This window comes from Eretmochelys imbricata, chromosome 17 (assembly GCF_965152235.1).
Source record: "Eretmochelys imbricata isolate rEreImb1 chromosome 17, rEreImb1.hap1, whole genome shotgun sequence".
In the NCBI taxonomy this organism is placed as follows: Eukaryota; Metazoa; Chordata; order Testudines; family Cheloniidae; genus Eretmochelys; species Eretmochelys imbricata.
In genome coordinates, this window is record NC_135588.1 from 19,302,622 (window position 1) to 19,363,679 (window position 61,058).

General features: G+C 54.3%; 1 protein-coding gene across 1 annotated transcript; it reads left to right on the forward strand.

Annotated features, from left to right (window-relative positions):
* Positions 1-18,869: 18,869 nt before the first annotated feature.
* On the forward strand, positions 18,870-37,275 carry SSC4D (scavenger receptor cysteine rich family member with 4 domains). The gene is made up of 12 exons (XM_077836939.1): positions 18,870-18,912; positions 20,615-20,647; positions 21,536-21,571; positions 22,392-22,697; positions 24,995-25,066; positions 26,390-26,704; positions 32,705-32,785; positions 33,630-33,704; positions 34,142-34,453; positions 35,308-35,385; positions 36,398-36,750; positions 37,214-37,275. The coding sequence occupies exons 1-11, from the start codon at positions 18,870-18,872 to the stop codon at positions 36,712-36,714; spliced, it is 1,668 nt and encodes a 555-aa protein (XP_077693065.1). The 3' UTR covers positions 36,715-36,750; positions 37,214-37,275.
* The last annotated feature ends 23,783 nt before the right edge of the window (positions 37,276-61,058 follow it).

The following is a 61,058-nucleotide window of genomic DNA, read 5'->3' on the forward strand; positions in this document are numbered from 1 at the left end:
CTGACTAATCTAATCGCCTTTTATCATGAGATTACTGGTTCTGTGCATGAAGGGAAAGCAGTGGATGTATTGTTTCTTGACTTTAGCAAAGCTTTTGACACGGTCTCCCACAGTATTCTTGTCAGCAAGTTAAGGAAGTATGGGCTGGATGAATGCACTATAGGGTGGGTAGAAAGCTGGCTAGATTGTCGGGCTCAACGGGTAGTGATCAATGGCTCCATGTCTAGTTGGCAGCCGGTGTCAAGTGGAGTGCCCCAGGGGTCGGTCCTGGGGCCGGTTTTGTTCAATATCTTCATAAATGATCTGGAGGATGGTGTGGATTGCACTCTCAGCAAATTTGCGGACGATACTAAACTGGGAGGAGTGGTAGATACGCTGGAGGGGAGGGATAGGATACAGAAGGACCTAGACAAATTGGAGGATTGGGCCAAAAGAAATCTGATGAGGTTCAATAAGGATAAGTGCAGGGTCCTGCACTTAGGACGGAAGAATCCAATGCACCGCTACAGACTAGGGACCGAATGGCTAGGCAGCAGTTCTGCGGAAAAGGACCTAGGGGTGACAGTGGACGAGAAGCTGGATATGAGTCAGCAGTGTGCCCTTGTTGCCAAGAAGGCCAATGGCATTTTGGGATGTATACGTAGGGGCATAGCGAGCAGATCGAGGGACGTGATCGTCCCCCTCTATTCGACATTGGTGAGGCCTCATCTGGAGTACTGTGTCCAGTTTTGGGCCCCACACTACAAGAAGGATGTGGATAAATTGGAGAGAGTCCAGCGAAGGGCAACAAAAATGATTAGGGGTCTAGAACACATGACTTATGAGGAGAGGCTGAGGGAGCTGGGATTGTTTAGCCTGCAGAAGAGAAGAATGAGGGGGGATTTGATAGCTGCTTTCAACTACCTGAAAGGGGGTTCCCAAGAGGATGGCTCTAGACTGTTCTCAATGGTAGCAGATGACAGAACGAGGAGTAATGATCTCAAGTTGCAGTGGGGGAGGTTTAGATTGGATATTAGGAAAAACTTTTTCACTAAGAGGGTGGTGAAACACTGGAATGCGTTGCCTAGGGAGGTGGTGGAATCTCCTTCCTTGGAAGTTTTTAAGGTCAGGCTTGACAAAGCCCTGGCTGGGATGATTTAACTGGGAATTGGTCCTGCTTCAAGCAGGGGGTTGGACTAGATGACCTTCAGGGGTCCCTTCCAACCCTGATATTCTATGATTCTATGATTCTATGATTCTATGAACGGAGCATTTTTAGTCTTGAGAAAAGGAGACTGAGGGGGATGCTTATGACGGTCTTCACACACGTTACTTGCTGTTCTGAAGAGGACGGTGATCAATTGTTCTCCATGTCCACTGAAGGGAGGACAAGATGCAATGGGCTTAATCTGTACCAAGGGAGATTGGAGGTAGATATTAGGAAGAACTTAATCACTCTCAGGGTAGTTACGATCTGGCAAAGGCTTCCAAGGAGGATGGGGGAATCCCCATCCTAGGAGGTTTCTAAGGACAGGTTCGACAAACACCCGTCAGGGATGATGTCCTCAGAATTGGGAAGTGGGGGGTGTGTGTGGACTGGATGACCCCCTGAAGGTCCCTTCCAGTCCCATATTCCCATAATTCAATGACCTCCCTAGCACACAGCCCACAGACCTAGGGAATTTGCCTGTACAATCCACTGTTGAGTGCCCTCCCAGAGGCTGAATGCTGTGGGCTTTGATTCTCTCATGCAAGCACAACTGTATTGACGTCAGTCAGTTACTGCCTTAAGGCCTGACCCATAGTCCACTGGAGTCAATGGAAAGACTCCCATTGACTTCAGTGGGGTCTGGGTCAGGCCCATATGCTGGTGGGAGCGAGAGCCAAGCTGGGCCTAGAAGGTAGAAGGGCCAAGGAGGTGGAATGTCAGGGACGCATAGAAATGCGGGGCTGGAAGGGACCATGAGAGGTCAGCTAGTCCGGCCCTGTGCTGAGGCAGGACCCCTGGATACCTGTAATTATCTGAGGATTCCCTGGCCAGTTATTTTATTGAGTGGAGTGTGCACAAAAAAATGACCAATGCTGGCCCAGGTCAGCCTGCCCTGTGGAAGAACCCATGGAAGAGAGCTGGGGTGAAGAGATCTCTGAAAGGACACCCCCTACACATACCCCAAGCATGCTGTCCTGATGCTCCCCATAGAAAAGGCTGTAGGGCCCAACCCCAGGCCTGGGAATTGGAGAGGCCTGGGCCACCAGCACAGGAGCACCTGGCAAGGTGCTCCTCTGGAGTCCTGTTGCTGGGATAGCTGGCTCCAGGCTGTGGATGCTCCATACGGGGGTGGGGTGGGGAACCTGGGGCTGGATTACCTTTTTTGACTAATTTCCATGGGGCCAGGAGAGTCAAGGTGGATCCCCCTGATGTGGTTCACCCAGAACTTCCTGCAGCCACCCTGGGGCATATCCCACCCACTCCCCAGCCCGGTCACTGGATCACACAGAGACCCGGGGAACGCGCTGCCCAGATAGCTGAGCCCACATTCAACTAGATCTACATGGGGGAGGAGATCCCTCCGTGCACAGCTCGCTGGGGGACAGTCTGGGCCATCCATGCTGTAGGACGCACTAGCTGACATTTGGCTACATCTCATGCAGTCGCCATTCCGCCTTGGGTATGCTAGTCCTATGCCAGGAGCCCAGCAGCGTCCAGGCTGCTCAGTACTTGGATGGGAGATTCCCAAGAGAAATGCAAGGGGCTGCAGGAGAAAGGTTGGTGATAACAGAACCAATGTCCCAGCACGGGGTGGGCTGCTGTCCTTCCGGTGAGATGTAAGGTCCCACCCACATATGGTCATAAAAAATTTCATTGGCGCATCTCGGCCACAGCAAGGGAGTGAGGGAAACTTCACTGGAGGCTGTTACGTTCGGCCTGCTCAGATTCCCTCTGCAGTGTCACCTGGGTACAGTATTCCTCACTTCCTCTCCTAAGCTGTTCTTCTTTGCTGTTCAACAGCTGCCGGGTTCCACCCCAGAGGTGACTGCATTTCAGAGCTAGGCAAAATGATTCCTGTATGTAGGTTTTGTGTCCTGCAGGATATAAAGTTCTGTATAAATGTAAGATTATTATTATTTTATTGGTCCGTTTCCTGGCCTTGCACAACAGGTCCTGGACCATGACGGCGGCTCCCAGGCACGACAGAAATAGTAACAATGAATAACCACGAATGCTTGTCTCTGAACTTTCCAGGTGTGGCTTCGCATCTGCTTCCGTGAGAGACAACCGGACGACCATCCAGCTGACAAGTGCAAAGCAGCAATGAGAATTGGTCTCCGCCCAGCTACTGAGCACAGAGTGTGGAGGCCGGGCCTCTGGGTATTCCCTGCCTTCCTGCTTCCAGCAGCACTGCTCCTCTTCCTCGGCCCGAGCGGTGAGCTCTTTCGTTGCACGGGGTGCAGCCAGGGTGAGAACTTTTTCCACAGTTAGGGAGCTGATCCCAGGACAGGGCACTTCCAGGATCAGCTGGATCGAGGTAAATCTCTCCCTCCACATGGGGAACCTCTAGCCACCAGCGCTGTGTCCGGTACAGGTGCGCCGGCTGATTGGTCGGTCCCCCGCATGGGTGTGCGGAGCTCCTTGGGAGCAGCAAAAATGAAGGCTGGTTCCAAACCATGCACGTGAGAGTCACTCCAGCTTCTGAACACAATTGCCACAGGCCAGAGTTGGCAGGAAGCATTGCCTAATGGGAAGAGTGCTGAAGAGGGACTCTGGAGACTGGGTTCTAGTCCCAGCTTTGCCACTGGCCTGCTGGGTGACCCTGAGTAAGTTACTCACTAGCCTGCTCTGTGCATCAGTTTCCCCTTCCATAAAATGGGGATAATGATCCTGCTCTCCCTTGTAAAAAGCTTTAAGATTTCCTGATGAAAAGTGCTCTGTAAAGCCTTGGTACTTATCCCTGGGCCGAGAGTCAGCTGAAGGTAGGGTTGCCAATTTTGGCTGGACGTATTCCTGGAGGTTTCATCACATGCCATAATCTTTCATTAGAGATTAATCTTTAATTCCTGGAGACACCAGGACAATCCTGGAGGGCTGGCAACACATAGGTCTGTGCATCGCGTAAGTCGCACTGAAGCCCAGACGGCCTTAAATAGCACTTTGTGCTGGCGTCGGAGCAGGGGTGAGTTTCACAGATGTCTTCCTTTTGACACCCGCAAATTGTGGGCACAGATCCCCTGCCATTATTTCAAGGCTTAATCGGTGTCACTCAGACAACAGGTTTCCTTGATCTCTGGGCACAGTCAGGCCGGTCCACGTGACGTTAATTGTGTCTGCAAATAACTGCAGGCGCACCAAGGATGCTGCCGGTCCAGGACATTTTCCAAACCAAGCCCCAGTCTCATGAATGATATTTGGGATGGCAAATGCAGTGGCCCGAGTCAGCTACTAATCAGAGCTAGCAGGGAATCGGCTTTTTCTTGTCATGGGAAATTCTGTAATTTCTGTAATTTTCTTCCATTCTGAAATGGAACAAAAAGAAACCTTTTCTGCATTTCCTGCAAAATGAAATTCCCGAAAACTCTTCATTTGGGGCCAATCGAAGCCATTTTGGTTTGGGAAAATCAAAACGGCTCGTACCGATTTCAACCCTTTTGAACTTTTTTTTGCTTTTCACTTTTATAGGCAAAACAATTCATTTTGTGTTTGAAAGGTCATTTGGAAATGAAAAGCCGAAATAGTCCATTCCAAAACGGGGACAGTTCGATGTTCTTAAAATGTTGCATTTAGGCTTTTTCAAAATAAAAGCGCGTTGACATTGACAAATGTTTCTAACCCTTTTGATTTTAGGCAAAAATGGCCTTTGCTATCGAAACCCCCTTTTTCTGAACACGTTCTGACCAGCCGTGGTGGTAACCATAGGAAGGGCTATTGCTGATCGAACAGCTCCTAACCTTGTTATATGCAGATGTGCCAGGGTTTTGTGCATGGCGATTTTCTACCACCCCCATCTCCTGCCAGCCTCTTTGCAATTCTTCTTTGGCCATTCCAAGCTGCTGTGCCAGCCTCTTCCCCGACACTCACAACGAGCACTGACCAGGGAAGGGTTCCTTGCTTTAATACTGGTAGTTGACGCTTGACAAATTCAGACTGAAAATAAGGTGGACATATCTAACTGAAAGCATGATTAACCATTGGACCAACTTAGAATCATAGACTCACAGACTATCAGGGTTGGAAGGGACCTCAGGAGGTCATCTAGTCCAACCCCCTGCTCAAAGCAGGACCGAGCCCCAATTTTTGCCCCAGATCCCTAAATGGCCCCCTCAAGGATTGAACTCACAACTTTGGGTTTAGCAGGCCAATGCTCTAACCACTTACCAAGGGTTGTGTGGGTTCCCATTTTTAAATCAGAATGGGATGTTTTTCAAAGGGCAAACAGGAATGGTTCCAGGGAAGTTCTACACGGGATGATCAGACTAGATGGCCACACTGGTTGCTTCTGGGCTCGGAACCTATGACTCTGTGAAATGTGAGGGCTCCCCTAGCCAGTGCTTGGCTCCCCACCCTCACACACAGTGCCTGTGACTTCCATGCCCCGTGGGGCGCGATCATGACTGGACTGGCTGAGGGAACAGAGGCTGCCCTCCTCCCAGCAGAGGTGGAGGGCGGTGAGGAATGGGGGTGATTGGACGGGGCCAGCGAAAAGAGAGAAGAAAAGGGACTTTCAAGATGCCTAGCAGGGTTGGATGCTCAATTGCCATTAATGTCAATGGGGACTGAGCATCTAAATCCCTTAGGCAGCTTGGAAACCGCCAGCTGATGTGGGGGAGGCTGGGGGCGGGGAGGACAATAGAGGGACAAAGTGCTGATTGCCCTCCAGCCCTGCACACCTAAGCTCCTTCCAGCCCCTGGAGGGAAGGTGCAGCTCGGTGGAGCCCCACAAGAGCCCAGTCTGACTCCTCTCCGGCGGCACTCTCCTGAATATCAGTGGAATTGCCTGGTGTCCTGGCGCAGTTAGTACCATTGTTATCCCTTTGACAGGGGCCCTCTTCAGGATGGGGGCCCTGGGCAAACACACAGGCCTTGCCTTCGCTAGGGAGAAAGGTGTTTGCTATCCCGTGGTAACTGACGTGAGGTAAAATCCCAGTGAAGACAAGGCAGCTGTAGTTTTAACATGGGTTAGCAGGCCAAGGTGAACGCTAGACTCTCCCACCATCTTTATCTCGACCTACTAATGTAACCCACACACCTCCACACCCAGATGGTGTGTGGGTTACACTAACACAAGTGAAAACTACACCCTGCCTTGGTTTCACTAGGGTTTTCCTCGTGTTAGGCACCAGGAGTAGAGAACACCCTTTCCCCTAGTGAACCCATACAGCCCTAAGCTTCTCTTCCGCACAAGTCCTGTGAACAGCGTGTAACACTGACAGACTCCGGTCGTCGGTGGGTGGGATCCGAACCTGGGACCTGTGGAGCTAAATGCTTGAGCCTCTCATGTGCCCCTAAGCTAAGGCTACAGAGCAAACACATGAATCTCTCTCTAAGTGGTCTTGGTGCCACTACGTGGGACAGAACACCACACGCAGGAGGGGTGTGGGTTCCAAGTGCTCATCCACCAGCTTTGTGAGTGTGGACTAGGAGACGGTATAGGCCCAGTGCCAGTCTAGGGGTGGGAGGAGACAAAGTCTCACGTCCCAGGCTGTGGTCAGGATGTAGCCAGAGCCCATGGAGGCGGCGACGTTACCGGAGTCTCTCTGGCCCGGTCTGGTCAGGACATCTCTCAGAATCAGGGCGACAAAGGCACAGTGGCGTCATGCTGGATCCTGGGGTCCCAGGAGACGGTGGGGGTGGCAGCCAAGATGGTGACGCTCCCTCCTTCCCCGTCTCTCGTCTTTTGGTCAGCCAGCATGGCGGTAGCCAGCCTGTTGCCCCAAAGGCTCTTTCTGAGGACCCACAAAGGGGGTGGGTGGAGTCACTTCCTTGTTTGGTTCACCAATTTTGGTCCATTCACTTCTGGTCCCTCACTTCCCTTGCTTACCAGGCATGATATTAACATGGTCCTTGAGTTATGGAAGGAGGCTCTTTGCTTTCGGCTAACTCAGTCCGTCTCGCTTTTGCACCTTCTCCCATCAGCATTCGTTGTTATAGGGTCTGGGGACAGCTTATGAACTTTCACACACTCTGTACTGGGGAGCTCACAATGAGGGTACATTTGTAGGCCCAATTATCACCACGGACACCAATCAGTCTTTGGCTTCTAATGCTAAGGGCTCTTTTTAAACAGGGCAGAGAGCCTTGAAAGATGTGCAGAGGGTGAAATCTCAGGGTCAGCTGTTTATTGAAACTCGCTGCTCTCAGCTGGCTCTCTTGGGGAGATGGGGAAGCAGGTTCTCTTGTGCATGAACTTGGTACCAGCTGCTGTGGTCCTTGCTTGGCCAAATTCCCAAGGAATGCAGGACTGGGCCCTGAGGTTTGAATTCTCTGAGGGAGTATCGGTTTGGGTAGGAAACAATGCCCTGAAGAATCCTAACAATGAAACCTGAGTCGTTTGAAGCCTGCCAGCAGAACTGGCTGATGTTCATGGCAGCCTTCTTTGGTGCCCGGCTAGTCGGTGTGTTTTGGTGAAAGAGTCACCTGAAGCAGGTCAGTTTCTTCGCTAGGTACTCAGTACCATGCTGACTGACTCAGCCGTCTTGCCGCAGCACTTGCTGGCCTCATAATGGAGACGATCAAAACTTGCCTTTGCCATCACCGAGATGTGGGGGCCCTAGAAGCCTGAAAGTCAACAGCAATAGGAGGGGCAAAGCCCCGCTGACTGGAACCTGTGGGGACATGCCACTGAAACCTCTGTGGAGGGAGATCGGCAGGGTGGGTGCTGCTCTTGTAAAGAAATGGGGGTGAAGCTTGGGAAATTGGCCAGACGGGAGAGGCCCCAAATCAGGACACCCAAAGCCTTCACTTAGCACCCTTGCTCCAGGCAAGCCCTACATACACAATACAGGGAACAATCCTGGCTCAGCCCCAGAGGGAAAGTTACCTAGATTGCATCATCTCTGAGTGAGATGATTCTCTGCCGAGCCGGATGCTCGTTTGTTCCAGGGGATATTGCTCCTGTGTAAACCCCAGTCATTACCCTGTAGTGTGTGTGTGTATTGGCTGACCCACAGAGGAGAAGGGCACTGAACAGGGAGTCAGGACACGTGAATTCTATTCACGGCTTTGCCATTGACTTGGTGCGTGACCAGGCCTCAGTCTCTCCAATTGCAAAGCGAGGCTAATGAGACTTACCTCTCTTTATAACACACCTCTCATCCCCATCCAGCCGATAATGGGGTTCTCCTGAAGCTCATGTGGTGGAGGAGCTCACGGGCAGGGCGAGAAAAACACCATCCCCTGGTTTACATTGTTGCTAGCACCCGGTGAGCTGCACTGGAGTTAGTCTGGTGGTGGGAAAATGCCCCCGTGTAGACAAGGTCTGAAAGGGTTTGAGCTCATGCCACTAAAGTCAACTGGAGCTTCACCACCAGCTCCAGCAGGGCTGAGATTGGGCCCCCCAGCATTGCAGTGAATACAGCAGGAACCATGGGGCTCACTGTATTTCTTCTTCATTTCTCCACTTTTTAGTATTTGCTTGCCAGCCTCACAGGGCGCATTAACCAGAGCTGCATGAAATGTGCCTGTTTCCATTCACTGTGGCACATGGAGACTTTCTGTGGCTTGAGTTCACATGGGATTCTCCCCCCATGGAGTTAGGGGGTTTGAATCCCACCCGCCCCAAAAAAACATAAAAAACTCACAGGGGGTAAAATAGAAATTCAGCCCCAGGCAGAGACCTACAGTAGCTGTAGGCACCTTGTAAGGGTTCAAGTGGGACCTAAGTGGGGCCTAGGCCTTATATCTGCTGGCTCCTCTGTAAAGGGGGTGAATTTTACCACTGATGAAGAGAGGTTTTGGTTACAGCTGGGCCAGAACTAAGTTCCAAACACTTCCTGTCACATGGTGTCTGGCCCTTTAAGGGGAGTTGGGTCCAGCCTCACCTGTGACTGATCAGCTGCTTCCCAGCTGAGTTTGATCCAGTGATTATAAAAGCCACCCAGTGGCTCAGCTAGAAAGAGGAGCTGCAGGGAGGAGACTGGGACATGAACACAGATACAAGCGGAAAGGCCTTAGCAGAAGACCTGAATTGGGGGAACAACCAGATTTATACATAGCCTAACGTTGAACTGTTGTGTTTGAAGAATAGACGGTGCTCTGAAGGAAGGGATTGATAAGACTTTCTGGGCTAGGGGGAGAGGCCAGCAGCCTACAGCCCCAGCCTCTGCAGGGAGGAGATAAAATTCAGATCTGAAATGTGCCACCTGAACCCAGCTCAGGTACCACAATGTTGGGCACAGTCTAAACACTAAGGCCTTGTCTACACAGGAAAGCTATACTGTGAATTTATATTGATTTAGCAGTGGTATTCCCTAACGGATGTTCTTATTTTGATGTGAGTGCCTTTTTTGTTTTGTTTTGTTTTTTGTTTAGCTTATCCCAATTTGGAAGAGGTTTAAGCTAAACTGGGAAAAGCCATTCTTCTTTGGGAACAGGAGTGTCCACCCAGAGAGCTATACTAGTGCTCCTGTACCAGTCTAACTTCCCAGGTAGCCCCGGGATTGTCACAGCAGGTTAGGAGTTTGGCACCAGAGCTGGTTGCAAAGTCTTGATGGAAGAGTCGTCTGTCTACAAAGGCGATTTCACTGAAATGGACACATTGCATCTGAGCATGCCGATTTCAGGGACCTTTCCATACGGTAATACTTTGTTTTGACTTTTATAGGATATTAAATATAATCTATCGTTAACATTTTAATATTCTATAAAAGTCACACCAAAATGCGTTGACACTGGAAACAAAAGATTTCAACATTCGTGTAACAAAGCTTTTCGGTGGCTCTGGATCTTTTGGGGGAATGTTTGTTCTGCGGGAAATTTTCGAAATGTCAACATTTTGTTCCCATTCAGAACACAGTTTTTTGGAACTTCCCACCGACTGGGAATTCTCGTTATTCTAGTCATCGATTCAACGGCCAGAAAGGACCATTGTGACCATCTAGTCTGACTTCCTGTGTAGCACAGAACTTTCCCCAAATAATTCCCCGAGCAGATCTTTGAGGCACCCCGCTGTCACTGCATTTCCGTTAGATTTCAGCACTTCACTCCCGTAGGCTCTTTGAAAACTCCCAGCTTTCATGCCTCCACCTCACTCGGAACTGGCTCGAGTCTAAAGCTTTTCAGCAACTGGGTTGGGGTCTGGAATGGAAGCTGACACACTGGTGGCCCTGGCAAGGCTAATGCAGACTGAACATCAGCGAGTGAGCGTGTCGTCCTTGTTGGCCTACAGGGAGAGCCTTTGAAAATGAGTGCTCTGCTTTGATGCATGCTTGGAAGCATGCTTGCTCTGGTCTGGAGTGAGGAGCTGCAGGCTGGCACCTCTCAGCCCTTCCATGGGAAAAGCTTGGCTGACGGCGGGCAATCCACTTCTCACTGATGTGCTTATACTACACTGGTAACTATCTTTCCCGCAATCCTCCTCCCTCCCCAATAAATTGCATGGAATTTGGAATAAATCACAGATTTCCCCAGGGAGAATTTGAGACAGGAACTTTGTAACCTTAAACCAGGAAGAGCACGCGCTGCCCTCTAGTGTTTCATTCATTTCTTTTTGTGAATGAGACTTGGCTAAGTGGATAACAAAGGGCGATTTGTCCTCCAAGGTACACTATTGCAGAAGCAGCATCTGGAAATGAGTGTCTATGTAGGCGTATTGCACCAGGGCCTCGTTGCCTGCCCTGGTGTAACTGAGATGGGAATCTGGTTCTAGGTTATTTGGTGGATTTTATTTCCACTGGTTCTGTTCCCTTTTTCGCTTTGCTAAGATGGATAAAGGAAACCTGGAAGTAGAACTGGTTGGAAAATGGAATTTCCATCCCACAGGAAATGAAAACATTTTAACATTTGCTTTCATCCCAAATTGGGAGAAAAAGTCAAAATTTAGAAGTATTGTGGGAACAGAAATACTAAAAAATTGTCAGTTTGGAAGCATCAAAACAACCTTATTGAATCATTTTGTTTTGGCAGGTTTCAGAGTAGCAGCCGTGTTCGTCTGTATTCACAAAAAGAAAAGGAGGACTTGTGGCACCTTAGAGACTAATTTGTGAGTCTCTAAGGTGCCATAAGTCCTCCTTTTCATTCTGTTTTGAGAATGTCAAAATAATTCATTTTGAAACATAACGTCAAATATATATTATTCACATTAATATTTTGTCATCTCATGTAAATGGCTAAATAAAGCGGCAAAGTTGAAATGAAACCAAATGAGAACGTCGAAACAAAAAACTCCATTCTGATTGTGAGTCGGTTTGAAATATTTCTGGCAAAATTGTTGTCAATTGGTACTTGTCTGCAAAACATTTAGATTCTGACAAAAGGACATTTTCTTAGGGAAAATGTTCCACTGAAAATTTTTCAGGTGTCTCTATCTGGAAGATTGGCTTTCCAAAATACCATTTTTTCCTGTTTTCTTTTAAACATAGAAATACCAGAAATGTCAAGTCTGGGGGGTCTTCTGGTTTTGCTGAAAGTCGATTGGGCATCCCAGATGAATGTTGCAAGTTCTTGCACCTTAATGAAAGGGGCAGGGATATGAAACTTTACCAAAGATGTCCTTTGTATCAAGTGTGTTTTAGCCTTTGGAGTTAAATAGGTGTCAGCAAAAAGAAATGCAAAACAGTTTTAAACAATCTGACTCAAAATGCTTTCCCTCACTGTGGGGTTTACTCAAGTGATCTAAAGTTGAGTCAGTTCTCTTGAGTCAGCCCAGCATGGGGGAGATCAGTGATACTGAGCGATCAGGCTGGAGTTGCTGAATCATTACTGCCCATCCCGTTGTTCCCAGAATTGCAGTACACCGAGCTGCCCTGTGAATCCTTTCCCAGTGTATTGTGGGAGAACTCGCCTGTCCCTTCTGGGCACGTGGGTGGAAGTAGTGTGAACCTGGCAACTCCTTCAAGTAAACCACTTCTAGCTTGATGTGCTCCCGATTTCTGTCCGGGGCCTTTGTTTCAGCTGGTGGCAAGGCCTGGATCCAGCTTCTTGACTCTTAACGCTGTCTCTTAGGGTTTGCCTACATGCACAAGTTGCACTGGTTTAAGATTTGTCATCTTAGTGTGGCTGGAAGAATTGTTTTGGTGGGGAGTGCCCACGCTTTTCTGCTTCTGTTCACACATATGGCGATGCTTGCGTCCGCCCGGCGCACTGCACTGGGGGGCAGGTATCTGTGTCCTCGCTGCCTTTTGGGAGACGTTTGCTGGGCATGGTGGGAGAAGGGCCTTGGGATTCATTCGGTAGCCTGGGACTCAGGTGATCTGGGTTCAGTTCCTGGCTCCGCCCCGGACTCTCTGCGTGACCTGGAGCAAGTCACCAAGGAGCAGATTTTCAGAAGGGCTCCATGGATTGGATGCTGAGGTCTTTGGACAACCTGGCCCCTACATTTCCCACTGTAAGCTGCTCAGAGCTGAGCCCCTCTGAAAACCTGGCCTTTATTTCGGTGCCCAAGTGGGGAGCTGAGCTCTTTTGAAACTGGCCCCAGCTGTGGGTGCAGAGCCCTGGAAAACTAACCCCCTGCCCCCGTCCCTGAGCTCAATCAATGAATCTCTCTATACCTTTAGCCTGCCTTGTCTAGTTAGATTGTAAACTCTGGGGCAGGGAGTATCTCTTACTATGGGTATGTACAGCGCCTAGCACAATAGGGCCTCACTTTCGTCTAGGCCTCTAGGTGCTGAGTAATAAATAATACTTACAATGATCCTGTCTGTTCACAAGCTCTCCTGTGGCCCATAGAGTCCTCCAAAGTGGATAAAAGCTGAATTTTTTGTGGCTGACTTAGAACCCTCTGAAGCCATATTTGTCATCCTCAAGATGCCCAAAAGGGCAGTGGCCCAGTTTGTTTCATGCCATGAAAGTCACCTTTAAATTATTCTCTTCATGGCCATGGCATCTGGTGCATGAGTTACAGGACATCATGCTTACACTGAACTGACAGTTCTGGCTCTGCTCTGCTTATGGGAGAAGGGCCGGCCTGGAAAGAGCAGGATCAGGCGGGTTAGAGGCGGGAGGAGGGATAAGGTAGAGAAAAGAAGGCAAAGGGACGACGTAGAAGAGAGACCCTGATCACGCGTTCGTGTTCCGTGACTAAGACAGGGACTTTTCATAGAGTCTCAGGCCAGAAGGGACTTCTGTGATCATCTGCTGCCCTCCTGTATAACCCAGGCCAGAGAACTGCTGTGAAATCATTAGGGAACAAGCCAATCTGGGTTTAAAAATTGCCAGTGATGGAAACCGTTAGTAGAGTGTTCCAATGCTTAGTTACGCCCGCTGTTACACAGGTAAGCCTCCTTTCCAGTCCGAATTTGTCCAGGTTCAACTTCCATTGTCTGCTCGACTGAAGAGTCCGTTACCAACTATTTGTTCCCCATCTAGGTAAGTAGAGATTGTGATCGTCGCCCCCTTAACCTTCGCTTTCAGTCTTTGGAGTCTTTCACTTGAAGGCAGGTTTTATTTATTGGGAATTGTTATCCTGAAAGATGGGGCGGGGGGGGTGGGGATCTAACTTTCAGGTCTGGGGTTTCTCTGGAGTTGGCATTAGACGCACCCGTTCATCCGAGCTGATCAATGGTGAGCTTTCTGCTGGAAATAAAGGTTTTTGGACCAATTCAAGAATGCCGGGAAATAGACACGGTGACCTGAAGTGAAGAAACAGATTGACAGAGCCAGAAGAGTACCCAGAAGTCACCTACTACAGGGCAGGCCCAACAAAGAAAATAACAGAACGCCACTAGCCACCACCTTCAGCCCCCAACTAAAACCCCTCCAACACATCATCAAGGATCTACAACCTATCCTGAAGGACAACCCAACACTCTCACAGATCTTGGGAGACAGGCCAGTCCTTGCTTACAGACAGCCCCCCAACCTGAAGCAAATACTCACCAACAACCACATACCACACAACAGAACCACTAACCCAGGAACCGATCCTTGCAACAAAGCCCCTTGCCAACTGTGTCCACATATCTATTCAGGGGACACCATCATAGGGCCTAATCACATCAACCACACTATCAGAGGCTCGTTCACCTGCACATCTACCAATGTGATATATGCCATCATGTGCCAGCAATGCCCCTCTGCCATGTACATTGGCCAAACTGGACAATCTCTACGTAAAAGAATAAATGGACACAAATCAGATGTCAAGAATTATAACATTCAAAAACCAGTTGGAGAACACTTCAAGCTCTTTGGTCACTCGATTACAGACCTAAAAGTTGCAATTCTTCAACAAAAAAACTTCAAAAACAGACTCCAACAAGAGACTGCTGAACTGGAATTAATTTGCAACTCGATACAATTAACTTAGGCTTGAATAGAGACTGGGAGTGGATGGGTCATTACACAAAGTAAAACTATTTCCCTTTGTTTATTCCCTTCCACCCCCCACTGGTCCTCAGATGTTCTTGTCAACAGCTGGAAATGGCCCACCTTGATTATCACTACAAAAGGTTCCCCCTCTCTCTCTCCTCCCCCCCCCTCCCCCCGCTCTCCTGCTGGTAATAGCTCACCTTACCTGATCACTCTGGTTACAGTGTGTATGGTAACACCCATTGTTTCATGTTCTCTGTGTATATAAATCTCCCCACTGTATTTTCCACTGAATGCATCCGATGAAGTGAGCTGTAGCTCACAGAAGCTTATGCTCAAATAAATTTGATAGTCTCTAAGGGGCCACAAGTCCTCCTTTTCTTTTTGCGAATACAGACTAACACGGCAGCTACTCTGAAACCTGTAAATGGATTGTGGCCCGTGCGAAACAATTCAGTGCTCAGATTTTGTGAGAGAAGTACGCAGCGCCATTCCGCGCCGCTCACCTGTAGGGCACTTGCAAGGGGGAGGCCGCGGGCGATGGTCTCTGGCAAGCGCTGAGGGGCCCAAGAACTCTGTGCTGCGTCAGGCTGTCCCCCGAGTTCAGGGCGCGCTTAGGGTGGGGGTTCTGGGCCAGACACTTTAAAGAGAGAGGGCCAAGCCATGACACTCAAGTCTGGACCTGGAGCTGAGCGGCCCCCAGGGTTGTGGGCGATCCGATCCCGTGTCCCAGTTTGGGTCCCTCTCTTTGGTTTGCACTCAGCAGCCCGTGCTGGGGACGGCAGGGAGGCCAGTGGGAAGCCGCCTCCCTTGGCGTACCCGCTCAGAGCTGGTTCTGGGGACCCAGTGTCCATCCCAAGTAACAGGCTGGGGTTTGAGTAGCTCCATGGAGTGGGGAGCCCGGGGAGGGCCCCCTGCCCCCCTGGCTGTGGAGCCACTAAGGCAGATGCAGCCCAATGGGGAGGTGCCAGCCTTGCCCGCTTCTCACAGCCAGAGCAGAGACTGCTCCAGCCACGCCCTCTCTCCTCTGCAGGTGTCTGGGAGGGGACGGTGTAGGGCCACCCTCCTGGCACATGGCGCACCCCCTAGGCTGGGGGAGTCCCCAGGCGGGAGGAGCCTCATGCGGTCCAGCCCCTTCCTGCGGCCAGAGAGGCCCTGGTGCGGTTCAGAATTGGGCCCAGCCTGCCTTTCGGGGGTGCAAAAGGCTCCCCAAGGTGCAAAGCAGAAGGAAGAGCAGGCCTGGCATCGCAGCCACTGACTGTCCGAGCCACTGGGTGTCACCATTGCACTGTATATCCCGGGGACCGAGGTGTCCAGCGACCGGGCGTAGAGAGCTCCATGCTCCTGGCCTGCCCCACCCCTGGCCTCTTGTGGGGGCGTTGCACCACCATGCTGAGCGGTCGCTTTCTCACCCGCGTTGGGCACAGGCGTGAGGCCCAGGAGAATCGGGTGTCCGTCTGGCTAAGCGCACGGAGACGTGGCCGAGGAGAGACTGGTTGGGGGGGGTTAAAACCCTTGGCATCTGGAGTGGGGTCTCCTGGGGAGCCCTTGCTAACGTCCAGCTGGCTGAGGTCCGAGGGAGTTTTCCTGCCTTTCTGTGTGGCCGGCTATCCCTGGTTAGATTAGGGTGACCAGATGTCTCCATTTTAAAGGAACGGTCCCGATATTTGAGGCTTTGTTTTATATAGGGGCCTATTGTCCCCCACCCCGTCCCGATTTTTCACACTTGCTGTCTGGTCACCCTATGCTAGGGCTGTCGAAGGTGGCTTAGAACTGGGGCTCAGACACTTAGGCCAGGTCTACACTACAGACCTGCGTCGCTCAGGGGTGTGAAAAATCCACCCCCGAGCGACGTCGTTGTACCGACCGTAACCTCCCGTGTGGACAGCGCTAAGTCGATGGGGGCGCTTCTCCCACTGGCATCGCTACCGCCTCTCGGGGAGGTGGATTAACTGCGTCGGCGGGAGAGCGCTCTCCCGTCGGTGTAGGAGCGTCTTCACTGAAGGGCTACACGGGCACAGCTGCTCCCGTGCAGCATTTTAAGTGCCGACCTGCCCGGACGTAGTGCGATCCCTTTGCCAGGAGTTGGGGCTTTAAGGGAAGCGCCAGGTTTTGCACGACTCAGACTGGAATGGCAGTAACTGGTGACGCGGCACAAGCCTGGCAAGCGGTGAGCCCGCTTCTGAGCTCGTGTCATTTGTCATTGCTGCCCTGCCTTCGAGAGAACAGCCCCGACTGGCACCAGCTGAGGAGCTAGTCCTGCGTGTGGAGCCGGAAGATGGGACAGGCGTTCCAAGCAAATGCACTTCCCATGTGGTGTTTGCCAGCTCGTGCTGCCTGGTTCATAGGATCACAGGCTTGGAAGGGACCCCAGGAGGTCATCTAGTCCAACCCCCTGCTCAAAGCAGGACCAACCCCACTAAATCACCGAAAAGCTATGAAAAGCCTTCTGTTTAATTAGGAAAACCAATGAGCTGCCCCTCCCTTCTGCAGCACCTGCTCTTTCTGATCCACAGGGATCCAACTACACGGCCTATGGGGATAAACACAAGCTGAGAAGGGAGGCACTTTGGTTCCAGTTTCCCAGAAAGGATCAGTTACTGGAATGGGATTCTTGCCTGTGATTTCCCCACTCGCTTCTCCCCTCTGTCTCCAGCTACACCTAGTGTAAATGGTTTTTTGTTTTTTTTTTTTAAATGTACATCTTCTCCTCTCCGGCACTCAGCCAGACGGTCTCTGCTGAGGAGCTGCGGCAGATAGGAGAGCAGATCTCCAATGTGACCAGCCCCTTCTGCCAGATACTCTGTTTGGTTCCTTTTTCAGCAGAAGCTGTAGCCCGAGTCCTTGTGCAGTCATTTGCACCAGTGCAACGTAATGTGCAGCTAGATCAGTGGGAGCATTTTACATCACTTTGCTGGTGTAAATGCCTGGACACGGCAGAATCTGGCCATGTGTTGGTAACCTGCGGCCAGTCCTGCTCTTGAGCGTTCCTTCTTAAGGGGACCGGCATCCCCTGGGTGGCTGCACTGGGCTGTTGCCCGGTACTGATCATGGGCCCGATTCCCTTTGTCCTGCACCTCATGTCGTCATTGACGCCAGCACAAAGGGGCTGTAGAGAGCTAGCGGCTCAGCACGGTGACCATTCACGCTGGCGTGAGTGAGGACACCGGCTATAGGAGGGCCATGGGGAATCAAGCCCCCTGGGGGTGGAGGAAAGTTCAGCGTTCCCCAGCTACGAAGGCCTGCTGCATTCATCGCTCCGGCGGCTTCACATTCGAGCGGCATTGTTACCGCTGTCAGGCTGGATGCCTGCGCGTGGTAAAGCCCGCGCTGGCCCAGCCGTGACACAGCCTGAGCGCCCCAGGGCATCTGCTCTATCGTTACTCAGGCCTTTCTCAGCCACCCTTCTAGAGCTGTGTGTAAAACTGCACCTGCCGCATAAGCGATCATTGCCTCCGTCTGTCACTGCAGCTGGACGGCCAGGTTAGCTTCCACTCCTCACCCATTCAGATGGGGATAGCTCGGACGAGCCTTGATTGGCACTTTTCCAGTCGGTTGCTCCGAGGCGGAGCTAGGAGGAAGCAGAGTACATGCTCCCCTCCTCAGTAGCTGGGCACACAGCTGTTCTTCCCAGCGTTGATCAAACCGCCTGGAGCTCCTGTTCTGCTGGTAAAGGCGAGCCACAACAGCTCCTCCATGCCAGCGGGGGGGTGGGGGCTCTTCTGCGACCCAGCGCGCGCTGCTAACAGGTGTTAGGACAGGAGCTGGGTGAATAACTGATTTTGTGATTCGCTGGCCCGTCTGGAGAAAAATGATCTCAGGGGGGCTTGACAATAAACTTTTTTGAAATTTTCAGCAAACTGAAAAGTGTGTGTGTGTGTGTGAATAGTTTGCGGTCAAATTACGCTGAATTGTTTTAACGTTCAGCTTTTTTTTTTTTTTTTTTTTTTTTTGCATTTTTTAATAAAATTGAAGGAAAGAGGGCAGGAAAAAGTGCTTTTGAATCACAATGTGGTTCTTCAAAAATGTCGGAAGAGGGAGTCTTTTTTGGTTTGTTTTCCCTGAGCTGAGCAACTCAGCCAAACCAAGGCGAATTTGCCAAACGTTTTGGAGTCACTGAATCTGCATGTTTATTTATTTATTTTTTTCCCTGGGGAAAAAAAGACCGATGATAAATTTCATGGAGCTGCTGCAGCAAAAACATACCCGCAGCAGCCAGTCTCGGAGCCCGGGTCTACAGACTTGGGCTCGCACAGCTCACGCTGTGGTGCTAGAAACAGCTGTGTAGTTGTTCCCATTCAGACTGGAGCTCGGATATGATACCCGGGGGTTGGGTCCCAGATCCCCAGCTCCAGCCTGAGCAGGGAGGTCTACACGGCAATTTTGAGTGCAGTATTCATGACCTGACTGTGGCCAGGCAGAGGGATGGATTATGGCACACCAGGAGTGGATGCGAGTTCAGGAGCTGCTCGACGGTAGGTATACTCAGGTTCGGTACGTACCAGGAGAGGAGATAGTCTATGATTCCTTGGGCTATCAGGGTTGAAGGGACCTCAGGAGGTCATCTAGTCCAACCCCCTGCTCAAAGCAGGACCAAGCCCCAACTAAATCATCCCAGCCATGGTTTGCATGGTTTCTGTGCTCTGTTCATAATTCCATTGTGATGCCTCCCACCTCAGCTAGCTAACCCACATTTTAGAGCTGTGTGAAAGGGTCATGGACTTTTCACCAAGTCTTAATCACATTTAGATATGTACTCCTTTCTAGTCACTTTTTTGTGCACATTCAGGAACAGAAAATATCACAGTTTCTTTTCTACTTTATACAGGTTCTTCTATCATGCTCATCACTGTAGTCTCTGAGTGCCACTTACAGATTTGCTCTCATATCAATCACAATGTACCAAATAATGAAACCAAACTTCTCTCCCATGCCAATATTACAGCACATTTGTCCTTACCGAGCATTTTCCACTCTTTGGATCCCCCAAAGATCTAAGCCATCTTCAGTAAAGTCAAGATGCTGTGGGGAAGTGATGCTGGTGAATCAGTAGGAAGCACCCCTCCTACTGAATGAAAGCCTGGCCCCACCAAAATCCTTTCTCGTTGACTACATGTCCCGCTCCGCGTCGGGGCTGGACTGATACCCCGGTGGTGGTGATAGAGGGTCTCTCTTTCAGATGAGATGAGAAGCTGGTGCTTGTGCTCACCAAGGAGCCACTGCCACTTTCCACCCGAGTCGGCGCGTTAACCCAAGTGCCAAATTCCAGGGATTCCTCCCAACTCCTCAGTGGTTTCCAGGGGATAACTTCTCTCCTGTTCTGTTGTGGTTTAGAGGCTGCCACCTTCTGCCCCAGAGGTAGCTGCCTCTCAGCTGTGGGTGAAGTGCTCCGTGCATATAGACAGACAGAGAGCTTGTAAAGACTGTTGACTTCGTTGTGTTTTTTAAAAATGGTACCAAGTAAATAATAATACTTAACTTTTTACAGCACTTTTCATCAGTAGCTCTTAAAGCTCTTTACCAAGGAGTTCAGGATCATCGTCTCCCTTGTAGAAATGGGAAACTGAGGCACAGTGACTTGGCCAAGGTCACCCAGCAGGCGAGAGGCGGGAATAGAACCCAGGTCTCCTGTGTCTCCAGTAACCCTTTCCTATCTGTGTTCTCCTGTGTTCTCTTTGGCCACTCGGCCCCACGGCTGTCCCCCTTCATTTTTATAAAACAGGCTGTTAGTAGTGTGACCATGTTGGGGAAAAAAGCGTGACAATATTATACCCAGCTATAAAAGGGTCTTTCTGTCTGAAAGCTGGTAACTCTCGAGTGTGAGCCAGAAGAACAGTTTTGTTTCATTTAACCTGCTAATGATAGTCCTTGGCACTTCTCCATCGCCTTTTGTCTAAGGATCTCCCTACACCAACATTAGGAAACTGACTCCCAGCACCCCTGGACGGCGTTGTATCCTAGTGGTTAAAGCACATGGCTAGGAATCAGGAGAGCTGTGTTCTATCTCTGAGACACTGACTCGCAGCATGACAGTGGGCAACTCACAGCCCTTGCTCTGTGCCTCAGTTTCCCCATTGCTAAAATAGTGAAGATAACAAAGATCTGTCTTTTTGTGGGAGTTTTTCTTTTTAAACCAACTGCTTTCTCTCTCCTGCTCTCCCCTTTCCCCTCTTCCAGACCTCAGATCTGTGTGGAAAAGGGAAGAGACAGGTAAGCGGAAACTTGATGTGCTCAGATGTTTGGAGACTTAACTCCTCTCAGTTGTCTCAGGCAGGAGCGGTCAAAGCACAGATCATGGAGTTCAGTATTGCAGCAGTCTGTGACCGGCCTCGCTGGGGGGAGAAATTCACCCCTACACGCACAGGCCTAGCTCAATGCCTTTGCATCAGTCCTTTGGACCCGCTATTTTTAGGGCTTGAGTGATGCACAGGGTTTTGTGCCGCGTCTCTGTGTGGGGGTGAATTTCATCCTGCTCTGAATAATCAAGCAAGCTCCAGTGGCTGGGATAACCCCTTGGCCCTGACAATTTCACCAACTGCTAGTTGCTTGCTCAGTTCCCCCAACTGCTTCCTCGTTCCACGGACCTCCAGGGTCCAGATGCCACCACAGCAAAGACGGTTCTGCGAATGCAGTCGAATTTGCTAGTGCAAAGAGAGCTGCATGGAACAACAAAACAAAACTCCCCTTAGGTAGAAGCCTCTGAGAAGTCATGTGGACTTGAGTGTGATGGGTGAACTGTGGCCAGTAAGCTAACAAGGACTCCAGAACTGTTTCCCCTTTAATCTGTGACAAACCGCAGACCTCAACAGCGGTAACAAAGATCCCGAGGGGCAAATTCTGACCTCAGTAACTCGTTTGCATCCCCGTTACTGTGCATGGAAGGGAACACCCTATAAATTGAGAAGTGTGAAAGGCCCTGTTGGGACTGGGATGTGTGTTATACCTGATGCTTAATGTACTAAGTCATCCCTCTTAGCACTCATGCTGCTTGGTAAGATGATATGGGTCAGTTCTGATATCCCTTATCCAGTAACCCTTTCCTATCTGTGTTCTCCTGGCACACCAACGATGCTTGATCCTTTTCCTTCTCCATTTCAGGCAACGCCTCTGATTCTGCTCCATTGTCATTCCCAGGTGAGATCTTATTAGAACTGCTTTTGGACGAAGAGTTTTGGACCCGAAAAATGGGGAATATATTGGCGGCGGGGCGGGGGAATGGTGATGAGATTTTGAGTTTTTGCTTTGAAAAAACCAAATGGGTTTAAAAGGAAAATTTGGACGAAACTTTTTGTGGAGGCAAAATAACTTTTTCCTGACCGGCTCTACTTATTACTGGAAGCAATAGGGGAATTTTGCAGCTCCCTGGCCTTGTTCTGTGCCATCTCTGATGGGCAGTGCCATAGAAGTGGGTGTCCACGGCTCTAGTGAGTGACCGACTTATTCGGCAAGGCATTTATACAGACGCGTGTTCTATTTCTAATTATTTGAGAGATCATTTATGTGTGGCTGATTTCAGTCTAGGAATTATCCATGGATTGGTTTGTTGTGAGTATTAGCAATTTGTTACCTGCTCCAGGTGACAGGTCACCCACGTCACATGATACCGTTTCTCTTCTCTCATTGGACGATTCCCTAACCCAGCAAGAGCTTTCAAGATGGCCGAGTGAATGTGTCTGGTGCAGAGATGTATTCCTGACCCTTTGCCTCCCACAAACAAATAGAAACCCACTCACCAGAATCAAAGCAAATGCCAGCAAGACAGCAGCCTACTACTGGTATCAACTAATGGAGCTACTCCTTTTGCTTAAGTGGTAGCAGTCTGGGATTTGGTGCAGAAGGTCATAGGTTCAAACCCTGCTGATGACCCCTGGTGAGGGTCGTGGTGCATTCATTACCTAATTAGGGCTAGCCCGTTGCCTGGTTACTCATCTCACTGTGACCTTCCTCCTCGCAGAGGTGCGGCTGGTCAATGGGCGCAACCAGTGCCAGGGGCGCGTGGAGATCCTCTACAACGGCTCGTGGGGCACGGTGTGTGACGACGACTGGGACCTAGTGGACGCCAACGTGGTGTGCCGCCAGCTGGGCTGCGGCCATGCCCTCGCCATGCCAGCCACCCTGACCTTTGGCCACGGGAGGGGGCCCATCTTCCTGGACAACGTGGACTGCCAAGGCGGGGAGGTGGCCCTGAGCGAGTGTGGGAGCCGCGGCTGGGGAATCCACAACTGTTACCACTATGAGGATGTGGCTGTCACGTGTAACGGTAAAAAGGATTGGTTCCATCCTACGGCGGGGCAGGGGCAGCGATGGGGTTACGCGACTGATGCCTCACCACAGAAGATCCGGACTGGAAGAGACCTCAGGAGGTCACCGAGTCCCACCCCCTGCTCAAAGCAGGACCAGTCCCCAACTAAATCATCCCAGCCAGGGCTTTGTCAAGCCGGGCCTTAAAAACCTCTAAGGAAGGAGATTCCAGACCCACCAGGCAGGGCCCAGCAGCCCCCTTGTCTCATGTCCCTCTTGTGATGGACTAATGGGACTTCCGGTCGGAGGTCACCGTGGCTTCCTCACCAGGGCCCCCGTGCCCGGCGCTGGGCTCTCGGAGGAGACGGTGCTGCAGGGCTGGGCTGCTGGGGCTCAGAGTCCGGCTGCTGGGGCTCAGAGTCTGGGCCCATCACTAGGGATGGGCCAGCTGCTTGCACCCGCATCTACCAACCACCTGAGCTAGGGACCGGAACTGAGCAGCACCAGGGCCTGGCTTTCCCTTTCTGCCCTGCCCTTTGCTCTCACTCTGTCCTGGCCCATGGCTCCCCATTCCCATCTGCCGTCTCTGTGACCCCCGCTTAGGGTAGGTCTGTACTGCAGTCAGAGGGAACTGCGGAGCGTGGAGATGTACCTGCATTAGTGTGGATCTAGCTGGCTCCAGGAACCATAGCAGTGTCAGCCGCCCCTTCGAGGACGCACCCTGGGTCTCGGGCAGCCTTGTCCGTCTGTGCAGGAGCAGCTTCGCGGCGAGCGTTAGTGGCTCGAGCTAGATCAAATCTAGCTCCGCACTGTCTGCGCGGTTCTCGGTGGTAGCAGAGGACAGAACAAGGAGTAATGGTCTCAAGTTGCAGTGGGGGAGGTTTAGATTGGATATTAGGAAACACTTTTTCACTAGGAGGGTGGTGAAGCACTGGAATAGGTTACCTAGGGAGGGGGTGGAATCTCCTTCCTTTGAGGTTTTTAAGGTCAGGCTTGACAAAGCCCTGGCTGGGATGATTTAGTTGGGGATCGGTCCTGCTTTGAGCAGGGGGTTGGACTAGATGACCTCCTGAGGTCCCTTCCAACCCTGATATTCTCTGATCCTATGATACACTGCAGTCGGGACAGTGCGTGTAGATCTACCCAAGCTAGCTCTGACTGAAAGGATCACAGACCCAGTAAGGTCTAGTTTTTCTCTGCGGGGCCTGGTTTTTTATTCCCAATCACTCACAGACCAGGGTCTCCCCTCTCAGACCTAGTCAGGGTGATGGGGGCAGATGCCTGGAGCTGGGCCAGATTTGCAGACAGATGCCGGCCCAGGCCTAGCAGAAAGACAGGGGATTTGTGATTCCCCTAAGAGGCTGGGGATCAACGGAAAGGAGCCAGGGACTGATTGATTAGGGAAGGTGTCCAGCCTTGACTGGAGAAAGGGGGCTGACCTGGAGGGGAAGGGGTGATGAGTCTCAGGATGCAGCTGTGAAGGGGAGTGGGAGGAGCTGGTCGGGGAGGCGAGCTCAGGCCGGCTTTTGGGGAGGAGATCTCTGGAGGAGGTTCTGGCAGTTTGATCCTGCTGCTGAGTCTCGAGGCTGAACTGCTCTGCTCAGGCCGTTGGAGGTTTGTCCATCGCTGTTCATAGCCGGGATGCTGACGAGAGGGAGGCAGAGGCCTGGCGCCGTGTGAAAGAATTCCCGGGGTGCACTGTCCCAGTGGGCAGAGCCGGCTTTTGACCCAGAGCAATATGTTACCCTGCTGGCTGGTGAATGCAGTGATGGGGTGACGTTGCCCTGTCTGGGGCTCCTCCCTCGTGCCCAGACTGAGCTCAGAGACACAGATGTGAGTCTGCTAATAACGAGTAACCAGCCCTCCAGCTAGCCTGGCCTGCAAGGAAAAACTGACCCTTCCCTCTAGCACTCAGCATCCCACACGGGTCTGAACAGCACTTAGCCCCTCTGCATCGCTTTGCAAACAGGGACCAATCCCCAGCAGCAGGATTGAGTGTCATTGTCCTCAGTTTCCCTCGGGGCAATGCGAGGCAGAGAGGTGAGGTGACTCCCTCAAGAGTGATCTGGGTCAGAGCCAGGATTAGAATTCGGGTTCTTTGCTCAGCGTTGCCGGCTCTTGCAGGTTGACCGTGAGTCTCCTGATATTTGCCAGTTTTCTAGCCGGTGCGTCTGTGTGGGTGACCGTCGCTGCCCTCCCCTGGGCTCTGGATGCTGGGGCTGCGTATCCAGCGGGTGTATTTATTACAGGGCGCGTGGGAAAGGAAAATTAGTAAAGCCACACTGACGCCCAGCCTGCCTCTGGCTCTCTTTGCAGAGCTCTCCCCAACCCAGGCAAGCAAAGGACCAGCGACCAGAACCACCGCAGCCACGCTGCCGAACGGGAAGAGTAAGCACGTCGGAGATTGGCTTCTCACTCATCAGATTCCCTCCCTGCCTCCTACTCACCCTTCGAAGCCCTTATTAGCTGGCGTCTTTCCGCCAGAGGCCAGGCCAGGCCACGCAAGCAGTGCATGCAGACTCTCCCCATACCTCACCCCCAGGCTTGGGCCAGCTCCGCGCCGGAGAGCAGAAGAGACGGGTGAGACCAAGGCCAAGGATGACCCCAGTGGGTTATTGAGGTCCCTGCATTGCAGCGGTGCTGCTCAGAGCAGTGGCTGTACAGAGCAGGTCTCCCAGTCTGGGGACGGGACGTCCCAACTCCATGGGCTGCTTTTGCTGCCACGTGCAAACTCACGTCTGGCTTGCTGCTCCCCATCCCTGCACGGCCTGCTCCCGTCACGTGCAAACTCACGTCTGGCTTGCTGCTCCCCATCCCTGCACGGCCTGCTCCCGTCACGTGCAAACTCACGTCTGGCTTGCTGCTCCCCATCCCTGCACGGCCTGCTCCCGTCACGTGCAAACTCATGTCTGGCTTGCTGCTCCCCATCCCTGCACGGCCTGCTCCCGTCACGTGCAAACTCACGTCTGGCTTGCTGCTCCCCATCCCTGCACGGCCTGCTCCCGTCACGTGCAAACTCACGTCTGGCTTGCTGCTCCCCATCCCTGCACGGCCTGCTCCCGTCACGTGCAAACTCATGTCTGGCTTGCTGCTCCCCATCCCTGCACGGCCTGCTCCCGTCACGTGCAAACTCACGTCTGGCTTGCTGCTCCCCATCCCTGCACGGCCTGCTCCCGTCACGTGCAAACTCACGTCTGGCTTGCTGCTCCCCATCCCTGCACGGCCTGCTCCCGTCACGTGCAAACTCACGTCTGGCTTGCTGCTCCCCATCCCTGCACGGCCTGCTCCCGTCACGTGCAAACTCACGTCTGGCTTGCTGCTCCCCATCCCTGCACGGCCTGCTCCCGTCACGTGCAAACTCACGTCTGGCTTGCTGCTCCCCATCCCTGCACGGCCTGCTCCCGTCACGTGCAAACTCACGTCTGGCTTGCTGCTCCCCATCCCTGCACGGCCTGCTCCCGTCACGTGCAAACTCACGTCTGGCTTGCTGCTCCCCATCCCTGCACGGCCTGCTCCCGTCACGTGCAAACTCACGTCTGGCTTGCTGCTCCCCATCCCTGCACGGCCTGCTCCCGTCACGTGCAAACTCACGTCTGGCTTGCTGCTCCCCATCCCTGCACGGCCTGCTCCTGTCACTCCCGCGGGATCCCGCTCGGTGCTCTGCCCGCCCCGGGGAGAGCCCTGACGCTAACCCCGGCTGCCCTTGTGCAGGCGACGGCAGCATCCGGCTGGTGAGCGGCGCCGACCCCTGCCGGGGCCGGGTGGAGATATTCTACCGAGGGACCTGGGGCACGGTGTGCGACGACGACTGGGGCATGAGCGACGCCAGCGTGGTGTGCAGGCAGGCGGGCTGCGGCCGCGCAGTGGCGCACAAGAGCAATGCCTACTTCGGCTACGGCACGGGGCACATCCTGCTGGACAACGTGAACTGCGAGGGCAGCGAGCCCCGCCTCGCGGCCTGCTACAGCCTGGGCTGGGGGATCCACAACTGCGGGCACCACGAGGACGCGGGGGTCATCTGCACAGGTAAGGGAGCAAAGCCTCGTGGGAACGGCCGCCATCTTGGCTGACCCGCCGGGGATGGAACCGAGGCGCAAGCCGCGGCCCGTGTGGATTGGGTGCAGAGGGGGCCAGGCTGATTGGAGGATTACCGTCCTCCCCCATCCAGAGGCAGCTCAACACAAGCGTCTGAGCCATGGCAGTGCGAGCCCTGGGTAAGCCTTGACCGATGCGATGGCTGCCTCCTTGGCCAGCATCGAGTCCAGCCCTCCAGAGCAGAATGCCTGAGTGTCTACAGGTAGATCCAGGCCCCTGCGGGGAAGCCGACAGGGCTGCAGTAAATCGGATATGGAGAGGAGTGAGTAGCACACACCATGCCATGGGTTACATCCCCAGTCACTGCTGCTGCTCAGGGCTGTGCTAAACAATCCTACTCTGCTTCCTACCATCATGACGCATTGGAGCAAAATTTTGCCGGGACGTGCATTTTAACCGTGGCCTCCATTCGCACGGGCACGTGCATCGGCACCCCCAGCGGTGTCTGTGCAAGCCGCTACTGGCGTGAAAACAAAAGCTGCCCCCTTCTCCACATTGCGCACACAGAGTTCTCTTTCCACAGCACCAGCTGCGCCGGTCCCATTTGCAGGTGCAAAAAGGAGAGGGTGCGGATGAGATGGGTTGAACATTGATCCAGATCCAAACGTCCCCATAGATCAGGGATGCTGGTCCCCGGATGCTGGTTTGGAACCATTTTGCAGCGTGTGCAGAAAGCTAACGCATCCAGGCAGTGGCAGCCCGAACCCAGGGCCCCCCTTGAACACCCTGCCAGCAGCCCCCTGTGGTCTGTCCTGAGGGAGCTCCAGCCTCTGCGTTGACTTCAGCCCTGCCCCTAGGATGAGAGGTTGCTGAAGTAGCGTGCCCAATCCCTCTGCTGCCGGCTCGCACCACGCACAGCTCTGTTGTGAGCGCTATGGGCAGTCCACGTTCGGTGATGCGGCATTGTGCCAGGGGGGCCCTCTGTTATTAGTCGTAGTCTCTCTGCAGCTCTCTTTCCGCTCGGACCCACAGCCTCACTTGGTCTGTCCAGTCTTGATCAGAGAAACATTTCAAAGCCCCAGAACCCAGCAGTGAATCCATGCCGACGTCTTCAAACTCAATGTTCCCGTCACGCCCCTTTCTCCCTTGTAGACTGGAGGCTCCTGGGGGAAGGGGCTGTCCGCAGGTGCCCATATCTGCACTAAACGCAGAGACGTGGGATCTAAATCCGATGATGCCAATCCAGGGGGAGGAGCAGTTTTGTGGCAAGCCCGGGACTGCAGGAAGTCGAATAGCCTTGGGAGCTGGGCAGAGAGGTGGCAAATGGAGATGAATGGGAAGGGTGCAGGGCTAGCCCTGGGGAGGATAGTCCTGGCAGCGGAAGGATTATTAGGCTGAATGGAACAGAACTACAAGTGACTAATGGGGGGTAGGGAGTCGGGATCATAACGCCAGAGAAGTTGGAGTCTGGTGTTACTCCTGGAGGAATTCTGCATCACTGCGCGTGCACAGAATTCATGTCCCTGCAGATTTCTTTGCTTCCATGCAGAAAAATGACTCCTGACAGAGAAGCAAAGGGAAGCTGCAAGAGCGGTCACACGCTCCTCCCCGGCAGCGCAATCAGGTTGGTTCGGGTGCCTGGAGCAGCTGGTAGAGACATAAATCACCACCGAAGGGAAAGGGGGGCTCGGCAGTTGTGTGAGTGAGAGACACTCTCACTTGTTGTTGCAGCACTCTTGACGTGGAGGGGCAAGACTTCAGGGTGTTTCTGAGGAGGTAGGCATGGGGCAGGCTCTGTCCCCTCAGGCAGAGCAGAATGTAGCAGCCTGCCTGCTTAGTGAACTGTTCCCATTGTCTTTGTGAATTCTCCCAGGAGTATAAAACAGGTATAAAAGTTTTAAGGCTCCTTTACATTGCCAGAGGGGTGTAAAGGACAGTGTGGCCTTATAAATGCTTATGGTGCTTTAGTGATTAGAACTGGTCTACATTTTTGGACTGAAAAAATTTCCTATCACAATGTGCTCCATTAACTGTCTGCTACTGACCTTTCTGGAGATGGTCAGTAGCCAGTATAAATTGTGAGTTTGATTTCCCAGCCCTCACTTGCTCTTCAGTTGCATATGATGTAACCCTGAGCATATGGCTGCATATATTTGTTGACTAATAACTAGAAATAAACTGTCAAACCGAGCTATGTTATTATTAGGCAAGGGGGCTTGAGGATTTCCTCCAATGCTCCCCACTCCCTTTCTCCATCCATTGTACTGTAGTTTAAATAAATTACTGCAAGAATTGAAACCAGAGTGATTATACTGCATTATTTTGACAAATAAAATATGCAGAATTTTAAAATATTGTGCACAGAATATTTTATTTTTTGGCGCAGAATTCCCCCAGGAGTACTGGTGTGTAACAGCCACCGGAAAGGAAATGAGATGTTGCCATAACATGACCCGGAGCCAGGGTGCTGATAATGCCCCCCTGTGCTGAGTCTAATGGCTCAGTCCCGAAACCAACCAGAGCTCTGCCACTGAAGGCAATGACAGCTGGCCAGTGAGGCTGCTTAGGGCTCCCATGGGCGGTTCTGATGACCAAGGGTCGGGGACAAATGCAGAGAAGGGCGCAGGGGGTTGCAGGGCAGGAGGGTCCAACCAGGAGGAAAGCTGAGTGGCTGCAAACCTGCTCAGCCTTGCCGAAAATGGAGAGCTGAATGTATGCAGGGAAAAGGGGGGCAAATCTCTTGACAGTTGGACAGAGAGAAGGCTCAAGCCACAAAGCTCTGCAGGTGGGTTTGAACCCCAGACCACCCCAGGGAACCCAAATCACCCAGGCCCAACATTATTTTGACCCTCCTCAAAGGGAATGAAACGCAGATGGCTCTCCACAGTGAGCATGCCCTAAATGCACCGTTGGGATGGGCACGCCTGGAAGAGCTCCTTGTGGGCCTCCCCAAGGTGTCCCCTATTTAGCTAAGCCCAGATCTACACTACAGAGTTAGGTCCACACAAGGCAGATCTATGTCGGTGTCTACACTAAAATTTCACTCCTGCTGCTGTAACTCGCCCGCTACCCCAACTTAATAACTGCACCTCCCTGAGTGGTGTAGAGACAAGGTTGATGCAGTTGGTGCAAGCGCTCCTGGTGAGGCTGCGCACGACCGACACAAGGAGGAAAGTGTAGATGCACAAACGATGTAATTACTGTGGTGGCTGTATGGCAACGTAAGTTAGGTGACTTAATTTTGTAGTGTAGACGTGCCCTAAGTTACTTAAATGGCCCCCAATGCCACAGGATCCGGTGGCTATATAATGTCTAATATACCCCAGAGCACCCTGGAGAGGCAGCGCAGGGCTGTTATCCCCATTACACAGATGGGAAACTAAGGCACAGAGAGGCTAAGTGACTTGCCCAAGGTCACACAGGGAGTCTGTGGCAGAGCAGGGACTTGAAAGTAGGGCTCACAAGACCTAGGGGACTAGCCACTGGACCATCCTTCCTCATTACCTGCTAGGCTGAAACTCAGGAGATGGATAAAACACAATGAAGAGAGGCTGGGACTAGTCTGAGCAGCAATTTGCAAGGGAAAATGACTCTGGTTGCCTGCGATTTCCTGGCTCTGGTGGAAAGCAAGCTGCCTTGGTCAGGAAGTGGAGTGATTGGCTGTCAGCGGCTGGGCACTCAGCCATCCCCGGTCTCCCTTTCTCTTCCCCTCTTTCAATTATGTATCTCTGTTGATTACCATTTATAATGTTAATAATCCCCTTGAATTCCCTCATTATCGCAGCTAATGACTGGAGCTCTAAGTGCCGTCACTTTCGCTTCCCAGCGATTAACTAACAAAGAGGCTGATGCGCGCAAAATGAGCAATTTTCTCAGGCTGTTCCTTTCTTGCCTATCTAGCCATTGTCCTGGAAGCCGGGGAGATGGAAACGCTGGCCCGGAGAGCCTTGGTGGGACGGCTTGTACAGGGGTGGGGGCTGTTCTGAATGGGGGCAGCAGGTCCACAGAGTGGGTGAGGCCCAGCTGGGAGAACCAAACCTCTAGGGGAGATGCTAGTGATAGTCAGATTGGCGGCAAGGCAAGAGAGGGGGTCTTGGTCCTGGCCCGCTGGGTGGGGCGACACGGCTAGGCAGAATGGACTGGAGTGCTGTGGTGTGAGCGATGCACTGTACCTGGGCCTAGCCACCATCACTGCCAAGCCCGGTCAGGTGCTACAATATTAGAGTTGCCAGGCATCCGGTTTTTGACCAGAACATCCAGTCAAAAAGGGACCCTGGCGGCTCCGGTCAGCACCGCTGGCTGGGTCGCAAAAAGACCAGTTGGCTGCAGCACCAGCGGGGAGCTGCCACCATGTCCCTGCAGCTCCTAAGCAGTGGGGCGGCCATGGGGACTCTGCGTGCTGCCCCCACCCCGAGCGCTGGCTCCGCAGCTTCCATTGACCGGGAACCGCAGCCAATGGGAGCTGCGGGGGTGGCATCTGCGGTCTGAGGCAGCGCGTGGAGCCACCTAGCCGCCCCTCCATCTGGGAGCTGGAGAGACATGCTGATAGCTTCCCGGGAGCTGCCTGAACTAAGCGCTGCCCAGAGCCCGCACCCCAAACCCCCTTCTGCACCCTAATCCTCTGCCCCAGCTCTGAGCCCTCTCCCACATTCTGATCCCCTTGGCCCCAGCCCAAAGCCTGCACTCTCAGCTGGAGCCCTCCTCCCCTTTCCCCGCACCTCAACCCCCTTCCCCCAGCCTGGAGCCCCCCACTCCCCAACCGGGGATCTGGATAACGGGGCCTGACAGAATTCAACTTTTTCTTTTACAATATTGACTCATAATATTGATGTTTATTTTTACATTTGTATTTATGGAAATTTGCCCCAAACGATGGCTTTTAAGCATTTTTTAAAAATTTGGATCCATCTGAATGCTCACGGTTGTGGGAAATTGCTGGGGTCGGCCAATAGGGGGGGCCGGATGATTGTTTAATGACAGAAGAGGTGGAGATTCCAAAGGTTAAAAGCTTTGTAACCGTTCCAACACAAATTGTCACTATCACAGGTCAAAATATACAAAGGAAATAGCCTTAAATCAAACTCTAGTAAGTCCTGAACTGGCATTTTTTGTACAGGTTGAATCTCTCTGGTCCGGCACCCTCGGGACCGGACCGGTGCCGAACCAGAGAATTTGCCGAACCACGGGAGGTCAGTGCAGAGTGCCAGCAGGCCTCCATAGGCCTGGGAAGTAGAGATGCAGGGGGTGCTGCAGCACCCCCAGGCTTTGCCCTCAATGTGGCACCCCGCCTGGGGGCTCCGATGCCGGCCCCCGGTCCCAGCCGCCGGCCCCAGGTCCTCCCCCCCCCCCCAGAGCTTGAACGGGCGAATCAGCTGTTTGCGTCACTCCGGAAGCGCTGGGAGGGAGGAGTCGGAGTCGGTAAACGCGGGGCCGCCAGTGCCGAGAGGCGCGGGGGGAGGGGGGCAGAGGGGGGAGCTTGGCGCCAGTGGATGCTCCGCACCCACTCATTCCCCACCCCGGGGTGCTCCAGCCACAGAGCACCCACAGAGTCGGCGCCTACGCCGGACCACGGATGTTGCCGGACCAGGGAGTGCCGGATTAGAGAAGTTCAACCAGTCTGTACGCTTTGATTATTATTGATGGAAATATTTGTGCAGCAGCGTGTGGGCATGTCCGGGGAAATGCAGGTTTACTGACGTTTACCGATAAAAATTAAATCCTTCCACTCCCTTGTATAACACACACTGATCCCAACCCGTGGGTTACCTAGGTGCATTTAGCAGGACACTACGCTCCGAACACATGTTCCCAAGGCACCGGCCAGTGTCTGACCTAGGAGCTGCTGAGAGCGGCTGGAGGAGTGTAGAACGATGGACGCATGTCTCTGTTCTCTGGATGGGCTCCCTTCTGGCTGCCCATCCTCTTGAAATGACTCAGTGCAAACAAAGCTACGGCCGCTGGTCATGTGGCCTCTGCCCTGTGTCTCCGCAGGGCTGCGGATTTCAACGGTGGCACCATTCACCACCTCGGCTGGCCGGGACTACGGAGAGTCATTCACCGACAGTGCCACAGGTAAGGCCAACGCTGCCCGTTCCCGCATCTGGAGGCTCTCTGGATGGATGATGCGTGAGGAGACCTACAGGTCCAAGGCTAGTGCATTGATCAGAGCAGCTACCCCATAACATTGTCCTGGGGAGGACACAGCTGGGATCCGAACCAGCTCGCTATCCTTCCTGGTCCAGACACCCATACTGGGGAAGCAGGGCTCAGATCCCCTGTCCAGGGCTTTCTCCTCCCCTTCTCCTTTGGAGTCATCAGTAGAGACGCTGGGTGACCTAGAGACACGGCTGGGCTGCCAAGAATTCAGCCCAGTCTGGAGTATTGCTCAGGTCATGCTGGGCTTCACTTGATCCACAGCACTGGGTGGGATCCTTCCTGGGGCCCAGCATCAAGATCACAGGAGCTGCAAACAAACGTCTCCAGATCCCTGAAAGCCTGCTAGTCGGGTGCTTGCTGCACAACATGCCATGATGTTGCTCTCCCCGGGGGCACTGTGCTCTGATTTTGTTGCTACAGGGGCATCCCGAGGTGGTTGTGATGCCAGGGAATGAGGCGCTTGTGGGTGAAATTCACCAAGGTCCTGCTTCAACGCATAGGGTGATGCCTTGCAAAAAGAACTGCCCCCCATCGGGTCGAAAGGGGCCTGCTTCTCATGCTGGCCATCAGTCCAGCGGTGAATTTCACCCTTGTGCCTAGGAGCCCATCAGATCCTGTATCCTTTGGGCATGAGTTTCCATGGTGCATGCTGCTACCATGGGCGAGGGTGCTGCCCTTGTGCCCCGTCAACGGAGAACAGCCCGGGAGCAGGATTTCCCCTGAACTCCCACCCTCCTAATGCCGCTGCTTGTCCTTGCAGTCACGGATGCCAGAGATCAGCCCTCGCCGGAGACCGAAGTGATCACAGCGGCCCTTCTGGCCGTGGGCAAGAGAAGTAAGTGTGCGCGTTCCCCGCAGGCGGGCGTTGGCTCCGGGCGGCCCAGGGTGCGTTCAGAGATTCCCCACAAAGCCAAGGCAGCCACATGGCACGCCTGCACTGGGCTGCCAAGGCTGGAATGAAAGCCCTGCGGTATTAACTCAGCCCCTGCCCAACCACAGGGAGCATGTTGGGCCAGTAGCCGGTAGAAACTACGAGTCCCAGCAATGCCATGCTCTATCTTGAGCCTAAACGGGAGCACGGTGTGTGGGGACCTGTCGTCTCCCTGGGCCCCACCTCGTATCAAAGATGAGGGCAGCTGCCGCAGAGCACTTTGAAGAGTCCCGGGCTGCACGGGGCACCTGACTGCATCCCTCCCCACCGCCAGCATCAACCAGAATCTCTCAACTTTCTGGCCTTCCACGTCACCTTTGCTCTCCGGGTCTGGCCAACAGGTGCCAGCATCAGGCTGGCGAACGGGAACAGCAGCTGCCAGGGCCGGGTGGAGGTTCTGTACCGCGGCGCCTGGGGCACGGTGTGTGACGACGACTGGGATTTCACCAACGCCCAGGTGGTCTGCCGGCAGATGGGCTGCGGGGTGGCAGTTGCGGCCACCGTCCTGGGGTATTTTGGTTACGGCACTGGGCTGATCCTTCTGGACAATGTGGATTGTGCCGGCCGGGAGGCCGACCTGGCGAATTGCTTCCATCTGGGCTGGGGGCAGCACAACTGCGGGCACCATGAGGACGCCGGCGTCATCTGCAGAGGTGAGATACGTGTGCGTGCTCCACGCAGCACGTCTGCCCCGCCCCAAGCGGCACGCGTGGCTCCAAGCTCCATCCTGTGCACCTCCCTCCAAAGCTAGCCAGATCTGGGACCGCCCCTGGGGAGGGAAGCTGGGCCTAGGTCATGCCACGAGCTGCCGGCCTCAGCACGCCTCGGGGTGGAATTAATGGGACCCAGGGAGTGCCATCTCAGTTCCTGCAGCCTCCCTGGGCGGGCCGTCTGAACTGGGAACCTGGATTCCAGCCGCTCGAGCGGGAGATGGGCCACACAGGGATCATATCGTATTTAGTCTGGGGCTTGGGGTTTAGTTCAGGTTGAAACTGGAATTGGAATCAGATGCTCTTGGTGGGAATCCCATGAGACCCTGGGGGAATTTCAGACACGACCAGAAAGGCCCCTCCTGCTTCTGGATTCCCCCAGAACCGAAACCTTAGAGCCAGGTTCAGATGCAGGGATTCGAATCCAAGCTCCCAGAACTTCAGAGGGTTCAGGTCTGAGGTGCTAGTTTTGGCCCAGTCCCTGGGTTTGAAGCCGGTCCCTGTTTGCGGAGTGACACCCACTGGGGAATGGGATGCTATTGTTACACGTGACCGATAGATAAGGCCTTCAGCCTCCCCTGTGAATTTCAGTGCCTGCTTTCAGGGGACGTTTGCCCTTCCTCTGCTTCCTAAACGCACCACACGTCAGCAATCTGCAGTGCGTCTCCTCTCCCGGCCTAGCTGTCTGGGTCTACCTAGCTCCAGCCCAGCCACTCATGCTCCATGACATCCACCCCTGAGCTGGAGACCAGAGATGGCTGATCATTGTTCTTTTCACCCATCCTTCGCTGGAGCAGGTGTGGACGAGTCTGAAGACCATTTCAGAGAAGATGCTTTTGCCACCACGACCTCAGCCACAACTCGTCCCAAGGACGGTAGGTACCCCATGGGGCCAGCAGCGCCCCCCCAAACCATCTTCAGGCAGCCATAGGTCTCCTCCCAGAGAAACCCCCTCGGGTTTGACAGAGAAGCCAGAGATGAAGGCAGATGAGGGTTGGTCTAGATAATGCCTGGTCCATTGGGGATTGGACTAGAAGACCTCTCAAGGTCCCTTCCAGTCCTACGAGTTTGAGTCTATGACACCGCCCGTGGCGTTGGCTGAAACGTTGATCAGAAGCGATACCGCAGCACAGGGGTAGCAGGCAGTGTACGGTTGACTCCCTCCCACGGCATCTGTCATCGGTGGATCTCAAAGCACCTTTACTGTAGCCTCTGTCTATCCCAGTGAGATAGATGGGGTTAAGCGGAGTGACACTGGGTGACGTGGCATGGCCCACGCAGCCAGGCCGAGCCGGGAAGAGAACGCAGGCTTTCTTGCTCCTCAGTCAGATGCTTTGGCCCGTGCTGCTCTGGGGTCCTGCGGCCTGCTCCCCTGATCTGGACCCCGTGCTCTCTCGTCTCCACTGAACTGCTAATACGGAGGCAGTCGTGCTGCTTCCACCGCTGGCCCCTCGCTCCCAGGGCAAAGTGAGCCACAGGAGGGGGAGTCTGGATTCGCGGGACCCTGTGTTGGCTCCCTCATTGGCTCTCTCCTCTGAGCACCTGCCTGTACTGGGGCAGCAGCTGCCTGCATCCCGGGGCGCAGTGGGGGACCGCCAACTGCTCGCAGGTTCTAGGCTGGAAGCTGCTTTGAGTGCCCAGTGCCGGTGGCTCGGCTGGGTGGATTCACTCCCCGTCTTCCCAGGGGAATCAAGGAAAACAATTCATTCCTATTCGCCCCATTAAGGAGCAGCCGTGCGCCCGTCCTGCCGGGATCGGAGGGCTGCTGAGCATCCCCAGGAGGAAGGCGGAGGGCAGCCGGTTGACGGGTGCGGGGCAGGGTTCTGATGGGCAGGGCCTCCGGCTGCCCCGGCTCCCCTCACCCTGTGCGGTCCCACCCCCCCGCAGGATCCCTGCGCCTGGTGAATGGCAGCCACCGCTGCGAGGGCCGCCTGGAGATGTTCTACCTGTCCCAGTGGGGGACCGTGTGCGACGACGCCTGGGACCTCAGGGACGTCGCGGTGGTGTGCCGGCAGCTGGGCTGCGGGGGCGCCCGGGCCGCCTGGGGGGAGGCGCGCTACGGCCCAGGCACCGGCTACATCTTCCTCGACAACCTCAAGTGCAAAGGTGACGAGCCCTCCCTGCTGCACTGCTCCCACATCCGCTGGAACGTGCATAACTGCGACCACTCGGAAGACGCTGGTGCCCTCTGCGGGCTGCTATGACCGGCTCTGTGCCCACGGCCGCCCAGAGACGCCCGGGTGAGTCCGGGGGGGGAGGGTCGATCCCCTTGCGTGTCTCTCTGCTTCCCCTACCGCGCCCCATCGAAGCCCAGGGCAGTAACGTGTCTATAATCAGGGCAGACCGGGCCTTTGCTGATTGAAGGACAGTGGCCTGTCGTAGGAGGTGAGGGCAACCCCGGAGCTCAGACACCCGTCCCAACGAGAACGAGCCCGACTCTCCTGGTAGCGGAGCAGGAGTGCCCCCCCGGGAGCTGTTCAAAGGCCAGCAGCTCTACATCAAGCCTAAAGCGAAAAGAGCCACCTGGTCGTGGTGCCCCCGGCCTGCCGCTAAAGCTGGCTCAGCTTACTGGAGTGAGGCGCCAGGGGAAAGCGGTTTGGTTAAGAGGAGTCAGGCCCCAGGATCTGCCCTGAGTTGTCCTTTGGCCGATCAGCCGGATGAAAAGCCCTGGCTGCCAGCTGACATTGGCTGTTTCTCTTTCAGACTGACGCTGGCCCAAACTGCGGGGAATTCCAGATGCCAGCGGCACGTGGCGTGGTGCGGGCCGGCTAGCTGGTGCGCCCACGGCACCGATGTCTGTGGGAGATGAACCCCCACGTGGCCTGTACATCGCTGTATATAGCACGTCTGTAATGGGCATGGAAGCCCTATTCTCGCTGCCAGGCCCTTCTCCACCCTCCGTGGAGATTTCTCTAGGGGGGCACTGGCAAATGCCTACTTGAACATTATCCACGATGCACAGAGCAGAGCTCCAGCCGCTCATGGGCATCTTTGCAAACTCTCTGGCAGGGGAAGTTTTTGTCCCAAGAAAAACCCCAGAACGGAAGAAAAGCAAGAAGGAACACCGCTGCCTCGCAGAGTCTCTCTGGGAGAAACGGCAGAGACATACATACCCAAGAAGCAGAGCCCATGGAGAAGGCAGAGAACTTTGGTGCCAATCTAGCATTGCTAGACTCTGTGGAGAGTCACGGGGAGCTGGATCAGGCTATTCTGCAGTCGCTGGAGCTCAGATACTAGCTGTGTCCAGGTGGCCAGCTCTCATCCAGCCCACGGTGATAGTGACCAAGGGTCATGTTTTCAATGTGCCTGTGTCCCCTTTTCAGAAGTGACGTAGAACCAGATCCTCAGATGTATTTAGGTGCCTAAGTCCCATTGGTTTCGGTGGATTTAGGAGCCTAAACACGGTTGAGGATCTGGGCCCTAGGGTATTTAGGCACTTAAATATGTAGTTCTCAATGACAATTAGGCGGGCAGGTGCTTTAGAAAATCATAGAATCTCAGGGGTGGAAGGGACCTCAGGAGGTCATCTAGTCCAACCCCCTTCTCAGAGCAGGACCAATCCCCCATTTTTGCCCCAGATCCCTAAATAGCCCCCTCAAGGATTGAACTCACAATCCCGGGTTTAGCAGGCCAATGCTCAAACCACTGAGATATGCCTCCCGCCAAAAATCCTGCTAAATGCTTCTGCATCTTAAAATCTGGCCCGAAATCCCATGAAAAGCCAATGGAGCTAAGTTCCTAAGTCATTTTTGAAAACGGACTTGGCCTTGTAAGTCCCATAGGAGCCTCTGAAAATCTTGCCCCGCATCCTGTTGGAATTGGATGGTGGCTGGTGGATCTACGGGATATATGTTTGGCAGCAGGTCTCAGCCCAGGTCCCTGTGGCCACGTGTTCCCATCAGAATGACCCACCACCCTGCAATGGCCCAGAACTGATCCATGGGCAAAGCTCCTGACCTGCTTATCAAAAGGGGGTTTGTGAAACTGCCCCTGGATGATCCATTTGCAGGCCCATGTGTATTAGAAATCTAGGCCCCGCTCCAGAATCCGATCCATTCGGGTTTGCTGCATAGAGCCCCCTGGAAGTCAGTGGGACTCTCTGTGCCCAGCACAGACCTAACTGCTGAATTGGCTCCTGGGGATTGGTGAAAAGAAACGTGGAGCTGAACTGGTGCGTTTCTTGGACCCACTTGGGTGGCTCCACCTGTCAGCCAAGACGCCCGTGTAGCCCCATTCGGTCTTGGGTATTTCGCAAGGAAGCTCTGTTTGCATTCTCGGATCCTGGCGAAGAATCCTGGAACCCTGCTGGGATCCTCGAAGTTTGTCATTAACCCTTTGTCATTTCCCCAGCTGGGAGGCCAGAGAAATACTATTATTTGGCAGACGGAAAGGGAGGAGCTTGCTTAATTACGACGCGGGCAATCCCGGGCCTCTCAATTCTCGGTATAATTCCTTTGTTAATAACTGAGTGTGCATGTTCTGGGTTTTCCACTTTTCTTATACATTTTTTGGGTGAATAAATAAAAGCCCTTTTGAAGTGTGCTGAGAACCAGCGTACTCATTGCTCTGTGAATCACAGCTCAGCTGGTTGCAGTCAGTCCCTCAGTGGCAAATGGATTCTGAACAGTCACTGTGGTTACAGGCTGCCCCAGAGGGTGCAAATTCAAAGTAACTTCATTGAAGTCAAGGAAGCTGCTCCTGATTTACACCGGTGTCGCATATCAGAAGTATGGGCTGAGGTTTTCTGTGCTCCAGTTGCCTGGAAGACATGATCAAACCATAGCTGTTGGATTTTTTACATTTTTAGAGCTAGATCCTCAGCTGATGTATATCAGTGCAACTCCACTGAGGTCAGGAGAGTAACTTTGAGTTACACCAACCAAGCATCTGGCCCCTATGTTGTGTCGTGCATGGTATGCCAGGACCTCTGGCCTGTTGAACCCAGGATAAAACCAGGATTTCTCACTGGCTTCTCTCTGCCTCTCTGAGTGCTTCGGTTAGCATCACATGCCAGCAAGCAAGTCATCCCAGACATTCTCCACCATCAGCCAAGCAAGCTGGAAATGGTGAGATGCTCCCTCGTTTAGATCTGTCACCGCCTGAGTGGCGAGGTGCCGTCACCAGACGGATCCCAGCCGTTAGCTGCCGGCTAATGCCGCTGGCAAAGGAGCGGGGGGCTTGATGAAGGCCTGCTCGGTGTGGCTCCTGATTTGCTGCTCCAGCATCTGTTGCGAGGCTCACGCTTGCCATTTCAAGAGCCCGGTTCCTTTGAGGAGCTCACAGCGCTTTACAATGAATGGCCCCCTCGCAACACCCCTGGGAGGGGTTTGTTTGCCCCTGACTTGCAGCGTGATCAAAGAGCTTCAGTGCCTCAGTTTCTCCACCTGAGAAATGGGGCTGAGTTAGACGTAGACCCCCAAAATCCTGCCTCCCAGCTCTAGCCACTAGACTCCCTCCCTCCCATTTACCCCAGGGTCCCCCCTCGTGTGGGTAAAACGTCCAGACCCATTCTTTGGCTGGCTACTGATTGGCTGGGTAACCTGCCAGCCTTGGACTGCTGCTCCGGGACCATCCCATCCCCACCAGCCATCCTGTCCTACCTGGAAGGGCAGATGGATGCCGCAGTCGGGGCAGAGATGGCTTGCTGGGAAAAGAGAGGAAGGAAAGGGATGGGAGCTGAGGATACTCCCAGCGCCACCGCAACCTGCCGGAGAGATCAGGGGAGCAGCCCTGGGGCCTGCAGGATGCCCGTGGCAGGGGTTGATTTGTCATGGAAGATGGAGCCCGCGGATGTGGTATAATGTCCTTACCCTGGGCTCCCCGGGTAACTGCCCATTAGTCCTTGGGGGATATGGTACACCCCCCATTACCAAAGGCACATCACGCCCCCTTGGAGAGTGAGTGACTTGAGAAAGAGAGCTAGGGCTCGGAGCCGGGCACTGCCAGCCTCCCTGCTGCAGCCTTGCAGGAGGAGAGGGATTCCTCAGAGCCGGGAGGAGAGGAACGGGTGGAAGCAGCGGAGCACTGGCTGCCTGCAGCAGGCTCTGCTCAGTCAGCAGGGAAGGAGACCGACCACCTCAGAGGAGCCAGAGTGGGCAAAGGACCTGGGCTCTGTGAGCCAGGATCCAGGGTCTCCTCCCAGGGCTTTACTTCGTGCAGGATGGGGGACCAGCAGGGGTCCCTAAGCAAACCCCCGGGGTAGGCTTTGGCTTGTCTCTGGGACACTTACATCACCCCCCTCCCTGTGCACTCCCAGCAAGGCAGGGCTGCAATCCCCACTGCACAGATGGGGAACCGAGGTACGGAGAGACAAGTGACTTGCCCAGGGTCACACCAGGAGTCTGTGACCGAGCAGGGAACTGACCTTTCATCTCTCTAGTCCTAAGCTAGTGCCCTAACCACTGGGCCATCCTGGGCTGCTTTCCCCACCCCCCACGGGACTATCTGAGCTGAGCAGGGATCCATTTGCATTGGGACAGCTATGATTGTGGTGTGGCCTCGTGGTTAGGGCACTGGACTGGGACTCAGGAACCGCGGGTTCTGTTCGTGGCTCTGCCAGTGACTCTGGGCAAGTCACTGCCCCTCACTGTGCCTCAGTTTCCCCAGCTGTACAATGGGATAAAAACAATGACTTCCTTATAAAGCTTTAGGAGATCTGCTGATGAAAAGCACTTATAGAAGAGCTAGCGATTATTTATCTATTAATCCTGCCTCAGTGCAGGTGACCTCTTGCGGTCCCTCCCAGTCCTACCGTTCTATGGATATTCTAGCCCTCTGTGTCCTGCTGGAGAGAGGGCAGCAGAGCAAACGCCAGGGCCTGGCTCTCCACTGCCTCGCACCAGGCGGGTTTCAAACGCCCCCAGATCTCCAGTCACATAGAGCCAGAATTGTCAAAGGGATTTAGGAGCCTAAAGAGAGGCCTGGTAGGAGTTTTGAAGGTACCTGGCCCCCTGGATTTCAACAGGGCATTGGTGCCTAACCTGCTCAGGCAGTATTAAAGTCCCCCCTGAGGGTCTCTCTGCATTTATGGTGCCTAAATCCCTGGGAGTATCTTACCCCACTGTGCATAGGTGCCATGTGTCACACTGCATACGGCGTCCCACCATGCTCTAGTGAATCAGGTCCAAGGGGAGCATCAGAGCACCTGTCCCCTCCCATCTCAGGCCCGTAGGGGGGTGTCTTGTGCCTTTCTGGGGTCGTATTCTGCACCTGTCAGATACAACTCACTCCCTTTAGCTTGAAGGTGGGGAGACCCAGTCCCCTCCCTCTGTCTGACCTTGGTCTCTGGCTTCTGGGCCCAGTGCACTGCAGCTGCCCTGCAAAGCACAATGCATCCGGGCGGATGTCCTTCTGCAGAACCTAGGCTGGAGAAACTGAGTTTCCTTTGGCTCCAGATTACCCTCCAGAGCCAGGGATGGCTTCCTAGTAAGACCATACTGGGCCCTAATGTGGCAATGTTAGAGAAGAACTCGGGCCAAAAGCCTGAGTCCCAGTGTTTCCCACCTTTGGATCTGGCTGGCCCTTCCACGCTAGCTAGATGCTCTTTCTAGCCACGGCTCCAGGCAAGGGCGAGAGTGGACTCGGCTCCGGAGTGGGGAACGACAGGGGGATTCTGGAGGCAGCCACCACGCTACAGGGTCGAGGCAGGCAGCTTTGAGCTCCTGGCTGCTTATTTCCCATGTGCCAAGCGACCAGAAGAGCACAGCTAAGGCTCCTGATCTCATGGCCTGTGCACGGACGAAGGAAGTCGCCCCGTCTGTGGGCGACGACTGCATCTAATCAAATGCCCAGGGAACAAGCGCGCGCCAGATGGGCCCTTTTGTATTGGCCACCGTAAGCTTTTTTTTTTCCCTTTGCTTTCCCCAGCTCTTGCCCAGAGCCACTGCAATTCTACACAGATCAATAGCATCGAGCAGTTCCCTTTGTCCCCTCTGAACGGGAGACGGTGGCGCAGGATGGAGAGAATAAATATTTCATAAAGCCCAGGCGAGCTTGGGTTTGGATTTATGGCCTCTGAGGAATAAGGGATGAGTTTGTGCCCGGGCGAGGGGCTATTAACAAGGAAGGCAATTATTAAGCCAGGCTGAAAGAACCCAAGACAGCAAGGGAAAGGGGCGGGGCTTGAATTTGATTTCACTGAATTCTTGGATAATAAGACGTGGGGCCGGATTAGACACCTTTAAAAAATCTGGCCCCTGGCCCTTAGAGAACACATCGCCCCGGCACCGCGGCAGCATCAGCCTCCCCTCGGAGCGGGAAACGGGGGCACGGAAAATGCAAGTCGCTCACCCTAGTTCATGTGTCAGGGGCAGAGCTGGGACGAGCCCACAAGTTCCCTGAGTGCCAGGGTAGCGCCCGGCCAGTGGGCCAGACTGGCAAGCCTTGCTTAAAGGGGACAGAGAGCATTTTCCAGGAGAGGTGGGGAAAAATCAAGGTGATTTTTGATCCTGGCCAAACGTGGGTAAGTCTGGGCGGTGTCCAGCTCCGGCCTCGCCCATCCCTCTCTCCTTGGATCAGAGGAGCCTGACCTGCAACGTTCAGCTCTGGAAGCGAATCTTCCCCTGGGCAGAGGCTGAGCGCGGCCAGTTTGGTTCAAGCCCAGTGCTAGCTTGAAGGGGTCCCAGATCTGTGGCGTCCAAGGGGCACATTTGGGACACTCAGTGGGTGGGTTTCCCAACATGGAGGCACCCAGGGGCTGCTGTGTGACAGAGACAGGCCCAGGATCTGGATTTGATTTAGATCAGCAGCGGCTTGAGGTTCGAGCAAGATTCACAAGAGGTGAAACCTCCCAACCTGGACAAGAGTGTCCTGAGTGATTGTAATTAATGAAAACAGAAATTCTGGAAGGGGTCTTAAACCTGCTTTTCCCAGGGCTGAACCAATCTCTGACTATTATAGACCAGGCCTTAGACCTAATGTGGGGGGCAGATTGCCCTGCATCTGCTACTGGGGGGTTCTTACACCTTCCTCAGGGCATCTGGTGCTGCCATTGTCAGAGACAGGACTCTGGCCCCAGGTCTGATGATTCCTGTGTTCCCAGCTGTTCTCAGGTGATTGCAGATTCAAGGGGTGAGAGCCTTGTGCGATCCATCATTCTCAAGAGATTCCCACCATGCCAGGCTGCTTCCGAACGGCGTCCAGAAAACCTGGCCGCTTCTGGCTTTGGCTCTGACCTAGAATCAAGCCCATAAACCCAGGTTCTGGATCCCAGCTGGGAGTAGGAGTTGGGGTTCTGGGTCCGTCCCACCGCTTGTCCTGGAGGTCAGGAGTAGAAGAGCTGTCAGAATTCTGGTGCCAGGGCTCGGCTCCCCCCAACTAGGGAAGGCCGGAGCTCTGGATCCAGCTGGCCCTCAGGGCAGGCTCTGTGCTGTGTCCACAACTGAAAGGCAGGGTCCTTGTTTCATTACACTAGCTTACAGCGGACGCTGGGGAGTCCTGGATCCACGGCTCCCTGCCTCAAACCGGCAGGCCTTGCCCTTAAATTAGCCTGCAGCTATGGGCTCTGCGGCTGCCGGAGTCCCGGGGAGCGGTGCCTAGGCGTGGGGAAACTGGGATGGAAGAGGAGAGCCCAAGGGACTGGGAAATCCCCCCTCCCGTTCCTAATGCCAGCTCTGAGTGGCCCAGAGCAGGAATCACATGTGCCTCGGGGTAACCCAGCATGCAAGCAGGTGTGTGTGTGTGGGTGCGCCCCCCACTGAGACCAGTGCAGCCTAATGGGGGTGGGGTGTCCTTTGGGGGGTGACTGAGGCCCCTCACGACTAGCAGGGAGCAGTCCCTGTGCTCAGTATGGGACCGTGTGGGGAGCGGTTCAGGATCTTTGCTCCTCCAACCTTAATCCGGCTTCGGTAAAAGAGACAATCGGCCCCAGCTTTGTGCCAAACGGGCAGTGGCCGCTGGCAAGCGCTGCTGAGCCATTGCCCCCGCTTTGCAGGGACTGCGGATCTGCTGAGCCGTGTCTCAGACGTGCCCCCAGCCCCAGCCAGCCCGGGCGCCCGGCCAGCACCCTGAGAGAGCCCTGTTGGCAGGACCTGGCCTGGGCTGAGAATGGCCTTTGCTTCCAGTCGTGGGTAAGGGTAGAGCTCGCCACGGCGCGCTGCGTCAACCAACCCAAAGCGGGAGGGAAAAGATAAGCCCAGGCCGTGGGTGCCTGGTTGGGTGGGGACTGGCTTGGCTGCAGCTGCCAGGGGTATCAAGGTACAGAGGACTGCTCCAAGTGGGGTCTGCCTTAAAGGCCCGATCCAAAGCCCACTGCAATCCATGGGAGTCTTTCTACTGACTTCAAACGGGCTAGGGCCCAGGCCCTTAAACAGGCATCCTCCCACATGGAGGGCTGGTGTCTTGTAAGGGGGTTCCGTTCCCCATTGTGGGGGGAGTGCGGGTGTATTTTGGGGATGGGGGGCAGCCTGCCCCATTGCAGACATGACCCACAGTTGCCCAGCTCTGATCTGTGTCTTATGACGTATTGATTTATTATCAGGCTCCAAAGTGCAGGGGCTGGCTCTGGTGTTGCGGTTCTGACCCAGCTCCGAGTAGGTCTGAGGCTGGGGGAAGGGAGCAGCCTAGCCGGCAGTGTCATGATGATGTGCCCCTTTAAGGCCATCAGACACGCTGCCTGTAACCTGAGCAGCCCAGCGCTGGAGCTGGGATGAGTCACTCAATGCACAAGCAGTTGTACAGCTGGAAGCAACCGCCCTGTTCCTGTGCATTTGCCTGTTCCTGGGCCCAAGTCATCAAACCCTTCTGCGCCTCAGTTTCCCTGTTTGGATATGGACCTGCCCGCTCTTCTGCCTGGGGACGATGAGGTCACATGTTGCAATGTTTGGACCCTTTCACTCCAGATGTGACAGAGGGTGCACCGAGCACTTCTTACACATCTTGATGTTCCCTGCAAGTCCAGCTGCTTACAAGAGGCAGCGTTATCCGTGCGTAGAGCAGCCGACCTGGGTTCCCATCCTAGAGCTGCCTCTGGCTCCTTCCCTTTTCTCTGCCTCAGTTTCCCCATCTCATAACAATTCTCACCCACCTGAGGTGAGCAGTGCTGGGGGCCGCCAGCTAAAGCCTCCCCCTTCCCCCGCTTGGCAGTCTAAAGTTGGGCACCTAAATACAAGGGCTGATTTTTCAGAGGTGCTGGGCACCCACTGGTGTTAGTGGGAGCTGCTGGTGCCTGATGGCGCTCAGGATCGGGCCCACCATGGCTGCCCACATCGGAACTGAGATCAAGAGTTTCCTCCTGGTCGCCCTAGAGAGGGCACCAGAGGGAAGCGCAGCCCCAGCGAGCTCCAGCCATCATCATTATGGGCAGCGCCAGCGGCCTGGGTTTCTCCAACTGCTCTGCCAATGCCATTTCTCCCCATGCCTGAGCCGGAGATGACTGAGATCGCCCAGATCCAGCAGGCCTTCTCATGAGAATAACGAGCCTACAGGGTCTCACTGGGCCCCGGCAGAGGAGCAGGGTTATGATCCCCCTTTGACAGACAGGGAACTATGAGAGAGCAGGGCTGGAATTTTCAATCCCCGCAGGCTGAGCTCTTTTGAAAATCAGCCCCCAAGTGACATGCCCAAGGTCACGCTGAGAGTCTGTGGCGGAGCTGGGACCTGCACTCCTGGCCCCAGGTTTTTAAACATAAAACCATCCTTCCTCTCTGGCTCTCCATTCCATAGCCCTAGTTAAGTGTCGAGGAGCTATTTCAGGAACCGTGCCGTCACCAAAGCAATGACTGAACTGGCAAGGCAGTGAACAACGCAAGGAGCGAAGCCTGGGCGGGTTTGACGCGCTCTGTAGTTTCGCCCCATCGCTTTGGCAGGGTTTTGCCGGAAGCCAATAACCCTTGCGGCACAAAGATTTGTGCCTCCCCTTGTCCTCGAGGTTCCGAGGACTCCAGCTGAGACGGGTAAATATCCCACATTGGCAACGTTTTCCATCTATCCTTCTTTTCTCCCCCGTGACTGGGGCGAGTCCCCTGTGGGTCTCAGAGCAATAGTGTAATCCTTATTGCAGCCAACTTGTCAGCCTGCACTGCAGTCATTTTTATTTACAGGGGGCATGAACGCCATTAACTCACAGCACCACAAGTGATGTGTGTTTCATCTCAGTCCACGTTCCTCACAGGGTCCTGAACCTGTGTCTACGGGAGTTCCGGAGGGAATTCCGGAGGGAGGCGGGGAGGGGTTTGCCGGCTGGCAAGGTGCCTTCACGTAGAAGTGATTCTGTTTCACCTCTGTGGTGCGCTCTGATGGAGTCATCTCAAGGCTGTTTTTCTTGGTTAGTATCTTCTAGGACAAAATCAGTCCACTGCCCCGCCCAGATAAACGTTAGGGGTTCAGATTAGGGGTTTCTGGCTGGGAATTTTTGTGGCAAAATGTTTTTTTCCACTGGAAAATACTGATTTGTCCTGACTAACACCGTTAGCGGGAAGGGGTTAGTCTGGATGAATTTTGCATTTCAAAAAAATTTGGAACGAGAGTTTCGACGTGGCCAAGATGTTGAAACAAAACATTCCAGGTTTCGTTTTGCAATTCAAGTTAACTTACAGTAAAAAAACAAATGCAAATAGGAAAAATTATAAGGGTCAAAATCAAAAGGAAATGTTTCAAAATTATTGACACGCAAATGTTTCAACTGACCCACGCTGAATGTATTTCCGATTTTCGGCCCACAAAAATTTTCGAGATTTCGACTTTTTGCCCTGATTTGGGACAGGAACAAATTTCAGAAATTGCAAAGCTTCTTGTGGGATGGGAAAACAATTTCCTATTCAGCTCTAGTTCCGTTAAAATGGGCCCCACATTTGAACTGTCCTTAGTCCTGGCTAAGTCCCACTCTGAAGGGTTTGTAAAGGCCAAGCCAGCCCCTGGTTCTGTTTCGACCAGCTTTAAACAGAATCCGCATTGTGACTTTAACCTTGTCCTCATTGCAGAGTTAACATGAGTGTTGGCCCTAACTCAAGTCCTGCCCACACACAAAACCCCATCACTCAAGTGTGGGGGTGCTTTGATCTTGCATTGACTGGTCCACAATGAGTTTTAGGCTACAGCTCAAGTGAGCCCACGGCTAACATCATGGCTCAGTGCTGCTCCAGTATTATTCTGCACCGCACTCGAGCTAGAGGCTCAAGGGGGGTTCACTCAGCACAGAGAACTCGAGGTAACGCTGACGGCAGCTATTGTGGGCCCATCATGAGAGATCGGCTTAAGCGGCAAAACGGTGGCTGTACTTCTGGATCCGGCCCGCGGAGGCTCCAGAATCCGGGGGTGTTTGGATCCGGGTTTTCAGTCGGGCTTGGCTCTGATCTAAATAAAGATGAGGGTGGCACCCGCCTCGGGAAGTTGAGTGTTAAGCGGGGACTCCCCTGAGGGGAGGCAGATGGCGGCCAGCTGCCATGCTGGAGTTTCCGCCTCTCTCCCTGGAGGAGGATGGGGGAGTGTGTGCAACATGGATACCCCCTGCGGCAGGGCACCTGCTCCTGTGCCGGATGAACCAGGAGCAGCCCCGTGGCAGCTTGGGAAGGCGATCCACACCCACACTTACCCTGCTGGCTGGAAGATGTTGTTCTGCTTAAGGAGGGAGCTGGGAGCTCGTGGAGTCATTCTGGGAATGCAGAGGCTGGGGCATCATCTCCTGGGTCTAGGTTTTCATGCCACACTCATCCCCAGGGTGCTGAGCACCTGCAAGGCCAACACCAAAATGCTGCGGAGTGGGGCAGGGGCCGGGGAGCTGCAAGATGAGCCCTTGGATCTCACCAGCCTTTAGATCAGCATACCAGGCAGGAAGAGGACCGGGTGTCATGCCTTTCCCCGTCTCCTGCATGGTGGGACTGACAGCAGTGGCATGGGATCCTGGCTGCTGCCCCAGGGGAAGGTAAAGGGGACTCCCCCCTCTGCCAGGGGTTTGCACTGAGTAATGATGTCACCCCATTCCTAGGGCCAAGGCACCAGAGCGTAGCTAGCCCAGTCCCTGGGATCATGCCCCAGCGCTCGCCTTGGCTGACTGAGGAGACCCCATGAGCTCTGGAGTTCTAGCCCTTGGCGGCTGGGAAGGTGGTTGCTGTGGCAAGACCTGGGATGGTGGGAGACAGGGAGGAAAGGAGACACCCCTGAGGTTCTCCTAGGAGACACAAATGTGTGAATATCAGCAAAGTTACCCCCTCAAATGGAAACCCCCCTGGGACAGATCCTCAGCTAGTGTCAATCAGTGCAGTGCCATTGATTCCAGGGGTGCAAGCTGGGGCCCCAGACCTCTGTCTGAGCCAGAGCACAGCCCAAACGTTCTCATTCCAGCTTCGAAATCAAGGAGCAGTGGCCTGTCACCTCCAGGTCACCAGTCCAGATCCAGCCTGGGCCAGCCATGACTGAAAGCTGGCACCATGTAGTGGTAGGGGGCACTGTGCCTTTAAGGGCTGAGCTTCCCAGCCAGAGAGTCCGGGCAGGGCCCTGGGAAGCTCTGGTGGTGGTGCCCGGGGCGAGCTGGAAGGGGATCAAGCAGAGCTCTTGCTGGCTGAATACCGCTCCATGGGACAGCTGTTTGTTGTGCTGCCTGACACAGGCAGGTGAGCACCGCCCAGCTCCCAAGGGTCCACTTAAAAATCAGAGTCACCCAGTGAGGCCCCTTGTTAGCAGACTCAGCAGAGCAGGGAATGGGCCAGGCCGTTCTGCAGAAAGGCTGCTGGAGGGGGCGTTAGCGGAGAAGGGTGGGAGCCGGCCCACGCTGGGGCTAGGCAGAAGGTTCCTGCGTGCAGCGCAGCCTGCCTAGCCCCGAGTCCCCTGCAAAGGAAGCCGGGAAACCTCTTTAATGAGCAAAATCTCCCCTGGGCAGGTGAACTTTGAAGAGCAATTTAAAGCCAGGCCTGCCCCAGCTGACCGATTTAAAGGGCCCATGGTGCTGCTGCCCTGGGCTGCTCGGAGCGAGCACGGGGGTAGGATCTGCCCCGGAAGGGCCAGAGACACCCCTTCTTTCCTGTGCTGCTGCACCTTGGATGGATTTGGTCCGGGGGGCTCAGTCAGGCTCCTGGCCCTATTGAGTGGGGCCATTGTGTCCTGGAGACTTGGCCCCTGAGAGCTGAGTGGTAGAAAGCCACGGCGCTGGGCTGGGTTAGAGGGGACTGGGGCTCGGTAGCTGGCTCGGCTGCTAACCTGGGAGTGTCAATGCAGAAGTCACTTCCCCTCCTGGCCGTTGTCTGCCTGGGCTCTTTAGACTGTAAGCTCTTTGGGGCAGGGACTGCCTCTGAGCGTGTGTGTACAATGCCTCGCACCATGGGCAGGGACCTGGCTAGGGGCTGCAGGGGGCTGCTGGGATGCATGTCAGTGCAGGGCACAGACCCCAGGCCAGTGGCCCAGGGGGCCAAAGCCTGCTCCCAGGAAGTGCTAGGTGCCAGTTCACCCCATCCCTGAAACCACGGTCAGGCAAACAGCCTCGCACTAGGACCCCGGCCCCTTGCTGGGGCAGGGGAGGGGCACTTCCCTCTCCCCTCACCCTCAGGGGAAGGGGCCCTCACCCCCATAGGGCCAGGGCTTTCCTGGCCCCAGTTTGGCTTCATCCTTTGTTGTTTCTGATGGGGACGTGTGGTGGGGTGGGGTTGCTGGGGCGTGGCGTCTCCTGCTTAGGGGATCTGTCCCACTCTCCTTCTGGCCCCACACAGGGCAGCCCCATGGAGGGAGCCGGGGTGTGTGTCCGTCCACTACATGCCACTTTTGTTCCTGGGGGCCAGGCGAGTGGAGCAGCACCTCCCTGCTTCTGCCTCACGGCCCCCTTGGCGAGCCTCCGGCCTGCCTCCCTGCTCTCCGGGTGGTGGAAGTCCTTAAAACCCCCTCTGACTTCCTGGTGGGTCAGAGCCGCAGCTGCTGTCGGTGCCCAAGGAGCAGAGCAAGGCGCTGGTCCTTTAATGGCTGCGACCGGTTCCTCTCACACCCCACTAGAGCCACAGGGCCGGACGCTGCGGGGAGCGTCGCTTTCCGAAAGGGAGGTGGGCAGAGAGGTCGGGGCAGGAGAGGAAATCATCCCAGGCAGGCCATGGTCCCACACAAAGCATCTGCCCCTCCTGTCTTGCGCTGGCTGCTGGCCCAGGCTGCCCATGGTCAGAGCCAGAGAAGCCTAGTCAAAAGTGGCCACGTACAATGGCACCTCCTCACTTAGCAGATCCACTCCCGGGGCCTGGGCCTCAGGTCACTCTGGTGACAAAAGGGGCCTTGCAAGTCCCAGCTGCCCCCCCAGACTGGTGCAGAGCTGGAGCTCCCAGCCCGGAGTGTCGGGACCACGTCAGGGGCAGGGAGGGGGCAGAGTGCACTGCTTGTCAGGGCCCATATAGGGCATAGGGATTGGGGCACGAATTACCACAGCCCTGAGGCTGCTCAAATTTACACTGGGTCCTGGCTGCTCCAGAATATGGGAAGCGCAAAGATGTGTAAAAGCTGCCTTTGCTTCCCCTTCCTCCTGCCCCAAGTGCAAGAACGAAGGGGCTGAGCATCAGGCCCCAGTGCACATTGGGAGTCAGATCGGCTCTCGACTCTCGGGGACGGTGCCAAACACACGGTCTTACTGTTTCCACTGCCGAGCCGATCCAGCTAGGAGAGGACAAGCCCTATGCTACTCTAGCTCATGGGTCATCCCCAGAAGTATGTGCTTTCCAATTGCAGGGCCAAATCCTGCCCCCACTTAAACCCATGTCTGCCCTCTGTTACCCCAGTGAAAGACCCTGGGAGACAGCAGGGAATCAGTGGTGTAAGGGGGGGCAGAGTTTTCCCTTCTCCCCCCAAGAGAATTGGACATGCAATTGTTTGTTTCCTCCTCTGACCCCTCCAGAGCCATGTGTGGGACCCCTGAGCTGATCCTAACAATCTACTTCCTGGAGCAGGGGTTTCCCCCAGGCAGAGCTGGATTTTGGTGCTGCCGAGCGGTCAGAGACCAGGGCTGATCCTGCAGCTTGAGGGCACCACATGGGCCATTTGCTGTGATCTGGGGCTGGCGTTTGCTTATTTTGAGCCTCAGTGACGAGCAGCAGCCGGACTAGAGTCCATCTTGCTTCAGGGCAGGCATGCAGCATGCGTCAGAGGTGCTCACACCAACCGGGGGACACGACACCGATATGGCGCAGGGGCTATATACAGGCGCTTGCCTCAGGCTCGGCGTGCTGACCTTGTGAACTTGACCATCAACTGCTTGAATCGACCCCGAAGGAGCCTGGTCTCTGCGGCACCACTCAAATTACCCAGACTGGTTCATCCACACTGCGCAGGAAAACAAGACCCACCTGCTGCTGCCAGTCCATCAGGGAAATCCATGAGCGGCCGCAGCGATAAAGGGACATAGGACAAAACTGAAAGTATGCGTCTCCCCCCTCCCTGCACTGGGCTGGCCTGGGTAAAACTGAGAGTTGCAAAATCCAAACTCCGGTATCCATCATTAGTAATGTTACGCTCTTCCTTGCATGCAGAGTGGCCATGTGCAGATGAAAATGACTTTGCGGGAGTAATAACAAGAAAGAATAAACATAAAGTCCCCATAAAAGGGGAACCCAGGACCTGGCTGTTACCTGCAAGGCCAGGTTTAGACCAGCAGAACCTGGAGGAGTTTGCTGGTCAGGCAGACAGACTGGTGTGACCGGGGGCTATCATGCAGGGGGGAGGGATAGCTCAGTGGTTTGAGAATTGGCTTGCTAAACCCAGGGTTGCGAGTTCAATCCTTTAGGGGGATCTGGGGCAAAAATTGGGGATTGGTCCTGCTTTGAGCCGGCGGTTGGACTAGATGACCTCCTGAGGCCCCTTCCAACCCTGATAGTCTCTGATTCTATGATAAGCTCCAGTAAAGCTCTCCCTTGCTAAGCAGAGATCACGCAGTGGCTCATGGTTCTGGTCTCCCTGAGGAGCGTGTTACTCGTAATTATTTGCATTGCAGTAGCACCAGCTGAGATCAGGGCCCCATAGTGCTAGACGAGGCATAGACACACAGTAAAAGACCGCCCCTGACCCGACGAGCTTACCATCGAAATAGAGAACGTCTTCCTTCGCGCGAAAGGAATCTTCCGCAAGAGACAGGTTTACACCGCGGGAGACGGAGGCACAGAGACTTACCCCAGTTCACGCAGTGCATTAGTGGCAGAGCTGGGGCTAGACCCCAGACGCCCTTACTCCCAATCCACTGCTGTAACCACTAGGCCAACTTTTGAATATGACTGCCTGGCAAGCAGAACCTATGTGTGCACACGTGCTCATTGGCTGGTGTGTTTTTACTGAGTGCACTGGGGTTCCTTCTGACCAGCAGCCGAGCTAGAATGCAGATCCCTTCTGGAAGGAGACTTTCCGGCGTGGCTGGGAGGAGGTCTCCCATGACACGCAGCAGCGGGAATAGGGGGTGCCCTGCCCTTGGAGAAGGCAGGGAGGCTGTCCCAACCCTCCAGGAACAGATCAGTGGCTCCAGGCTGCATCTGCTGCTGAGTCACTCTGCAGAGCCATATTCCAGCAAGACTCCAGCAGCCGGACTGGCTGAGCCGCACCATGCTGACTGCCCCTAATGAAAACTAATGAGATTGCTGATTATTCCTTGCAGCCCCGGTGCTTTCTGCTCACTGGCTCCTTCTTGCTAGGTCCATCTGCAGAGCTGGCTGATTGGAGGGGGTGAGGGGAGAGGTGTTGCGGTCTGCAGAGGGGGTCCTCCGCCTCCCCTGCAGCAGCTGAAGGGGTGGGGGGACCCGGGGGGGGGGGTCTCCTGCCAGCGCCAGCCAGGCAGAGTAATGCAGGGCTATAAAGTCAAGGAATGACTCCGAGCCAAGATGAAATGGAGCCATTAGAAATCAATCCACTCACGGGGCAGCTTTAAGTGAGCTGGTGGCTTCCGCCAGGCAGCGTTCAGTAAGGAGCTGGTGATGTGCCCAGCAGGGGCGGGGGGAGCCGACGGGGCTGGCGTGCTTCCATCTCCCCTGCTACCTCCGTACCCTCCCCTTGCCATGTATTCAGCACACAGCATCCTATAAACAACCACCTCTTTATCATTTGAGGTCACCCCTGGTTCCTCCGTGGGCCCCAAACTAAACTCGGGGCGCAAGAGCCCCTTAACTTTGGAGGAGGGGGTTGCACTCTCAAACTAGGTCTGGAGTTTGTAGCTGACCTGTCTTCCTCGCAGGGCCGGAGCCAAAATCTGCAGCCAACCCCCCCCCCCCCCCGCCTTTTATGTGGCTGAGGGATTGAAAAGCCAGTTTTGCGTGTCCTGGGTTGGAGAGGCTGCAGCGTACGGGGCCCTGCTGACCTTTCCCTGCCGCCAGGAGCCACCCCTCGTGTCTTTGCCCTGCTGCTACAATCTGCAGCCCTGCTACCCGGGGATGCGGGGCCAGATGCCCACAGATCTGGGACGGTATTGGGAAGACTCCCATTGACTTCAGTGGGCTGCAGATCAGGCCCCAGGTTTCCCAGGGCTTCCTTCTGTGATGGAGGGCGAAGGAGTCGAGCGCCCCTGAGGAACATCACCCTGCAAGCTATTCGTAGGCCTTAGCATGTGAGGTGGTGGACAGGGGGGAGCTGGGGGGCACCACCTCGTCCTCCCTGGGGCTTGTGGATTGACTCCACCATGGCAATATTTTGCTGGGCGTGGTTTATCAGCTCACGCTCCGGACGCTGACAGCAGCCTCGTGAGTGCCTAGGGTGGCCAACTTTGTCGTATTTAAAAACTGGATACTCCAACGGGAGTGCCAGAACCTCCCCCGCCCTGTCCCTTCCCCCAAGTCCCCACCCCTGTCTCGCCTCTTCCCCTGAGGCCCTGCCCCCATTTGCTCCTCTCTCCCCCCCACCAAATACGGCAGCCAGTAGGACAACTCTCTCCCTTAGTCGGCAGCCTCAGCAGAGACATCAAGGCATGAAGACTGGAGATCTGCCGTCTCCAGACGTAAGGTCGGTTGCAGGAAGGCTAAAAGGACACATCAGTCTCCTGTGGGAAGGGACAGTGGCCCAGGATAGACAGTGCTGGACAGATGGAGAAGAGGACTTCACACTCCAGGGCTGCAAGATGGCAGTCTGTCAGTCCAGGAGGAGGAAGTTCTTTGTGACTGTGGGGCTTTCTCCATGTCCACACATACTAGGAAACTGCATGGATTTAACTAAATCGGTTCCTAAGCTGGTGCAACTTTTGTGTGCAGACAAGGCCGTGGAGCCGCCAGTCCAGCACTTTTCATCTTCAGGACAGTCTGTTTCATGAAAAATTTACCATTCCCATCTCCTTTTCCAATGCCAAATGAATCTCAGAAGAGCCCTTTCCCTGTCCACACCTGGGTTTAACCAAGTTGGCAAAGATCACAGTTGAGGATGGCTGTGGAGCTCAGGTGCAGGCTATAGTGGTCACGGTATCCTCCCAGCTCCTGTTCCAAGTCCCTGCGGGGTAACGTCTTGGAGGAAGAGCTCAGGAGGCTGTGTCTCCAACTCTCCGGATGGTCCGTGTCGCTTACACTCATCTGGCGTTGTGCCAGTCGTGCATGAATGATCACTTCTGCAGAGACCCAAGGCAAAGGTTGGCAATGAATTATCTCAATCAGGACGGGGCAGGGAGAGGTGTGCAAAGAATCAAAGGCTGGACAGGGCTCAGAGGCTCTTCAGACAAGATCCTTGCTAATGGGTTTTGTTGCAGGGCATCAGCAACTCATATAGGAGTGGGAAAGGGAGACTAAGGGATTTATTTATAACACATCATGAGAAGCAGTGTCTATCTATCTATCTGCCTGCCTACCTGTCTGCCTGCCTACCCCCTCATCATTTTATTTGGGCACCAAATGTATATAGGGCACATCACCTGAAGGTTTAAGTTAAAGATGGGCCTGAGCCGGGACTCAAACACCCCTGAACATTGGAATATGTGGATCTGGATGTGGGATTTGAGTTGTGGACCCCACCCCGTGCCCTCTGATGGGCCAGAGGCAGTCTCTATTACGTCTGCTAATATGGGACTTGATAGTCACCGAGGAACAACGGTTGACGAAGGTTCTTTCTCTGGTACAAAGTGTTATTGCTCGAGGACTTATTAGTCAGCTGTAAAAGTGCCACACCTCCCAAAAAATGCAACACCTGTGCCAAAATATTGCAAATTTCTTTCTTTCTTTCTTTCTTTCCAGGAGCAGAAGCAAACAACACAGGAACTAAAGTCCAGATTCCAGTTCGTTTGTACCGACATTTTGGTATAATGTGGAACACGCTTTGGTCTAACTCCATAATCCCTATCGCTAAATGACTCCAGGGGCCAGAGTGAAAGGAGAACCTGGCTCCCACTCAGGGTTGACAGAGGACTAAGAAGCTGCCCTCATTGCCTGTTGGAGTATCTCATTCCCGAACTTCTGATCAGTTTCACAAAGGCCCCAGTGGAATCCAGTGGCTAAATGTGACCTGGGTTGACCAAAAATGTAGCATCCCCGTTGTGGGGAAGCGGGCACTGCCAGGAATGTACGCTGGGAAACACGCCTCTTTTCCTAGATACCTGGCTGCCTGTTTCCTCCGTACCCAGGTAACCAGAAATCCCTCTGCGATGTGGGGTTAAGACTCTGGTTGATCTGCTTAATCTGGTTCTAATCCACCACTGCAGTCAAGTGGCTCAGAGCCTGAGAGCAAGGAGAAACTCTGGCCTGAACCTCTGTTTTGACACTGATCTTATTTCCAGGGTCAGCGTGGGGAACTAAGGCAGCTGCTTTCAGGGAGCCGCAGCGAAGCATTCTCAAGTACCTTCTGCAGCGCAGTCACCCGGGCCTGCGCCTTTGGGCCCCAATCCTGCAAAGTGCTGTGCTCCTCCTGCTGGGCTCCACGCTCTCTTGATTCTCATTGAGCTGTGAGCCCTGGCAGGAGATGATCTGAAGGGACTGGTCCCTTAGGAACAGGACCACTAGAACTGCAGTCTTGGCTTTGCATTGCATTCCTGTAGTAGGGGGGCAGGCTGGCAACTGCTTGTGGCAACTAGCGGGGCAAATTCAGCTCTGCAGCCAGTGAAGTTAGGCGAGGAAGAATCTGGGCAATTATGTGAGTTGAATACCATATTTGGAAGACCTATTACTTTCCCTCTGGGCTGTGCTCAAGCTGAAAAGCAGAGGAGACTCTAATGGAAGACAGCTCTCCTTTGATTCCTTTATAGTTCAGCCATTTCCCTGCAGTTCCCATATGGCAGGTTTGCTCCGATGGGCTCAGGTTTGTATGATTTACAGGGGTAGCCCTGGAACGGCTCTGCGGTCTCGGTTTGCACTGCAGTGCTGGGGTTGCATTGCAGTCCTAACTTAGTATGACTTGCAAAGCAGCCCTGGCATTTCATTGCAGCCCGTGGGTTTGCATTGCAGACCTGGGTGAGTCTCGCTTAACCCCTTACACAGCAGGCTGGAAATCTCACTGCAGCCTGAGAGGTTTTGCGTTGCACTGGATGAATAGGACTTGCAACACACTCCTGAGATTTCCCTGCAGTGGCAGGTTTGACGCCCTGTTGCTTTGTACCCCATTCCATCTAGAATGGTGGTGCCATCATCAACATGCCCTGCAGGCTGGCTTTCTGTGGGTGGAAGAATCTCCACGATGGGAGTAATTCGTTAGGGATGCAGACAGCTAGCACACGGCCCTGGCACAACTTAAATTCCCCTTGAGCCCTCAGGTCTCACTGGGCCATGCCCTGCCTGGAGCCAAGCAGGCAAGGATTTCAAAGTCAGCCCTGCAGCACTAGGGGCAGTTTCACAGGCTAGCGCTGGTGTCCGTAGCTGCCAGCTGTGACTTCTCAGGGCATGCTCATGAGCTCACGGCCCCGGGGAAACTGGGCCACTGTGCTGCGGGGCTGCTCAAGGGATCACGGAGACCCTCCACCAAGGCTGGACTTCCCAGTGTGTGCACGAGAACCTCGCCCAGCTCCAGGGAATATGGATGCACTGTCGATCAGCTGCTGGAGATCTACTGCGACCCCATCAGTCACAAGGTGTTTGCGGCATCCTGCTGGCAGCACAGTGATCAGACAGCCATGGACACGCCTGCCATTTTATATGTTGGGGTTCAAATGGATCTGCCTGTTCTCTTGACTCCAGCCAGCCAGCAGGGCTGTGATCTCCTGGTCCGACCAGGCTTCTCTGAAGAAGGGGCACCGGGGAGGTCATGGTTGTCCAGACAGCGGTGTCTGTGTTATGCCTAGCAAAGAAGGATCCTAACATTTTAAACCTGCCTGCAGTTTCCGGGTCCCCCAGCCAGGTAAGCCCCCTGGTATTCGTTACACACAGGAAATAAAGCTCCCTTGGGGCGAGGCACCGACCCTTGCCTGAGCAAGTGCACTCTGGGATATCTAACCAGGCAGCATTGTGGCAGGAGGGAGGAGCTGATCTCCAGTTACAGTGGCATGAGGAGGGGCACCATGCCATGTAACAAAACGCCCAGAGGCCATGGGCATAGCTCTGTTGCCTTTACTGGAGTGACACTGATTTACACCGGCTGAGGATCTGGCCCAGGTCTGACCACGTCCAGGACGCAGCGCATGTGCCAGATGGGGCCGCCAGCATGGGGCATGAGGAAGATTCACCGGCTATTCGGCGTGTTCCATGTTGATTTAGTGTTGATTTAGCCAGTGGACGTGGCTGATAGTTATGATGTGGACAGGGCTGTAAATAATAACTTACCAAGTGCTTTTGATTGAATCCAGCGACTAGCTGTGCAGAACTCTACACTGAGCCTGGCTGAAAAATCTCTCTGCTTCCCCCCCCTCCACACCCCATCTCCTTTTGTGCTAATGAACGCGGCTAGGCACAAGCAGCCAAGTGCTGTGGTGCCCCGGGGTTGGATCCACGGGGGTTACATGCGACGCTCATGTTTCTGATAAGGCTAGAAGGCTGCAGGCTGTTCCGGAGACAAGATCCGTCATCACAGTGCTGAGACCAACCCTGACTGGATAAAGACACCTCGGGGCTTTGAGGCTGTAACGCCGGCTGGCTGGAGGGGCCTTGAGTCCCCAGCAGAGGGGAGCGAGTGGGGCCTCACCGAGGCATGCAGAACACGGGTCCTGTTAGGGAAATGGTTATGTGAATTTTAAAAAAGGATTTAGTTAAAATGAGTTCTGGCTGATTGGGAAATATTAGCAAAGGGAGGCAACAAAGCTTACCCTGAGGCCGAGCCTGGGGCCTTGTGGGACTGGTCTAGTGACTGAGCCCGGGGCTTTGTGGGACTGGTCTAGTGACTGAGCCAGGGGCTTTGTGGGACTGGTCTAGTGACTGAGCCAGGGGCTTTGTGGGACTGGGTTAGTGACTGAGTCAGGGGCTTTGTGGGACTGGTCTAGTGACTGAGCCAGGGGCTTTGTGGGACTGGTCTAGTGACTGATCCAGGGGCTTTGTGGGACTGGGTTAGTGACTGAGTCACTGAGTCAGGGGCTTTGTGGGACTGGTCTAGTGACTGAGCCAGGGGCCTTATGGGACTGGGTTAGTGACTGAGTCAGGGGCTTTGTGGGACTGGTCTAGTGACTGAGCCAGGGGCTTTGTGGGACTGGGTTAGTGACTGAGGCTTTGGGGAGGTTGGCCTGGTGACATGGGGAGAGCAGAGAATCCATCAGATAAGCAGCATAATGTCTTGTGACTTTAGTGGTGTAACGTGGCATCCACTGGTGGGAGGAGGAGAAAGATATTAATGGGGATGTCTGGGGGCTACGGAGAGAAGGCCAGACGCTTCCACAGAGCCCCCAGAGGGTGATTTATTTAAGTGTAAGCAACTGTGCTCGTGTGGGAGGAGGAAGCGATGTTTCAGTGACCGGAGGGATTGGAGGGGCTGGTAGCACCCTGCAGGAGGATGGATCCGTTGGCTTGTACTTGACCAGAGGATTATCCCCTGGTAACAGGACTACTTCACGGGGCTGCGTCTGGGAAAGAGGAGCTGGCCGCCCCCTTGTGAATTCCGGGTGCTGCTGGTCTTATGCTGCCTCACGCTGAAACTGGGCCCTACTCAGAGCGTCCGCTCTGCCCTGGTCCCCCGTGTTGCTTCGAAGCAGCGGCTCTTGCAGGCTCAGGGCTCCCAGCGGGTGCGCAGCAGCCCCGTCTCCGCCCAGCGGAGGGTGGCCTTGCTCGCGGCGGGAGCCTCTGCTGCGTGCCCGCTCGCGCTGGTGCCGGGTCTTTGGGGAGAATGGCGGGAGGGAGCTTTGCCAGCAGAGGGCATTGGTCCTTTTCACACCCTGGCCTGGGCGTCAGGGTGAGGATGGCTTGGGGGCCTGACCCCCATAGAGGAAGGGCAGGATGCGAGATTGCAGGTGGAGCAGAGGAGAGGTAATGCCTTTGTGTACCCCCTGGGGCTTTCCTCTCCAAACGCCACTGTCCACCCCCCACCCTCCCTGGACCACGGTGGATGAGAGGATGGGGACGGGATTGGCTGGGGTGCAGGAGGGTGAAGAGGGTGCAGCATCCTCTGCACTCCCCGGTACCTCCCATGGGAACGTCCTCCCCAGCCAGCCCACGCCCAGCCCTGCTCCCACCCCAGCCCACCGGCTGACGCCAATTGCCTTGTCATGGCCCTGGCTGGTGCTGCACCGCCTGCCAGCCTCGCAGAGCGCAGGAGGCTGCTTCTGGAGGGAGCAAGGCGTCCGGAGCCTTTTTTTAGACATGCTTGAAGTGCTGCCTATGCGGTATTTAGATCAGCTCCTTAAATAAGAGCTGACGTCTGGGCCCTGGCTCGCCTGCTTAATTATTAAAGCTCCCTCGGCGTGGGGGGCCACCGGGAGCGCGCTTTCCAGAGCCCTCGAGAAGTCACGTGCTGCAGGGGGGACATGCAGAGCTAGGGCTTGTGCTGGGGACGGCTTGCCTGGGATTGTTAACGGGGCGGCTGCTCCATTGCTTTGCACTGCTCCGACTGTAACAGTGATCTAATCTATCTGCCTATCTATCCCCAGACACACCCAGCATCTATCTGTCTATCTATCCCCAGACACACCCAGCATCTATCTATCTATCTATCCCCAGACACACCCAGCATCTATCTATCTATCTATCTATCTATCTATCTATCTATCTATCTATCTATCTATCTATCTATCCATCCCCAGACACACCCAGCATCTATCTATCTATCTATCTATCTATCTATCTATCTATCTATCTATCTATCTATCTATCCCCAGACACACCCAGCATCTATCTATCTATCTATCTATCTATCTATCTATCTATCTATCTATCTATCTATCTATCTATCTATCTATCTATCTATCCCCAGACACACCCAGCATCTATCTATCTATCTATCTATCTATCTATCTATCTATCTATCTATCCCCAGACACACCCAGCATCTATCTATCTATCTATCTATCTATCTATCTATCTATCTATCTATCTATCTATCTATCTATCCCCAGACACACCCAGCATCTATCTATCTATCTATCTATCTATCTATCTATCTATCTATCTATCTATCTATCCCCAGACACACCCAGCATCTATCTATCTATCTATCTATCTATCTATCTATCTATCTATCTATCTATCTATCTATCTATCCCCAGACACACCCAGCATCTATCTATCTATCTATCTATCTATCTATCTATCTATCTATCCCCAGACACACCCAGCATCTATCTATCTATCTATCTATC

Bases quoted from the DNA above. Each gene is read 5' to 3' on its own strand.
- SSC4D (XM_077836939.1), top strand. From the start codon at position 18,870: ATGGCACACCAGGAGTGGATGCGAGTTCAGGAGCTGCTCGACG. The intron at 21,572-22,391 runs GTGAGATCTTAT...TCCTCCTCGCAG, and splicing joins TGCTCCATTGTCATTCCCAG to AGGTGCGGCTGGTCAATGGG. The intron at 25,067-26,389 runs GTAAGCACGTCG...GCCCTTGTGCAG, and splicing joins CACGCTGCCGAACGGGAAGA to GCGACGGCAGCATCCGGCTG.